The following is a 60,948-nucleotide window of genomic DNA, read 5'->3' on the forward strand; positions in this document are numbered from 1 at the left end:
TACTTAATTCAGCTAGGGAACAAACTTTCAGGGCTAATTAGCATCCTGATGTGGGAATGATGGATGTTTATTTCAATTAATTATCAATTCACAACCCAAATCAACACATCCGCTTCGAGCAAGTATTTAAAAAGGCGACACCCATCCCAGAGCGCTGGACTCTGATCCTCACAATTTTAGCGGAATTGTTTACTCCTCCCAGTGTGACGTGCTGCTTAACAAGGAAATGTTAATTACCCGTGTACATTATACGCATTCTCTTGTTGACTCTTGACTCCAATTTGCACATCAGTGGATTGTGATTTTTAAGCGCCGCCATCCTCTGAAGCCTTTTGGAAGGTGTTAAGGGGGGCAACTTGCAAACTTGCTTCAACCCTGCCGCAGGCTTCGAGTCACTGTGGTACAAGCCAAAGAGGTTTGTTTTTTTCTCGGCAATGTTGATACGTTTTTTTTACGGCTCCTTCTGCTTGTAAGGAAAAGTCCCAGAGATTTAAGTATCCAGGAGGAACACGGGGCAAAAAATAAAGCGTATCAGAGAAAGAACAAGAGGGGAGCAAGCAGCGTTGCGTTTACTCGGCAAGAACTAAGTCTCAGAAAAGATATCTAACGCAGATAAGAGCTGCGTGTGTTTAGGAATGTGTGTAAAATGCTGCTTAAAGGCTGGCTTTGGTTCAACCCGTTGAGGGGACTCTCATATCGGTTCCATCAGCTTTGACCGTCCTTTTTACTGAAATCAACATTCATAAGCCACCGTAGCGATTACCCACTGATTACAAAGGAGGGAGAATATCAGCGTTTATGCTAAATCTGATTAATAGCATTATTTTCATCTAATAGTTGTGGTTGCTTGTAAAATTAGAGAACATGCACAACTTCAGGCTTGAGTGCTAATAAACACTTTTCACAATTTAGTGGTCTGAAGGTCAAAAGCTCTGTGATGTACTACAACAGCCGAACTGCCACTTCAGCATTTTACACACACACACACACACACACACACACACACACGCTTCAGCCTTCGCGAGCACAGATAAACATCAGGAAAATGATGGGAGCATCACCGTGACTTACATGTGTGTGTTCATCTTTCTGACACTAGATCTGATTTACTTCCACTTATTCTGAAGTCATCTGCGCATCCATTCATTTTTTTAATTTCTGTGTCCCCAAAGTGATTTTGGAATGGAGGGATCACTGTTCATTTCGACTAATCTCTTTTAAAAGGCAGAAACTCAAAGGGAATGTGTTATGTAAAATTTGCTTTTGAATTACTTGCATACGTGGAATACTATTTTTACAGTACCAATCAAAAGTTGGAAATACCATCCAAATCAGATCGTCTCAAACACGTTAAGAAGTCAAGAAATTCAAGCTAATAATGCTTGCTAATGCACAGCTGTGAACATAAAGCATTATGGAATACTGTTGAGTTGTGGAGTTGCTGAATAAAATACGCCCAGAGACCTTTACAAATCCAAAGTTGATTAATTCAGACACGAATGGCACATTACAACAGTAACACATTGCCCGATTGAGGCTTACTTAATAGCCAAAGCAGCAGAAAAAAGGCACCAGGCTACTTACTGTATGGTTGCTTGGCAACCAGCATCAAATATGGGCAAACTTACACCATCCCTTGGCCTACCACCATGGTAAGCAAAGCAAGTACAGAGTAAGCACTTTTAACCTCATGTTTCTTTGACATATTTTCCAAGTAGTTTGCACTACACCGAGTGGCGTGTATAAACTAAAATTTGATTTAAAATATATGGTTATGCCAGGACATTAATCAAACAGATGGCAAGTGAAGCTATGGGATCCAGCAGACCATTCTTAAGTTGTTTGAAATATTCACTGTGCTGTCACTCAAGTTACATTAATTAACAACATCTTTGTATAACATATTGGCTGGGGTGTATGCGTGTATTACTGAAAATGGGAGGATCATTGTGTTGTAACTCTGGAGACAGTGCTCCTTAATCACGTCACCCACCACTGCTTCAAATAAAAAGAAGAGCTTGAAATGAAGATAAATTGATCCCCAACTTATTTCATCGGAGATCCGCTGCCGCAAATCTGAAAGACAGGTGTTTCAAGTGATCCAAATGGCCGGCTATGGCTTTTTGTGAGTCTCGCAGAACCAATATAAGCATTACTAGCTGTTACATGACAAATTCTGGGGCCCGGCTCAGTTGGGGAATAGAAGTCAACCATGACGTTTTTTTTTTTTTTCTTTTTATGCAGGATGTTGTGTTTTATTATGGAGCAAAAAAAAAAAATGGATGACACATGTTTATGTGTTGTAAGCTCATGCATCTAGATGGCACTTGAGGAATGTTTTATGACACCTATAAAGCATTTGATCGACCACAACGGAATACACAATGATTAAGACGCGTCACTGCGATAGGCTCCTCTGTGTCACTTTTAAGGGACAAACTTTAGATATGAGGAATGGCACCATGACTCGCTATAAATGTAATTGTTTAATCCATACGCAATTAAATGCACCACTAGCTCGTTGATGATTAATAGTTGGTTGCTTATGTAAGCAAAATTTAATAGTCTGCTCCATTTTTGGTGTAATGTAGTACGATAGCTCTGAAAATTAGGGCAGGACCATATTAAGAAACATGTTCTAGAATGAGAATAGAGACTCAATGTCTTTGCAAAGGCGCGACTTTTGATACAGCTCTTGGATTGTAAATAAAGATAATTACTGTCCAATCGTTACCAGGAAACCTGCAATGCTACAGGCCACCACTGTTGGGCAACTTACCTCAAAATTGTAATGGATTATTTGTTCCTTCTTATTGTCATTTCAAAGTAATTATGTGCATTAAAATATCATTGCATTTGAAATGTAAGGCATTACACTACTATTGCATTATTTATACATTACTCTCATCAACATACCTGGAAATATGGTTTTGGTAATGTCTTCCCTGCGATGCTGATTCTAATATGTATTTTTTACATTTTTTGATGCATTTTTACAATTTATTAATATACCGGCTTGTCCGCAAACGAGCGACACGAGTTCTTTGCACCGATGTTTATTTGTCTTGCACTTTTCATCTTGAGACGCTTTATCCACACTTTCCTCCAAAGGTTCACACCATAGAACCAACAAACCTAAAACTGACATTAGCTGCGGCTAACATTGTACATAGTCACATAAAAACACAAACATACCACTTGGGCAGCAAACCACTGAACACCGAATCAGCTATTCGCTAGTTAAGTAGTGTGTTGTCGTGTCTGATGTTAGCATTGTTAGCACGTTAGCATAATACACAAGAACTATGCATGACCTTCAACTAAACTGAAGTAAACTTACAGGCTCAAAATTCTCCCAAAATAAATATTATTGCTTCTGCAGACTTGTAAATGATGCCTAGATCACTGGAAATGTAAAATAAAAACGTACAAATAAAAACGTCCTAAACAAAGTTCTCTGCATACCAAAAATACACTAGTGTCATCTAAAGGCAAACAAACGAAGCTGCATACATATTATCAATTACTACAAATAATATTGGGAATTTAAAAGGTTGAGGGATGTTTTATTTTGTTTTTTGGGGGGGGCTATATATTATAATGCATAGTAACGCATGTTACTGTCATTTGTACTGTGTAAAATGTTCCAATTTTTTCATGTGTAATGCCTTACCTTACCGCGTTACAGCAAAAAGTAATGCATTACAGTAATCACATTACTTTTGTAAATACATTATTCTCAACACTGCAGGCCACATATCAGAGATGACAAATATAACATACCCGCACAAGCCAACCTTCTACAAGGTGAACAGTAAGAGATCTGAACTGAAAAAAAGGGACTGTTTTGCTCAAGGACAGAGTCGGACCCTTTGTCTCCTTCCCCGTCTCCTAATGAATTGGTTTTAGCCTGTTTCGGAGCAAATTATCCTTCCCTCCCCTCCTAATTTTCCAATTTGCTGTGTCATTTATACCTAATTGAGGGCCGCACAGGGCTGCATTACTCTCACAAATAGGGCGATATAGTTTATTGAAGGTCTGCTTTATACAGAGGAGCGGGTAAAGCAAACATCAATTGTAAGACCATATAGAAGATGTGGATTTTCCCGAGAGGCTCTTGCAAAGAGGCTTTAATTATTTCTCAAAGGCAATCCTCTGCCATTGCTACTTGCTACCTACCACTACTCATTTTATAGCCTCACTCCTCCTCTTTCTGTAATGGAGATAATTAATGAGGTGAGAATTCACTTTATTTCATCCCTGCTCTGTCGCCTCGCCCGAATTTCGCATCACATATTCAATGAGCCGAAAAAGAAAAGAGTTCTCAATCTGCTCAGGTCCGGCTTGAAAAGAATATGCTATCCACCTACCTTGTCCATAATCTTTTGGATTGTTCAACTCTGTTGAAGACTGTTAAAGATTGTTAAAATACTGTATGTTCGTTTAATTTCCTTTTAAATGGTAATCAAGAAAACAAAGAGTCTCAATAGCAAATTTGACCCGAGTTTTATCTCTCTAATGTTCATTAAAATGCAGACGTTACAAATGTGATCCTCTTTAGTGAGTTTTGATTTTTGAAGCTGACTGCATCATCGTCACCGTCTTACGGCCGTCAACCCATGATTTAATTAACGTTACGCTGAGCACACACTGTGTTCTTTAGAGCTTCAATTATCATCACTTTTCAAATGTTTTCCCGTCATATAGGATGCCATCATACTACACTGAGATGGAACTTAAATTAAAAAGTTGCAAAGCGCATAAAAAGTAACACCTTGAGGGAAAATTTCACGTGGCATTAATTTTCTCCCCGAGTAATCTTCTCCTCATACTTAAGTGTTTGTAGAGGTCTTCATACCTCACTTATCAAAATTTTAGTTACCTGATTTACAACATCCATCCATTTTCAATGTCATCGATTTGAATTCTATCTTCCACAGCATATTAGGGTAATTTTCACAGAGGTGATATGAGTGCTTAGTTGTAAACTACAGCTTGGTAGAATCAAACTTGAATACAACCGGAAAAAAAAAACTGACTGCATTAGTATCCATTTACACACACACACACACACACACACACACACACACACACACACACACACAGATTGTGGAGTCAAGCTGAGAGGGGAGGCAAAAATATGGCGGTCAGGACCATGGGGACTTCATTGCAGGCTTCAGCCATGATGTCTAACAGAGACATTGAAGCGGGCAAGGGGAGGGGAAACCAACACTTTCGAGGCGGCTGTTGCATTTTTGTTTTATTATTATTTTGTTCATTAAAGTATTGAGTATATTTTAAATTATGAGCACAAACGGTTCTAGTACTGTCACCCATATGCACTATTTCCTCAGATAGTGGACAGACGCAGAGCGAGATGCATCTTGGGGGTAAGACTCATATTCAGAAAATGTCGTCAAAATCATAAATAAATAACTGGTCATTATCTTTGCTATCAAATTCAATGGGAGGTGACTGTTTCACAACCATGTGGTGAACGTTTACGACCTTGAACGAACCCTGACGAGATCAAAAGAGCCGCTAGAATCACCCACAGTGGCTAAAACCAAAACAAAAAACTCAACGCCTCTTGCTGTACTATATTCCACCAGGCCATCATGGGCTTTTCCACAGTGCAACGAGGCACTCTAAAGCAGCCATTCTGATCCAAAGCCCCGGTCTGCTACTTAGCGTACTTGAGAAACTATACTCCATTCCAATATATTGGAATCTAAATCTTACATCATCCCCCACAACCATGCACACCACACCTCTCCAACACCTGCCCTCATGGGTATTTTATGCACATGTTTTTATTACACAACAGCAATTGCTATCTTGTCCTTTGCTGACAAATATCTAGTTTTTTAGTGGCACCCAAGGAACCCAAGCAAAGGCTTGTCCCTGCGCCATCAGCAAACCTCTGCTTCGCTTCCTTCTGAGTCTAATTTCCACAAGATTTTTTTTTAATGGCAGCAGATGTTCTTTTCAATCCCACCTGTCATCAGGGGCCGCCCATCAAAACGCCATCAGGACTCTGCTGGCCACCTGACGAACGCGTGTCGAGAATGCATTGCGGGTGGCACGCTCAGTTAGTCGTTTCGCCACATCATCACTTCTGGATCGTCGGCTGACACTTTATTTATTTATTTATTTAATTTGCTGACAAACATAGCAAAAGAAGGCCGTCCAACCTTGGTTGTTTTACTATAGATTGAGTGAGAGACAGTGGCAGGAGGCAATGTAAGTACGTGAATAAATCGATTAGGGGAGAATTTGACGGATGGGATGCATAGGCGGCCCCGACGCGCTGGAGAATTCATTTCTCCGAGAGAACATGCCCCCACTAGGTACATCCGTCTTGGCGGGAAATTTGGCAGGTTCCCCAGGGTTGGGAGCTCAATTAACCAAAGGGCTCACTGGCAGTTAGCCGCAGACAATAGCTTTGTTGAGGAATATACACTTAATGGTAACAGCGAAACCAATCATGAGGATGCAAAGTGGAAAAAGATAAGGCGCTGGATAGGTGGACAAAATATCCGTATAGACATCTTACAGAAGCAAAAGCCTCCACCAAGTAAAAGAATCTTTCCAAAAATACTGCAACAGACCTGCATTCTGCACACGCAGTTCTCTAAATTTTGTCGGATTTAACATATATTATATATACATATTATATATATATACATATTATATATATATACATATATATACACACTATATTGCTATACTATATATATATATATATATATATATATATATATATATATACACACATATGTATATTATACTATGCTGCTATACTATATATATATATATATATATATATATATATATATATATATATATGACTATATATACACTATATTGCTATACTATATATATATATATATATATATATATATATATATATACACATATGTATATTATACTATATATACTATGCTGCTATACTATAATATATATATATATATATATATATATATACTATGCTGCTATAATATATATATATATATATATATATATATATATACATATATACACACACACACACACTTATAAAGACTAAATTCAACATTAAATTCAAAGTATTTTTCTCATGAAAAGTACTTGATATGTTTTACTCACCTGCATGAGATGTTCTCAATGAGTGTCTCGTATGGTCTCCATTCCCAATAGCTCAGGCTCCAGTCCTTCATCCCGCACATCTCAGTGGATGATTTATGTGGAAGCGTTGCTCTATGACCTCAAAATTCGCCCCATTCATACAGCACCTGTCACTGCACCACTGCCCATGCGAATGCTGAAAGGCGAGCCATCCGTGCAATATGGCAATTTTCCACCCACCTAGAGAATTAGAAAGAAAGGATCCGACCCATTGAGAAGCAAAGCTTGTGAAGATATGTAGAGCAGGTGTGCGAAGACTTTGCTAACAAGGGAGTTGAACTGCATGCACTGCTGACCACAACATCTGCCGTTTTCAGGATTTTTTTTTGGGGGGGGGGGGGGCCTTAGTAGGTTTCTCAGTGAGTGACAGCAGATGATCAAGTGCTTAAAATGGGTACAGATGGAAGGGGCCCGGCTTCATCTCCGTTTGGGGCAGAGTTCCACTCCCACTCCCGGCTAGCATATGATGCATGAGAAGCAAGCGGGAATAGAATGAGAGAATCGTCCGCGGAGACCCAAGTTGAGGCCCGACCTGACCCGTTACCTCGTCCCGGGTGAAAACCCTGACGAGCTCTTTAGGCTTCATAACGAGCTCCTAATTGGCACTTCACTTGTCCCTGAAGGTCAGAGTGCATGTTCCTTTGCCAGCAGCGGGAGAGACAGCCACTTCCTGCCAACAGCCGTGTTGCACCACTCACGAATATCCCTCTGTGCAAACAAAGTCATGAAAGGACAAGCGAACTTTTAGCAGAAGCACAAGACAAGTTTTTATTGATAAAGTAAAAATGCAATGTGGAAAACTATCATTATAATGTGTCAACTTAACCTCTGGGTCTCCGGAGATTTAGCATCGTGGAATATAAATATATATTTTTACTTTTGACCCCTCAAAATGTTCAGTGACATCAAGCCATACATACAGTGTGTAGATAGATAGCTAGATAGCTAGATAGATAGATAGATAGATAGATAAGTTTCATACGAGGATGACACTAACTTGTGTTTGTTGTTTTGTTTTTGTGTAGTAACTCCTGCAGTTCAGTTCTATCCCGTGCACTGATTCGCTTACAGCCAATTAGTAATGAATTGTCACCGATGGCCTACATTATTTTGCATATTGCAGTCAGGTGGATATTCTGCTCATGTTCATGTTCCACAAACACAATATTCATGTTTGCACAGAGAATCCATCCATGTTCATAACCACTTATCCTCACAAGGGTGATGGGCGTGCTGGAGCCTATCACAGCTGTTTTTGGGCAGTAGACGAGGTAGCTACACTAATAATGGCTGGCTGCCATATTGTTGCAAAAAAAAAAAAAAAAGAACAAAAAGGGAGGGTTGACTGCAGCACCTCCTGCTGTCCGTAATGAAAAACAGTCTAAATCTTACACACTTTCCCTTTAAGGAAAACTGTTATACATACTGGGATATATAGGGAAGCAAGCAACCTAGCTTTGAACATTTTTTTTGGTAGGCAAAAATGAGTTATCCCGCCATGTTTACAGAAAATCAAAAATTGAACAAAGAATGACACTTTTATTGTATAATATAGCAATAAATTTGACTCATGACATTTGGCTTTAGTTTAACTTTCACACACTCGAAACCCCTTGATTAAAAAAATAAATAATCTTACCTCAATATGCTTTTTCAAGTTTGAATGGGTTTTTGAAAGCCATTGGCTGCATGGCCGAACTTCCGTTCACTCGCAGACTTTGAAGCGCTTTCGAAATGAGTACATTGAGAACTTTAAAGTAAGACCAGGGATGTCTGACGGCTGTCGGGCTTTGCTGTAGACAAAACTCTTCACCGCCGGGAGTAGACACGGACAACTTTTCGGCAACGAAAATTGTCAGCACTGGTTTGAGTTTGGCACTTGTCATTGATTGCTGATTTGTATCACGCTCAGGTGGCGTTCGCACCTGCGCAGTAATGCATCGCAGCCCAAAATGAAAGCGACAGGGCTTTTTCATGGAGTAAAAAGTATAGATATTTGTGCAAAAATATGATGTACTAACACCCAAAAGGTACCCAAAAAACTAGTAGTAAAATTACTTCATTACTTGATTTTTCTGTCCCTTCATAAAGACAATTACTTCAGACATTGAATTAACGCGCGACTCGAACACATTCGTCTTAAACATATTACGCAATCGTCACGTTGAATGTTGTAGAATAATTTAAGCTATGTAAATCTGCTCTCAAAATGAGACATTTATTGTTTGAAAATATGAGAAGCAATGAGCCCGAAAGCTGCAAGAAAAATATGAGTAAATGCTGCCATCTAGTGGCCTTTTTGCTGTAATACAGCTAATGTGTATAAAATTAAGTGCCTCCTCTACCAGGTATTGCAGAGCGCACAAAACAAACAAAAAAAAGTACAGGCACCTCAATGCAAGCGTAGTACAATAAATGAAATACATTCAATATTGGTGTTCAACTCCTTTATGTATAAAATACATTTAAAACCAAAAGCCATACAACCAACACAGAAGCAGCTGACATGTCACTGAAATTCAGAGTAAAAGTAGAAATTAGAGTTTAGACCTTGCTTTCACATTCCAGATTAAACAGTAAACAGACAAAAATGTACGTGTTTAAAGTGTTGAAAGATTGCGGTAACGTGCGAACAGGGGTCAAGTGAGTGAATTCCAGGGAATTTGTTGAATATTTTGAAAACAAATGTAATAGTATAAAAATCACAACAGGACCCTAAAACACTAAGACAGTTTGTTTAAACAAGCCTTCAGAAAAAGAGTGCAGGTAAAAAAGAGAAAAAGTTATGAAGCAAATGTAAAAATATTTTACAAGTCAACAGGCGGCAGCTGGCACAATTTTAGGATTCACAGAGAGATGTGAGACGATTCTGTTGGAGAAAAAGGAAAAAGATATTTATGAACAGCGGCGCTAAAATAACTATGCACATTGTTTTAAATCAGTGGCTTTCAATTGAGAGTTCATGAAGGAACTTCATGTGAGATTTTGGCAAGGTCTCTGTGGGTATCAGGAAATCTAATTTCACACGTTTTAATGCTGTGATCGGAACGGAACATTTTCTTTCCAATGAGTCCTGTGCAAAATATTCTTTGTATATTTTGTTAAGTTTTAAAGCAGGGGTGCACAAAACTGGCCCGCAGGTACACATGCGTGACAGAAACCACCGATGCGTAAAGCAGCGTGCTTCATTTCGCATACTTGCTTACCCTCCCTAACTTTTATTCATGACAAGAAGCGGGCCTGAGATCAACCTTTTTTCGTTTGAGACAGAGTGGAAAACTTTCAGCCATACTTTATTTGACAAGTATGAAAACAGCACTTGAATGTAGCGCAACTTATGGCTAACAAACAAGCTAATCGAGAAGCAATGGCGAATCGCCTTCTTGCTAGCTTGCATACTTTTTTTGACAAGTATGAAAACAGCACTTGGATGTAGCGCAACTTACGGCTAACAAACAAGCTAATCGAGAAGCAATGGCGAATCGCCTTCTTGCTAGCTTGCGAGACAAACTGCAGGAACAACCCAGGCCCTGTCTAATCGTTTTCTCCTTGCCTTTAATAAAGCTAAACACGTACATCCCGTGTCTTGGTATTTTGAAATGTGTTTGTTTACTTGAAGCAGCTTTGGGCTGGCTGTCGGGGCGGCGTATCATTTTATTGAGGGTGTGAATAAGAAAGAAAGGCTGCATTCCAAGCACTACGTCTTGGTGCTCATGTGCGTAACCCACGAAAAAATGATGTGCACCCCTGTTTATATGGATGTGCATTGCCATTAGATTAGATTGCGTAGTCTAAGTGGAACTGTATACAAATCACTGAAGTGAACAATCATGGCTGTTTTTTTTTTTAATTGTGTGTTTACACCAGACCTTTTGATGAATTTGGCTCTTGGACATGCAGCGTCAGTGTTGCGCGATACAGATGCTGTTTATATAAAGTACCTGCAATCGGCGGATGCTCTCCACGGCGGATTCGCCTAGTTGGGACAAGTCCATTGAATCCATCTCACTGGCCAACAGCTGAATACTCTGGGGGGGATTAAATTTTATTATGTTATGAATTAAGTCGCTATCTTTTTTGTAAAGGGCAAAAATGAATAACGTACAACATTTGGAATTTTGTGGAAATACGAGATGAAAAAAAAAAAAGATTTCAAAATATACTAACCTCTCCATTACCAACTGGTACATTGATAACAATATCTTCATTGGCTGATATGGGGGAGCCGTTGACGGAGAAACTGAAGACCCTCTCCTTGTGGCGAGGAATTCTCCCAGCTGGCGTCTTGGGAAGCCTGAAGTCCAGAAAGCTTAGAAGTTGAGTGATTTTTTTACTTTTGACCATCTATCTCACTGCGTCGAAGGTTACCTCGGGTCAAAGCGTGGCGTGATGAGGGGAGTGGGGCCCATCAAAGAGGAGTCCAACAAGATCCTGGCTGGAGTCACCATGGAATTCTTTGAGAGTCTTAATTAAGATAGCACAGTATTAGGAAAGATGAGCATTTTGTAAATATGGTTCTAAAGTGTCCCACCTTCCTCTTGAAGAATGTTGCTGACTGACTGACAGCGCTCTTGCCCGTGTTGATGTTGTCGGGGCCTTTTTTGCTTTTTTACCCTGAATGCAAAACAAGCGGTTACATACAGATGAAAGTAATTTCTACAGTGAATGCCCATCAAAATGAGTTATTACCTTCCTTAAAGTTCTGGGTGTGTTTTCCTTATTTAAACTTTTGGTTGTCTCTTTCTTGGCTGAGTGTTGGGAAACAAGAAGTTGAATGATGTGCATTAAGTTATATGTCTTGTTTTCAAAACATAGAAAAAAAAAGACTCATACTTTTATTGACTGCTTTGGTGAGAACGGCGAGATCCTCTGCGTGCTTCTGAGCATCATCCTCAGCCAAAACATTTTCTGCAATTGCTTTTGGAAAAATGTCTGAAAAAAAAAATAACCAGATGAATTCTAATTACTACCACAAATATCAGAAATAGGACCAAAAGTACTCACAAATTCAAACTTGCAGCAACAAGGATTAGTGAGAGACAGTGATGTACTTACTGAAATGTTCCACCCATTTCATTTTCCGCACAATGGACGGGATCTTAATGAGAGCCACGTTATAATTATTTTGAATGTCTCTCAACATGTGGTCCTTCTTCCCTCGCAGTTGCTCAAGTCTCACATTTACTGTGAAAACAATAAGTACATTTAAATGCTTCTAAAAAAAAAAAAAAAAAAACATCGTAGGCCAGAGCGTCACAAAATTAGAGGATTTTAAAACAGCGATGGCTACGCACCATTTTAAATAACTATCGTATGCCAAACACTGTCGTAATTATAACACATTTTTACCTTCAACGTCAAAATCGCTCAAGAATCCTTCGAGTTTAAGCATCTTGGGTGTTTTCTTCCCTTGCTTCGTCGTTCTTTTCCTTGGAGCCATGACTGTATGTGGAAAACTGCAAAAACAATATGTTATGATTACATTGCTTAACCCTAAATTGTCAAACGCATCAAATTTGATACAAATATTTCTGAGCCTTATTGCATCACTATATCGTTAAAATTGGCTTTCAAAACCCTGTTTTGTACAATCTTTTACTTGTATTCTACCCTCTGGTGGATATTTTTTTCACTACAACAATTAGGAGACCGTACAGTGGACAATCCAAGTTGGCCTACTTGAGCTAGTCCAAGAGTGCCACAAGCCAAAAGGAAAAACAAGACGACTGCAGAGAAAAAAGTGAAAAGGAAGGAGTACCGGTGGAGAAAGGCAGAATTTTACTTGCCAGATGTTCAATTTTTTGAAAGTCCTGATGATGGCATTGAAGAAAGGGCTGAGTTTAAAACCTTACATGTATTTCAAACAGTTTGTTACCAATGAAATTATACAGCTGGTTGCAGAGCAAAAAAACGTGTTCAGTAGAAAGGAGGAAACTTGGTAAACACAAATGCCCAAGAAATTGAACAGGTTCTTGGCATGTACGTGTTCATGGGTTTGGTACAGATGCCCAATGTCAGAGGCTATTGGGAAATGGAAACCAAGTACCCCAAAGTTGCTGATGTGATGTCGCGAGATTGATTTGAGAAATTGCTGACATCATGCAGTAGAAAATCTCATCTGAAAGTGTACATGCCAGCAGCACCTCATCAAAGGGGTTTCAAAATGTGGGGACGTGCAGGACAAAGTGGTTTCTTGTATGACTTTGACGTTTGGTAAGCTGATGTTTTTGCCTGAACCGTTGTTTTCGTTTATGGTTACTATTGTTCATAATAAAAGGAAAAATAAGGTAGAAATTTCACATAGCCCAAGGTTCTTGTTGAATGCCGTTAATTTCTGTAATACTTAATATTTTTTATTTAAAAAAAAAACAAAAGAGTGAATGTTAAAGGTGCCAGTTTGCACAACTAAAACAGGCTGAAGTTATTGTTATATTATTTGAATGCAGAATGACACGTAATGCTTATGGCATTATATATGATACAAATATGAAAACATATTTACAAATATTCTTTCTTTTTTTTTTTAAATTTGTTTAAGAGTCAGATAAAGATTTCAGATTCCAAAAATCTGAATTTTCTGCCCAGTATTTCTGGGGTCAGGCATTACAGTTAAAAACAAGTTAAGGGCAGGAAGCTAGCTAGCTAGCTAGCTGAATAGTTGTTGTAATCGTGTCATAAACGTTTGAAGCTTAGCGTGGAGGTTGCAATGTATTTCAGACAATTTGACTTTCAACAATTTACATTCCGACTGTTGTAGGTTTAAAAGCAACATTACCTGCTTTCTTGTCTTCGATCTCCGCTTTCCTACAATGCGGTTAGCGACTGTTACTCAATTTTAAATGTTCGACAGGGCGGGACAATGCTTGAAATTCACCAATCAGCACTTGAGATTACGTCACTTCCCACCAGGACGAAGCCAATAAGAGTGGTGTTGCGTCACGTATTTACAGCGCATGACCGGAACTCCTCTAAAAGCAACAAAACCATGTGAGACGTCAAGGACAAGTGACTTGCGTCGGGGCAGAACTTATTTTTATTTAATTTTTTTTCCATAGAAACCTTCACATAAATGTGATGGCCTCGCTTCGATGTTCTCTAATTATCTAGATCATCGCAAAATGTCGAAATCTGCCCTCCTAACCATCCATCAAGTCTTGAGGAGAAGCTTCCATAGTCTGGAAAACAGCCACAAAATGTGGACAAGCGTTTTAGCCGAGTGTACCCCTCTGATCGTGTCTCTGGAGAACTTGGCCGAGCAGTCGATGGCGCTTTCTAACATCCATGTCGCCGATACGCCGCTGAAAGACTTTCCACAAGTGGAAGAACTTCTGCGTTTCAAGCTCTCGCAAGCCATGGACACGGTGTTGTGCAAGCTGCACGAAAACATGTAAATGCATTTACCACAGTACAAAAGATGTACTGATTCGAAATAGAATGCAATCAAAGGTGTGTCGTTGTTTCAAAATATCGTGATGATGTTTTGTTTTTCACCTGACTTTCTTTTAGGGATTCACTCCAGTCCCCGAGAGACTCTTTGACCAACCAAGTTTCGACACTTCTTCAATTGTATGAGCAAAACATAGAGAGTCTGGATTTGCTCACTGTAACCCAGCGATCGGCCACCAACCCATCTGTAGTCGACATGCTGGAGTGGCTGCAGGATGCCGATCGTCACTATCGACAGCAGTATCCTCTTTGCTAATGCTTAGATTTGGAATTGCATCGCTCGGTTTGCTTCGCCTTTCCCTAAATCGTGCATTCAGATTGACGAGGAGGAAGACTCTGCTGCACACGTTCAGTTCAGGCAACCTCAATCTTTTGGTATCTGCTACTAAGCGATGGAAAGACACGGACTCTCCCGATGCAGAGGATCAAATCACAGGTTCATATCAATTATTACTGAAGACAAGTTCAATGTAACCATTTAAAAAGACCACGTTTACGATGTGAGGCTATTTTTTGCTTTAATGTTATTATTTATAGTCAAACTTTATGTTAGCCAAAAAAAACATCTTGAAACGTAATGAGTGATTAAGTAACAGATAACATGTATGTGTCCTAGTTTTTTTTTTTTTGTCAAAGTAAATGAAATCCAGCACAGCTTGAACCACAGAATGAATCAGCCATTAAACACCTTGAACATAGCGCGTTCTTTAAGGGGGTTGTCAAAACAAGAAATGTCTTCTATGCATCACCACGCGTGTGTGCATACATCTTCTGCAGCGGCCATGTTGCCACTTGTTGGCCACTGAAAATGACATCACGGTTGCTCAGTGCTCAGGTAACAATCGCTCATAGTTCTGCTCACGAATGTTCCATGACTGAAATCAAAACACAGTTAATCCACAAGTGGTTGCCTGAGCATCTGTCGTGATCTTTCTTTCAGTCGACAGCAAAACGGCCACCGACTGAAATTGATCAAAATGTAAAGATTCTGTTGCTTAGTTCATATTCCACAAACGCAATATTCATCAAAATTCTGTGTGTGGGCAATTGAAACGGCAGAGAAGATATGTTAAATTGTATTTTTTACTTCTTTTTTGAACATATTTCTCCTTCATATTACTGCATTACTTAAATCGCATGATCAAACAACCTGATATTTGAAGTACTCTCAACTCTATATACATCATGTTGATTGCATTTAAGATATTGCTGGCTAGCCAAATGAACTAAACGCTTCTTTGTCCAATTTCAGATACACTTTGCAAGGTGTCCTTCTTCATGGATTCTGGCTAGAGGGAAATGGACATGATTGCAACGCTTGAACTCTCTGACAACACTGTAATGGAATTACTGTCAAAGTGACAATACAGAATCGGAGCAGAATACAACAGTAGTCTTGGGCTGCAGACGATTTTAACTCTTTCAGTGCCATGGATGAGAATTTTGTCTTTACAATACTTACATGATGTACCAATGACGTGATTCGTTTTAAAATATAAGCAATGTACACAACACAAGTTTAAATACAAATTAATACACAAATCAGGCACACGATTGATGTAGTCCAAAAATAATGTAATGCCTTTTTGGCATTTTGCTATTGCTTCTTTACACACGTGTATTCTTGCTACACATACTCTTTCAGCGGGAGACTGGTAGATGTGATGGTCTTGGGTAAATTCGGCGCAGAGGCAGGTGAATTAGCGAAGCTGCGGCCCACGTAGCCCCTGCGGTACCTGCCGCCCCTCTCCACGAGGGGGCACGTGCTGCTTAGCACGGCTCCGCTGATCATCAGAATAACGGCAGCGGCCCAGCCCAGATAAATAGCCTGACCGAGCTCCCGTTTGTGCATCGCGGGCACGTTGGGGTTGTAAAAATCCTGAATGACCGTGTTAGCGGTCCAGGAAACTGGGACGAGAATGCAAAGGCCCGTCAGGATGAAAAGAATCCCGCCAGAGAGCGCGATGCCCGCCTTGGCTTGGCGGTCGTCGCCGGCGCAGGTGGTGCACTTCATGCCGCAGCAGGACACGGTGCAGGAGAGCCAGCCCATGAAAATGGCCAAACACATGAGGGCGCGTGCGGCCTGGATGTCGGGTGGCAACGCCAGCATGGAGTCGTACGTCTTGCACTGCATGTGGCCGGTGGTCTGGTAGATGCAGCTCATCCAGATGCCCTCCCACTTGATTTCTGACGTCAGGATGTTGCTGCCGATAAAGGCCGACACCTTCCACTGAGGCAGGGCCGTGACGGCTATCGCCATAATCCAGCCGGTCACGGCGCAGGTGAAGCTGATTAGTTGCATGCCCGTGTTCACCATGGTGACCAGTAATTTTAAAGGATGAAATTGTTCTTTTTGTCAGGATGAATATCTCTCTTTTTGGGGTGTCTATTTACTCACAGTGCCGCCTTCCAGCTGGCATCCAATCGCTGCATCGACAAGGAGTAATCGCTCCCACTTTCTCCAGATAATAGACATCCAGCCGTTGAAAAGGGATCACACTTTCTCCTCCCTCTCATTCCTGTGCTCCGCTCAATGCATTATTGAGTAGGCGATAGCTGTGCAACCACCTGTGGCAGTTTTCAGATGTAGGATTGATGCTGGTACAGCGGAACTGAAGTTCACAAGGTCTTTCCGACACCAGAATTCCAAGCTGCTTTAAGTTGGTCATTCACTGCCATTGATAGCCATCAGTCAAAAATCCATTTTAACGGAGTTAGCAGTTGAATACAACGACATTTTGATGCATAGCGTTACCTTGATCGGTCAAACTTGTTAGTCGTGTCGGGTTCTTATTTGACGGATATCCAGATGTAATTCCCATGAATAAATATCTTCCGAGAAAAAGGAACCATCAGACTTCCATTCTTTCGTTGTCGCTGTGTGGACAACAAGCACTCAGGGATCCGAGCCTTGATGAAGCCACTTCAGATTTCAGCTGCTGCTCGGCTTTACCCTTCCCCCTCCTACCAACCCTCCGCCTAGGCTTAACGGGGTGTTCAAAAGGGTCCAATTGGTGTTGGCCCATCAGGTAGTAAAGATTAGACCACTGTTTTCAAACCTGGGGAAGCAAACACTGAATGTGCTCCCATTCACATGGATGCAGTGGGTGGAGAGTTGTGGGGGTCAACAAAGGGAGCTAGGAATTGATGGAAGGTCGGTGGCTCGGTTGACACAAAAACAAGATGGGGAAAATTTACAAAACAGTGCACCAAATTGCATGCATATATATATATATATATATATATATATATATATATATATATAGAAAGAAAGCTCAAAAGAGTAACAGTTACATTGAAAACAGCCCAAATAAACATAGTAGAAAGAATAGGTTAGAGGTAAACATGTCACCCTAAAAAGTCTGCCATTTGACAAACAGATAGCTCTTTAAAATGGTAGGATTTTTTTGTTTTTAATTTTACAAATATAAATGGTACTTTTTAATCAACTGTTCTCCCTGAATATTGTGCTCACAGCCTCAATGCGCTAATGAATTAAATATGTCATCAAGATCTGCTTCGGGTTTCCTTTCTTTTGTAGCACAGCTCACCGAGGTAACGGTGGTCATGACAACAAGTTGGGACACTGGGAGTACTAGCGGGGGAGTGACAACCAGCGTGATTAGGACCAGGACGATAGCAGTGATGTGCATACTAGATACAACTTACCAATTTCTACAAATGCTGCAACAAATGGCGCAAATTTGTGTAGTATTTTGTATTTTCAATAGTAGGATCATAGGGCAAAAAAAGTGCTAAGTTGCTTAGTTATTAAAAAGGCAAAAAAGTTCAACTAAATTCAAGATGTGTTTTAACAATGTAAACTCCCAAAAGGTATAACTTTAAAACACTATGTTCTATAGAGATTTATGGGTCAAGACGCCCTCTAGTGGCAAAATGCACGCACACAGCCGCTTAATGAGCGTGAAATAAGACACAATCAATACTACAGGCATAAAATACCAATTTATTACTTTGCACATTAACAAGAGTTCCCTGCAGGCAAAAAAGAAAAAAAAATACAATGGATTTGAGCATTTTATAATAGCAATACTGTGTGAATGGCCCGATACAGGGGCGGTTCTACAATATGCCCCACCTACTGGTCGGAAAGTGTTGGACAGCTCCATTTGCTGAATTGAAGCAATTCTTTTGCATTACTTCTAGAGAATACTAGAACACAAAAATTGTAGAGCAGAGCCCTCCTTTCCAAAAAAAAAAAAACACAAAGATAAGTGGTACAACAAAGTGATAATGGGATTATAACAGTGTCTCATGCTCTCCCCTTTGGGACAGAAATAAGTTTTAAATTTATAGTAGGTAAAGAGGTAACCTTTTTGTAACGTGATGGGGGTGGGGAAAAAAAAAACTAAAAAAGAGGCTTGGCCACAGGTATAAACCAGGAAGAGGGAGACAATGTGGAGGCTCACTATTCTAACTATAGGCCAAGGTGAGAAGTTTACTCTTAAATGGGTCTGTGTTTGAACAAAGTACCTCGTTTGAATTTGAACACGACCCAGACAAGCAGACCTACCCACCTACAACTTACAGTAGACAAAATCGACATTGTGTGGGAACCTTAAAAAAAAAGAACAAATTAAACAGATATTGATTGATACAGTCTCAAAGTAATCAACATTTACACCAAAAACATTTATATTTTTGTTTATCCTTATAAATACAATTCCAAAAACATTTTTTCATTAGGAGAATAGTCTGGCATGCAGGCAAGCAAAATCTAATGATAATTAAAAAAAAAAAAAAGTCTAATGCCTAGTAACTACACCACCAAATGCACAGCCCCACTGATTGATACAAGCAAATGAAACATGGGGAAAAAAAAATGAGGCAACAACAAGGAAAAAAAAAATGGCAAGAATTACAGCATTTATTTTCTTCGTTTCAACTGGAGAAGGTTATATTGCTTTGTGCTGCTATTTTACAAACAGCGCACTATAGTTTGACTACATGAAATATTCCGTTTGTAAAACTGATGAAAATGACAAAAATCACCGCCCCTGATTTGCCCAGTAGCGCCTCCTTTCACACAATCCCAAATCGATTGCGCGCACCGTCCGGACAACCCGACCACGCTCGGCTTTAGCCAACGCGCACGTCTTCAACAGGAAAGTGCTCAAACTCATTCATAATAAACCTGTTGCTTTACTGGTGGTTTATTACAAAAGGGTTTTTATCTTGAGCTGTACCCCCCTGATGAGGCGTGCACGGCGACCGCTACCCCAAAACTCTCGGCTATCCAGAAACAAAACTCGGGAGGCGCCGCTTGTGCAACTACGGAAAGCAGGTGACGCTTTTTTTTGAGTCGATCGAGAGGGGCAGTGCTCACTGCTAAAAGTCAATTCATTCAATCCAGTGTTAAAAATGCATGAGAATAAGAAACACATTTGTATAGCAAAGACTTGAAGAGTAAGAGGGGTATACATCAAAAAGACTTACTAACCGAAACAAAAAAAATGTAATCTCATTGCCTATCGCGAGTAAAAAAAAAAAAAAAAAACCAAAACAAAATCCCCCAATCTAGATTCACTATAATTACGATCCCTGATTGTCTCCATCTAACTGGTCAAAAGCGACAGTGACGCACCGATGCAATTCTGTCATCACTCTGGAGTGCTACACGGAAGCCCCGGTTAACCACAAAGCTTCAGGTTGTCCTCGGACCAAAAAAAGGAAGCTTGAGTTTCTCCATCGAAGGGGCCCAACGTCGTCTCGTCTTTAGCCGGGATGCTACAACAAAATTCCAACCGCAAGCTCAACTAGCCTTGACTACTTGTAAAGATTCACCCCAACTAACTTGGAAAAATTGCAAATCACAACAATTACAACATTGACAACCACGATAACAACATCAATGGTAGCACTAAAGTCTAAACAACAGTTTAAGATAACCACAAAACATCCTTATATTAAAATTTTACAAATCTGCTTTATTGATTCTTATGTATAAATGCGTAAAGGTAATAGAGATTGAGAGTGCCCTCTGTTGCTTGCCTAGCAGCCCGGGTCAGTGCAAGGAAGAGGCCGTCATTTGCAAATGAGACCTTAAAACAAATCATTAAAAAAAAAACTACTACTCTGGTTCCTGGCCCTAAAAATGACTACTAAAGATATACAACTGAAATGTCCAGCAAGGTCACCAAAAAAGATCTTTCAGATAATCAGGTCCAAAGAAAAATCCAGGCCAGACCTCGGATATCAATGCTTCTCTAGGTGAAATGTCACTTACTAGAAATTGATAAGTTTGCCGCGCCGAGCTTTCAACGAGCACGTGTGCAAATCCCGCTCATCATAGTCAAAGTGTAATTGATTATAATCAACAAGCGACCCAGGACTGCTAGAAATCCCCACAATGCCTCCATGAGGCCCGTTTGAGTCATTTCTTTTCAAGCTGCTCTAGAGATGTAAATATATGTTTATATGTACTGGATGTGTGAATATAAAAACAACAAATCTGAGGCATTTACAGCAGTTATCTCCTCAATTTCCCTATACAGTTCAGTGGCCTGCCTTGAAAGCATGTGTACACACAAACACACACTTGAACAACAGTACATGTATTTACAGAGACACGCACATACACGCACGCACGCACGCACCGGCTACTCTTTTGCAAGGATGGGAGGAAAGGAGTTATGGGTATGGACACCCCGGTCACCTCGTTTGTAAAAGACTGAAGGAGGAAAAGGTTAAAACACTCATAAAAAGGAAAAATATATATATAATATTTATATATAGAGATTCATTCTCAAAAGCCCCCCCTCCCATCTCTTCATATAGAGCTCCCTCCCTACCACCCAAAAAACAAAAAACAAAAAAAAAAAAACAAGACCTTGTGACAGATTTTGCCCTCGCGGGCTTTGAGGTAAAAAGTAGATCAGAGTCCTGCTTAGCTGGGAGAGCGAAAGAGCGCCGTCAACACAACTGGTGTCAAAACGCTCCGTTGCTCAATGTATCTTAAAAATACGAGTGCAGACATTCAGATAAGAAAAAAAAAAATGGCTCAATTATTAAGTAGTATGTGTGTGGTTTTTGTTATTTTCCTGTCATTTTCTTCTGTGCATTGGAAACCCCTGGGGCTCGCAGTGCTGGGATTGCTGGTTACAAAGGCGACTTGACCGGGAACACTGGATGCAGAATCCCGTCAAAGTGTCGCTTGGGTGCACATTTAAGAAAAATAAAAAGTGACTTTGATGGGAAAGACAAGACGACGAGGAAAAGACTAGCATCAAATAATGGATGAACGTACAGACGGGATGGAAGTCCAAACGCGGACGGGCAGATGGACTCGCTAGTTTAGGCAAAGTACATGGTGTGTTGGGTGTCATAGTGGATCTGGACTGCCTTGGCCAAAGCCTGGGGGTCACGGCCGTTACTCTGGCCTGAAACGTGGCTCCCTTCAGCACTGCAAGACAGAAAAACAAGCAAGCAAAAAAAAATAAATTAAATGTTACTCTAATGGTGCAAGCTAACATCGTCAGACAGAACTGGGTCAATGTTTTGCGACCTCACCTGTCATGGTCTTTGTCCACCAGATGGTAGCGGGCGCGGAAAGCCACCAGCCTGGCGTAGTAGGCGGGCGCAGGGATGGAGACTGAGCGCGTGCAGCGGACGTATGTGTGGCACAGCTGGTAGGTGAGGAGCTGCAGTTCATCGGCCGTGAAACAGTTGTCGTCCCACAGGACGTGGTAGTGGGATGGACGACTGGTACCCTGAGGAAACGGGGAACACACCTGCCTGTTGGACGTGCTTTTGGCTCATATGGTGAAAATAAAATATTTCAAACCAGTTCTAACCTTCTATCCATTAGACACAGACACTCAAAAAAAAAAAAAAACATCTTGACTAATTCAGTGCTATTGTCGGCTGTAGATGTCATAAATCCATTTTTACTGTTCTGGGAGTGAATAAGTTAACATTCACTACCATTGACAGGTATATAAGTACATGTAAATATATAAAGCCAATAAAAAGATGAACTTGTGACATTGCTCCAATAATGTTAGAAGTTTTTTTAATGCAAAAAAAAATTAAAATTGTGAAAACCTGCATAAAGTATCCAAGTGCATCAAATATAATTCAAGTGCATTCTAAAAAGTTATTTTATTCCAACTTTGCTGGAATAATGTGCATTCATAGTATTTTGAGTTGCATCTATAAAAAGGTGGGTGATCCTGTGCCCCACCTGAATTCCAGCGTGGCTGCACAAGTAGAAATCAAATTCGGACGGATGCGTAATCGTGCTGTCCACTGTGGTACCAGCTGGTACATTCCCACTTTTCCCAACCTACAAGAGACAGAGAAAGAACACAAATTGTACAATGTTTTACATTTAAAAAAAAAAAACCCTGAACGTTCAACAAATAAAACACTTCTTTACCCTCTCAGCTTTGTCAGAGCAGAAAAGTCGAGTGTGGTGGCGTTTCTGAACCACAATGTAGGTAATGCCAGGCCGATAATCCTCCTCCAAACTGATGCAAGCCTTCCTGATGGCTATTAATTCTGGCCATGCTACCTGAAAAACGTGTAACAGAAAAATGTAAAGGGACAAATGGAGTGCAATTTACATTTTTCTACTTTTTTCCTCCCATTTAAACTCCAGTGGTACTGCGAACACCTTTCTGTCCATAAATAAATAAAATAAATACTTTATCCAATAAATAAAATCATTGTCATTCAAAACAAAAAAACTGTGTAGAATTATAAACTTAGAAATCAAGTTTTGTTGCCTATTTTCCCATACACTCAAAAGTGAAAGACAGACTCAACATTTTTCAGAGGTTTGAAGCATTCAATCGGGTGACAGCAGATGATTACGACGACAGATGAAAACAATGGATGAAATGCACCCCTCCGTAAGTCATTTGGCTGTGGTGCAAAGTAGTAGTGGTGCTAGCTAGTAAATAAACGAATTTGAGATGTCAATGATCTAAACCAGCAGTTCGTAAACTGGTATATGAGTGCCCCTGGCACTTCAGGGGCATACATGAGATTTTAAAAAGGATGTAGTTCTTAATTTTAAGAAATCTTTTTCTTTTCTTTCCCCAAAACACTTTTTGCTAGGTTAGAGTGTACAAGATTGAAAAAAAAATATTTCACAGAAGGTATATTATTGAAAAAAGACTGAGAACCACTGATCCAAACAGGCAAAAGAAAGCAAATAGGCAAAATTATGTTCCAATTAGCTAATACTCAAATGTTTCTACAATCCTACAAGCATAATTATAACAACATAAGAGCATGTAATATAGCACCTGTTTCATCTGGCCTTCAGACACACCGCCACGATAGTAAATGATTCGAGTGGGCTTGAAGCGTGTGGACTTGTAAAACTGGATCAGTAGCTCCCGAACCATATTTGTCAGATCTTGGATGACCTCCTGACTGAAGAGCTGTTCCTAAAAGAGACCAGAAAGTCTTGTCATTGCTTTTTGCCAAGATCTAAAAACAATTGAGATCTTGCAGGATTAGTACACTACAGGACACAACATTAAATTATTTTTCTTTTGACTTGTTTTGTTATGGGTTTTTATTTTTGGTGGGGGGAGGGGGCAATGGTAGTACATCGAAAGTACAACACTGCCAGCTGCGGTGAGCCTTCAAAACTAACATCATCATACCGAATAACATATGGGCACGAATGCTTGTATTTTGACAAGAAGGTCTGCGCCACAAAAATACTTAATTACACCGGCATTTTATTGTATGGTGCCTGTTGCTGGCGTTCAGTGCAAGTTCTAGCATAAATTAGCCACGAGCTGGCAGCGATACATTGCGAAAAATGGGAACAGTCGGATAACTGAATGCCTTGATGTTGACATCCTGACACTGCCGTTCAAACTCTCGAGCAAACATTTGACCAAACCAGGTTAACTCAAATGTGTGTTCTGCGGTTTTGGCGTCACTTTGTCTCGACCAAAATGAATGGGGAGAAAATTATTTAAAATCTCATGTGTTTAACTAAAAATATATATAAAAGTTGGTCATTTTGAGTTAAGTGGAAAAGTGTTATTTGGTCTTGTGTGTTTGTTTTTCAACCAAACAAAAATAAAAACATCTCATTTGATTATTACTCTGTCTCGTTATCTACAACAGAAATACAGGATGCTCCGATTACTTTCAAGTCACCTGTGGCGATAATTTGGTTTTCCAGTTAAAGAAAAGGGTGGTAAAATATTTGCATAAATGTCACTGCAAAAGCCCTCGCACCGCAGCTAACAGGAACCGTATTTTGTTTAATTATTGAGTATTGGGAAAGATCTCAGCTGTAAAAGAAAATTAGCCCCGGCTCTTCTTTTATATTTGTACACTAGATTGCAAATTTTGCTGCAGTCTGCTCAGTAAAAAAAAAACATTTTGGAAAAAAAATGTTTGTAAGGCATACATTTGGCAACGAGATATCTCATCTCATGGGATGTGCGTCTCATCCAATCCCTCAAACTAATTTCTTCCTAAAACTAAGATTCCCCTCTGTTTTACTGTGTAATGTTGCAAATTAGAAGGATTTGGAAACCTGTGACATATCTTGACGGGACGTCTGGACTCGCACGGTAGCACAGTAACGGCTGGGGTGGCCATCCATGCTACCCACTACCGCCGCTATAGATGGCTTCTTCCCATCGCCTGCAGGTGGATGAGTGACATCGGCACCCAGGAAGATGACGGGCTGCTGAAACACGGACGGCCTGAAGAAAAAAGAAAGCAAAAAAAAAGTCCAGTTTACAAGAGCCAGGATTATGGCATATCAAAGTCACACTAAATGTCTGTCAATCTAGCATTTTGTGAGGAATTGAGATTTCTGATGTTGTTAAAATTGGATTATATTTGTTTTAGTTTGAGGTGGAATGTGACGTTATGCTTACCAGTTAAGTGCTCTAGTTTAACTTCTACAATATTTCACTGTGAAAAAGATTCATTGACCATTTAAGATCTTATTTCGTTACTGCATTGTGATTTCTATTTTTTTTTCCCCCAAAGGTGCGACAAATCAAATTATTCAATTAATTGCTCTGTCTCCGCCCTTGGAATTTCAGCCTCTCGAAAGTAAATCTTCCCTGATTTTAAATCAAACTGAAAATGTACAAATAAGTGTTTTACTTTGGAAAACTATCAATATTTTAGCCTAAAGGAAAACATGTTTTTTAAAATCTGATTAAGCTACAGAATTAAAAGAAAAAATTGTTGCAGGCGTAGATTTTAATCTAAGACATGTTTAATGTAGTTAGTCAAAAATTAACTGAACTATTACACATTATTGAAAAGAAAATAGAAATGGAAAGTAGAAAAACTAAGTCCTACTTGCTGTTCTACTGTATTTATAATAATTAAAAATCAAGACGTTCTGTTGATACACAATTGGATTATTCACAGTTATATCTGCATATTCCAAAAAGACGGATATATTTTTGTCATACTATATTTGCATTCAATTCAATTTCTGTGCACTCCTAAATACACTATCAAAATATTTTATTTTTTAACTGATATGAACCGCAGCATTAGACTTAGTTATTTTATTGTAAAGGGTACCAAGTTGGGATACCTTTATTAAAAAAAAAATTAAAAAGTGGTTGAGACAATTTATTTTTTTTTTTTTTTTTAAATAATGCTCTAGATTTTGGATCAGGATTGTCAAACCAAGTGACCCAGCCTTGGGAGCAAAAATAATTTTGTCAGGACATCCGCCATCATTTATTTAACTTATTATAATAGTCGTTGCATAAGATGATCTAACAACTCTAGCCATATTTCCATCCAACCAAAATAAGATATTCAAACCCAAAAAGGCGCCAGACCTCTGATGCGGAACTAGGACGTTGTTGATGCCCCCGAGCTTGGCATTGATCTTGAGGCAGAGGTTGGAAAGTGTTTGGGGCGACGTCTTGACAACATTCTTCACCTGAACGCACTGGGTTGCCATGCCGAGGAGAGTGTCCCCCACCCGCTTCACTTCAGCTGTGGAGGAGAATAAATAAAGAGGTGAGCCAATTATTGCCTAAATGGATTACTGTAACAATTTTTTGCCTCATCAATAGAAAATCTAGTTTTACCCCACTAAAAAAGGCACACTCACCATAGACTGGCGTTTTGCCAGGCAGGATGACAACAATGAGCTGCAGACCCACATAAGACATCTTGAGGTGCTTGAACATGGGCTCCACACTGTCGGCTCCTTGAGCATATTTACAGAAACATGGCTGGCCCTGAATGGGCATCCCAGCATCCTTTGAGATCTTACGTAATTGGTCAGTGAAGCTCCTAGCAAAAATTAATTCAAGCTCATTAGCCATCAGCCATAAACAGAAGATATACAAGGCCATCCATCAAGCACAGACAATGTATAGCCTGTTGTGCCTTCAAGAGCAATGAAAAGCGTCGAAAGCCAATGTATGCGTTCTGGGACTCACTTCAGCAGGTCCTCTCTGCACTGTTTCTGTGGGGCGAAGCAGGCCACAGCCCAGACTTTGATCTCGATGCCAGCGTAGAACTGCTTGCCCCTCATGTCCCACACGCCCTGATTGGGCGTGGCCACCGTTTTATTCTGCGGAGAGAGTCCCTATCCTCTTAGTCAACCCCCCGGTTGGATGAGCTGGTACACAAGATTTACTGCATGAATTAACAAGTAGGCACATTCAACGTTGAAATAATTTATATCATCTTGCCAGTTTATGTGAATTTTACAGTTACATTTTGAGGATACTTTAACAGACGTTGCCTTTTTATTTAAAGTAATAAAAATGTCTCAAAATATCTTAAAAATGTCCATACACAAGAAATTTTAGCTTTTCAACAGCAAATATTCTTATTGCTGTAGTCCTCCATGAAAGCAGAAACAAAATTTAAATCAAATCTTTGCTTTTATTTGAAAAAAAGAAAAAGCACAATTTTTGCCTATTTTCTATGTTCCAGACCAAAGCAATATATGAATATAAAATGTTGGTGCAAGTTCTTTTTTGTTTTTTAGTAAATAAAAAATCAAGGGATGTAAACATCTTTTGCTGCTTTATCAACAAGATAATTGACTGTTTTATCAATTATTAAAATGATGTAGATACAAATCAGTAGAAATTATACAACTAATTTAGCATTTATATGGATAAGGTACGTTGTGTTTTATATGCAATATGAATGATAACATTTCATAGTATATATTTATGTGGACCGAATTAAGACAGTATACAAAAATCTTAATGTAAAATGGCCATGATGTTTACTTTTACTGTATTAGGTTACTAAAGGGTGGTACTTAAAAAAAAAAAAATATATATATATATTATATATATATATATATATATATATATATATCTTCAGACTCCTTTTTCTAATATGTATATGATATATCTGTTGTATTTTTTCCTTTCCTTTTATACATGTTCAAAATTATTTTAATCCATTCATTCAGTTTGAGCTCTTGTGACTCACCTATAAATAAGTGCTTAATTTTTCTTGACTTCCTAAAATTTCAGTGAGTGCATGAGTTTAACACAGCGTTCCTAATTCAGTGCAGTTGTAAATACAAATCCACAAGGGCAAAAGCTTTCTACTTTGTTAACAAGCTTTTCCAAAGACTATTAAGAGTCTAGTAGGCCCCTTAGAAAATGACCCAAGGAGTTAATTGTGGCCAGTAGGCAGCAAGTGTTCACCATTTTTCTATTCAATGAAGAAACACCCTGCACACTTGTTTAAGTTTTAAGAAATTACATGATATCAGTCAAGGATTAATTCAGTCACAGAAACTAAATCAAAGAATGTTAACTCATTCTATACCAGCCCAGTTGCCTTGTATACAGTCGCCCAGTTAAAAATCGATCTGTGACGTCTATCGTGCCTAACAACAGTGAATGAGTTCGACATGAGCAAGACCGAAGCCTTTCCCATATCAAAGGTGTATCAAGCAGCTCAGGCGGTATTGTAAATGCTAACAAGCCAGCATACAGTTTAAAAATGAAACTTGTATCATTCATCCGAACCGGTGGGATAAATGGGAAAGGCTTAACACAGTCCACATTTAAAGGTCTTCACTGGAAGCCGATTAGACTTGCTGTCCCAGGAGGCAAACGGCCAAATATTCAATTAGGAGAAGAGTGCCGTGTGAGCTCTTGAATAAAACGATGAGTACAACTGCATATCGAATGCAGAACTAAATGGGGAAACCCATCCAAATAGTAATGCAGGATTATATTTTATGTCAGCAGAATTGTAGGGTGTTTTATTTCCTGGAAGAAAGCTAAATTGCCCCCAAATTGGCTTAAAAAACATATTTTATTGCTGAACTCATTGTGCTGGGTGATAACAAGTCTCATCGACATCCTAGTGACAACACATTCACCACACCCCCTCTTACACACAATCCTTGATTCCCTATTCAGCCATGACATTTTCAAAACACGGACACAATGTATTGTGTTCGGATACAGATGTGAATCTCAGCATTATGATTTGGATCATAAAAAAGGAGGTTGACAGGATCCTCACTTTTTTCAGAATTCTCACTTCTGAGTTTAAAACTCTCACTTTAAAGTATATTGGTGTGTGTGTGTGTGTGTGTGTGTGTGTGTGTGTGTGTGCGTGAGTTTGTACAGTTTGGTGTGCAAAGTGAGAAATCTGACTCGTAGAATCCCGACTTTAAAGTCAGAAAAATTCTCTCAATTCTTATTTTAAAGGAATACAAATCTGAATTTTTAAAGTTAAATCATAATATTTTAAACCTGGGAATAATTCTAGCTGCAAAGTGCATTTTTCCCCCAGAATTGTCACTTAAGTGAAAATTCCTACTTTCAAAATAAATAGTCAGAATTCTGAGGTAAAAGTCAGAATCCCACCACAAACCTAACCCGAATCATCACTGGCTGAATTGAGAATCGGTGACTGAATCTACAGTCTTCCATGATTAGACCGCAAATATCAATTTGTTTACCAATTCCGAAAATTTCCCTTAGATTCTTATTAACACAATACAATTTTAATGCATAACATTAACAACAAATGACATTAATATGGAACGCATTGGCAAGGCCCTCACCATCTGTTCTTGTTTGTCATATAGCCCCTTTAGAAAATTAATTACCCAACACTGGTATTGAGGATCTGCACACTGAAGACCACAGGATTTCCCCCACACAGGGCTAGTTCCAGGTCTTACAGGCCTAGTTCATTTCATTACTGCACTAGTTAGTTTAAAAGAATTGTATTATTTCCATGCAGTTACTGTACATCCTTGATACAGCAACGTGCAGTATGTTGTTTAATTTGATTCAACTGTAATAAGGGAAGACTTAGGAAAATGTGAGTGTTAAGTGATAACTAAAAAATAAATAAATAAATAAATAAAACCTACTCCTGCAAACCTGGAAAAAAAAACATTGTTCCAACATTCAACATTCCACCCAGTGCATTCATCATAAGCCCAAAGTGTAGCCCCATCCCGGTACTCACCCTGCCACAGTCCCTTCCTGTGTCTGTACTCACCCGGCCCCCATACTGTAGCATGGGTGCTGGGAGCACTCGGCCTGTCACCTCTGTCATGTCATTGTGCACCACAATGCCAAATTCCTTCAGATACGGGTCCGGGCCCCCGACCATGCTGTTGCTTTTGACCTGGGCAAAGTGACGTGAAGGGAAGGTGAGGAACAGATGTCAAGTATATTCCTTAAAAAGAATAAATACAAACTTGTCTAAGATGCCAAACAAAAAAAGTTCACATAGACAATAAATGTTGCCATAAACAAGTGTTTCCAAATCTTAAAATAGATACATGACCATTTTCAGCAGTAAAGAGTCATTTGATAACATTTTTCATTTTGCCATTTGCTGTCAACTGCAAATGGCATCACATGTGTTCAGAGCTCAAGTAACGTACAATCACAGATGACCTCTTTTTTGGTTTCGGTCATTTGACCTTCGCAAACGGAATCATGATATCAAAATTAAAGTATCCTTATAATTGAGCCAAGGCACGTATTATACTCCAGAAAACCCTCAGGTCAAATAAAAATATCACAAGAAATATGTCTTACAAAATAACCTTGACTAAATTTACCAACACATCTACTTGCTGAAATCTGGCCATGTGTAGTAAACACAAAGCTGTTTTAGATTGTTAATAATACATTTTACTATCTTGGGAAGGAACACCTATTTGTTCTTCCTGTAATTGCAAGTCACTGGGATACTGTACTTAGATGAAAAAGGAGACTTTCATGGTACTAAATACATTCAAATGTGATGCATAATAGTGCCACAGCAATTACTGCCAATCATGACCACGATTTGACATCTGTTTATAATCATTTGTGCACCACAATTAATATTTATGTTCGAATAAGAATGAAAGCTTGTCCTCGGAAAAGTGACTATACACATTTTAAAAATAAAGTTACATTGTGAATAGTATAATTATAAATTACCCACAGATCAAATTCCAAGAAAAGCAAAACTAAAAACAAAACAAAAAATACATAAATCAACAAACAATAGTGGGCCAAAAAGCAACATGAGGCCACATAGATCTTCACTCACCAGCCTACTTATCTCTTCTTGTCTGTCAGGGGCCGAGCGAGCAGTAGCTTTGATCATGGTGGATGTTTGGTTGTCTGTCAGTTTTTTAATACAGCGTTGTCCGGCCACTATGTTACAGACCTACATTACGAGTGCATAGACAAAAAGTAAGTGGTCATTAAGAGGAGTTTGTGCAGATAACTGGTTATTTCATGACGTTCAGCTGTCCCTTTCTCACCTCCAATGGCAGATAAGTGTGCTTTTGTTCCTGTCCTACTTGCAGACAGGGTAAATGTGGATACTTGAGCTGCAGATTGTACTTCTGCTTGAAATACTGAGCAACTGTGCACTCCATTGCCTGGCCGTTCTCAAGCTGTAAAGGGAACCTGTCAAGAACAAGGAAAAAGTGGATCAACTACAAGGAGAGAATACCGCCAATTAATTTGAATAAAAATTCTCAAAACTTGCTTAAAATGACAATAGCTGGAAATTACGTTTGGTGGCTCGCTGGTCGGCGAGTCACGTTGCACACCCGATACTTCCTCTTCATCTGACCACAGTGCGTGACCTCCACTTTCAAACCTGGTAAAGCACAAGAAAACAAGGATTTTGTTTTTGTCGCCAATTAATTACATAACAATATTTGGAAAACGCTCACCTCTGATTTCCTTGGTAAATTTGACACGCTGCGAATCAGTCAGGGGTTTGGTCTGTTCATTGATGTTTTGTATATCTAAAACTTCGCACATGAACTCAATCACAGGCTGAGCACGGTAGAAAGCAGTGGCCGACACTAGAGGGGTAAAAGAGATACCACATTGTTCAATCTTTACCATTAATTAGTAACTATGAGGAGAACAATTTCATGCACGAAACATCACAGGCTGGGATCAAGTGCAGCATTGATATGTGCAGATGCTTTTAGGAGGCTTAAAACAGATTGCAGACAGGCTGAAGATCCTATTTCAAGAACTATCATTTGGTCTAAATGGTGCATCTGACTTTGCATTATGGAACTACCACAATCCGATGCGCATTTTAGCTTCTTGAGATATTACCAGAGTAAAATGACTCCCTTTTCAGGCATTTGGTAACCTCACAAAAAAGTGAGCTTAAAGTTAAGATACACTAGGACTTTCAACCCTTTATGTGCCAAAGTAGCAAAACCAACATTTACAGTACACATTTAAATATTTTCAAGCTGCAACCATTTCCACTGAAACAGAATGTATTGTTGAAAAAAAATGACTACTAATGGTTAGTTTACTTTAAGCAGTTGTACTCAAATTGGGTAACAAGTACCCCGAGGTGCACGGGAAGGCACTTCAATGGGTCATGAGATTTTAACAGGGTTTCGATAGGTATCTGCAAATATTTCAGGCGTTTTGATGCTGTGACAGGAACAGTGCAATTTTCCCAAGAGTAAATCCTTTGGAACATAAAGCAACTTATTGTAAAATTGTGTCCTAATGCCTTCTTTGCAAGCCTTTTTTTGTAAATTCTAACAAAAAGCCTTGTCATTTGTGATAAAGTTTTCCAACAGATGAGACTGAAATAAAACCAGATAATCTTCCCCTGTCTAACTTCTAGAATGGCTGAATAAAATATGCAAAGAGATACCACTACAAATACAGTTCCACAGTTGATTCAATCTGACAAAGATGCCACAGCACTTTGGTTTACCATACCACATAAAGGTTAAAGTATCCTTCAGAAAGGTGTATTGGGAAGGGGGTTGAAAAGTTGCTGTAATTAAAAAAGTAAAACAAATATACCAATAAAGTACTATTTTTTTTTTTTTTAAACAGGGATTGTATTAAGAAATAGTTTAATCATTTATATCAAAGAGTAGCAGGACAGCCTTACCGTCAATGTTGAGCATCATGTTCCACATAGCAGGGCGGACAGACTGATGGAAACCAAACCACACTTCCCTTCCTCCACCCAAAGGATGGTAGTAGCCTTCAGGAGGTGAAAAGAATGAACGCCCCACTGGAGTGTATCTGCAGAAATAGACACCAAAATATTAATAATAGCCAGCAAAAAAAAAAAAAAAAAAAAGAAATACTGTAGATTGACAAAGGTGATATAATAAGACAGAAAATTGAAGACCTCATGGAAGGGAGATGCCGCGTAATGACATCCAGAGCCTGAACGGAGTCCTCTGGGACTTCGTTCAGGTGACCAGACAACGCTTCAAGCAGCATCTGGAGACTGACCACAGACACCCACTGCAATGAAACCTTGAAAGTTTGATCTTTTCCTTCCCCAGGTAGGGTCACCTCCAGATCCACCTAAACATGAAAAATTGAAAATGACCGAGCAATGACATTATTGTTGCAATCTGATTGATGACTTATTGACATAACACTTGTTTTTTTTGTTCATTTTCAATCAAGGAACAATATTATAGATGGCGTTTGGTCAGATGTACTTTTTGGACATTTCATTCTCTTGATTTTCTGTTCCACTTTCAAAAAAACTGCTCACTGAATGTTTTGTTCCTGGATTACATATGGCAAATACCTATCAATTACTGTTCAGAAACATCACAGTTGGCAGTCAATATGGTCAACAGGAACACAAAGTTTAAGGATAATAGGTTTTTATCAAGTAGGATCCAGGTGTGCCTTGCCTTCAGGAAGTGGGCCACCAGCTATTCGGAATAAAGAGGCGCTTGTGTTGGATACTAACCCTGTCTCTCCCTATTGGCAGTGGATGTGCTGTGTACATGTTCCTCTTCCCATCATAGCCAGGCTGTCGGTCTCCAAATATTTGCATCTTGAAGTGCCGCACCATGGTATCCACCACTTCCCTGGAAGACAACAAAACGAGTGATGAGGCCCAAACACAAGAATAATAGAAGCCAGTGACGGTATTCAAATGGATAAAAAAAAAAAAGCTACCTGTTGACCCTCCGCGGCCGTTTCTCAGGTTTGATGTCAATATCATAGTGATAGACATCAATCTTGGGAATCTGCACTTGGAAGTGGTTTGCCAGGAGACGGATGGGTTTCCCCACCGTGCCGAGGCCGGGACGCCGCGGAGGCTGGAACAGAGAGGTAGGGGCAGGAGGGCCTGGGCAAAGGAAGGAAGAAGCGATCATTTTCCATTAGTTAAATACAGGTGGCCTTGTGAAAACACCCTGACATGTAACATGTAAAACGTTTTGATTTGTAAGGAATATATGCCTTTCCCCAAAAACAACATGTACACAACTGCTACTCTTTGAAGCTAGCTATAAATTGGAAAGATTTGATAGTGAAAAACGCTATGGAAAAAAAGTGCAAAAAAAGTGCATATGTATCACTAAAAAAGGTAGAACATACATTGTCATTTCACAGGAAATTGGAAATGTAAATTGTAATTATAAAATATGTGAAAAATGGTTGCCCAAATGAAAAATATGAATATTTCTCAGGACATTTATGAAATACAAGATACAAAAATAAACTTTTTCAAACTATGGACCATTTGCTTTCTCTTCTGTATAAATATTTGTTCATGGTTAGTGCCTTTAATTCATGTGCGAGCGCGATATACATAATCAATCGACAAACAGATTACTCGATAACTACTTCTGGTGATCACTTAATCATTTAGAGAACAAAAAGTGTTCTAAGGCTTAGAATATACGCCATTCTACTCAAAATATTCTTAGTTTTTTTTTTAGTCTTGTATGAAAGGACACAGGTTATCAAACATCTGCTATTATTTTGGAAAACAAATCAACTTATTTGCCAATTTTCTGACATTACACACTGAACCAGCAAACAAACCTTTCTTTGTTTTCGCATTGTCAACTTGAAAAAAATTCCCACATTTTCCAAGAAAGGGATGGACATTAAAGGTAAAAAAAAATCCATTAATTACCTGACAAATAATGAACAGATTAATTATTAAATTAATCATTAGCTAAAGCCCTAAATTGACTATGGGCCATTAAATTTTTTAAAAAAGGTCAACATAAAAACGCTGACTATCATTGCAGTCTGTCCGTCCCTAATTAAGATCCTAAATTTCAATGAGGTAAGTCTCAATGTCCGACTGGTAACCCATTTCATCAGTGTCACCAATCATCAACGCACTGAAACAGGCACACGCACGTACACACAAATGTGCAGGGATTGATCCAGAACTGTGCCCCCTTGACCATGTGGGTCAAAGAGGGGCCAACAAAACAATGACCTCCAATTATCATCAGGCCCACCCCCAGCTCCACCCAGACATACAAGGGCAACCACCCCAAACATTGAGACAAAGCCGAAGCTTCTCTCAGACAGACTGCCGCAACGCCATATGGAGGGGTGGCGCGGCAAGTCTGGGATTACCGTTACATTTGGTACATAAGATGCAGATATCACCTCGTACCAGGAATATTTTCTATTTTTAATTTCTTATATAATATCTAAAGTATTTACACTTTGCATCCTCATTCCACCATTAAACCAGAACTGAGCCAAGGCTAAAGTGTGATTATTTGTTTACAGTATGCTCGCAGTAGTATGATTTATTCAGAATTTAGTCAAAATACAACAAAAGTATGTTGAGATAAAAAGAAGCTAATGGTGTGAATCCCACTGCCATATCGCAACTCCCTCCTCCTGATGACTCATCTCCCACCCACCAATTCTGATTTACATCCAAATAGAAAGATGAACGCATTTTGATACTAGCACAGTCTAAATTTGATCCCGATGTTTAGCTTTGTTTCAAATTCATCTGACATGCATGGCCACATAGGCATTCAGCGTCATCAGCTTTAGTGGAGGGTCGAGGGGGTGTTTTGGAAGGGGGGGGGCTGCTTAATGCTTTTGTCAACTGACAGCCAAAGGACTATAGGGGTCCTGGTGAACTCCATGCAGCCACACGCTCCAGTTAACAAGTGAGGCGCGAGAGCAGAGACAATCAGGACCCCATTGCTTCACCAAAACACATTTGCCGGGATGCCCTGATCAAGGGTGGGCCCCAAAATGACACTCACCCCCGCCCCCTCCTTGCACAGCTAAACATTGTTCCAGCATCGTAGCAGTAGTTTGATTGCTGCCTTGCTATTGTTAGCTTTGTATGACTGTCTATGTGTGACTCACGCTTCTTGACAAATGTGTGCTGCCTTTATTCCCAGTGTTGTCTTTATCAAGTATTGCCTGTGCAGTATGTGGTACGGTCTTGCTGAAACATGCTTGTTAAATGTGCTGCAACTCCGTGGAAAGTCTAGTATTTAGAAGTCAACTATTGTTTTAAGAGACACCTTTCTGTAGGTGAAACGTGGTAAAAACTTCCTTTTGGGCCAACAGAATCTCATACTACAAATAGAAAGGCACTATTGCAGATAAACAGTTACTACCCCAGTATTCAAAACACTATTTTAATTTAATATTACATTTATGGAATATATTTTAACTCATTCATATAGAAATGCAAAATAAATGTTTAGCTGGAATGACAAAGAGTTAAATGGCAAAATCCACCTTGTTTTTATCTATCGTATAAACAGCTGTCAACTGAAAATGACATCACAGCTACTCAGCAGGCCTCAGTTAACTATGATTCATTGCTCAGCATCGGCAAACCCCTAAGACAGGGGAGCCGTGATTGGTCGTTACCTGAGCCTACCGAGTAATAAAATACGTTTTTAAAGGTATTGAATGGACATGAAATTTATTTAATAATCAAATGTAATAATTGTAGACAAAATACTTTATCACCTCTAGCCAGTGCATCACAATAAAAAAAAAACACTTCAACCTAAACAATCACTTGTTAAATTTTAAAATGAAAGTGAAACTAGCTTTTATCTCAACAGTAGACTGTAATCTTTCTGACATACTGTGTAGTCAGTGTGCATCATCCATCATGCATTTAAATGTCCAAAGATCTCCATAGAAAAAGCTAGTTTACCAGTGAGTGGTACAATTCTGCTTTCAATGTAGCTTGCGTTTCCATCATGAGGAGTGTAGGCGGTATAAACAGAGTCATGTAAATAGGCTGACATTCAGTAATCTGCTAATGGATTCAACAAATAAGAACGGCTCGAAAGAACGGACAAAAATTGAGAAGATTTGCGATTTACTTTGACTATATACCAGCTCAAGTACCAGATAAGTCATTTTGGTAGCGAAACACTTGATTTTCCTCATATTAACAGGTGTAGTGATGCAGTGTCAAGTTGCAAATGTATTGTGTTAATGTATACTGTTCATGTCCCTGGTAACCACAGTAGATCATGCAGTTAGCCAGATGGGTCTGTACTGAGCATGAGGATGATGGGGCCTGGTGGTGACTCAGAGACTGAACACGACTAAGCGGCCAGTACATTGACGCCCACACCTGAAAGTACCTGGATTAAGCAACTGCAGCGGACTGCAAGAAAGCTTCATTTACTTGCTTCAAGACTTTGGGATAAATTAGTGCACGCACAAAATATGCTTCCATTGTCAGACCTTAGAGCACTGGTGTAACTTTTTAAATGATATTTATTCAGCCACAAATCCATGTATTTGATCAAAGCATTTTTAGGTTCGTCAAAAAAAGCTCAAATAAGTTTTAAAAATAATGTATTAAAAATTGGAACTATATTTGTAGAGGTGTCTATCTCTAGGCATTTTTTTTTTATTTAGCAACTACAGATGATAAGATAATGCAACATCATCATTTATTTGTGGCATGTCAAACTTAAAAATTGCAGTTGCTAATGAAAACATGCACTAATAGAAACTTAACAAAATAAAGGCATACAATTTGAGTCATGTTTCAATTCATTATGCTCTTAATTTGAAAAGAAACAAGATGTTCCTCTCATTGCATTAAAAGCATACAATTAGATTTGCTACTAACTGCAGAAAACCTATCAAACTTTCACATTCAATCGGAAGTATCTTCTTGTAACTTCAGGTGTATTCATACCATTATTTGAGAACCACTGCTGTAAGGTTTAGTTTCATAATAGACTCACATAAAATAAGAAATTGATTAAACATTCAATGATCTAAGGCCCACTGCTTACTGAGAGACATGACTAACCTCGACTGACCGGTCTCGCAGTGCACTGTGCTCGGAACTAGTTTATTTGTGGATAACAATTGTCCATTATTTTTTCCTCCCCTACAGGTGAACTCGGAAGGATTGAGCAATCTCTACTTGCAGTACCTGTCAAATTGTTTCCAATCTCACCGTCATTCTCTGCTCTATTTTGGAAATCTGTTTGATCCTTGATGACCGCACCATGTTTTTGTGATTTGATAAAAAGTAATACAGAACAGCATACCCAGAATGTTGAGCCTCGAAACCCAATAGAGTATAGCAGTTCTTCCAGTCCAGCATGTCAGAACGTGCAGTGCTCAAATCACTTGACTTGCATACTGTATTTTTTTCCACGATGGTCCACTACGTACAGTCAAATTGTGTGTCGTAGCTCATAAGGTAGGCAAGCCTGCGACTAATTTGCGATAATATTGTAATCAAGCATTATCTATGTTTGACTACCACATCTAAAAACTTATGCATGCACACAACTGTGGCAGTTGATTTTCTCTGCATCTCTATGGACCTTCCACAGTTTCAGAAAATTGTTAATATGCTAATACCAAAGCAGTCTATCACGAGAAAAGAGGAAGGATGTGTTTATTTGTGTTACCATAGAAAAAAAAACAGCATTAAAGAAACACCAATTGCTGTTCGTAATTGGTATCCATCGATGTTTGCACGCTTCCTTGAAACAACTGCAAAGCCGGGAAGTGGCTTTGTCATCATATAGCAGACGAGTAATAAGGAGCACGCCTGCAGCCGTGTGATGATGAAAAGCGCCATCCATCCATTCCCGCTGTGTCCTCACATGCGCATGGCTACTGGCCAGGCTGAGGAACCCGACGTAAAAACACGGCCACTAAAATCTCTTGCCGACTCGTTTTAACGTCTTCGTGTTATGCTTGTATCTTCCCTTTTTGGCGGATCTCGAACACGCCGTCTTGTTTGCGATCGCTTAAAAACAAAAGGGTTCGAGAATAAGAGTGCGAAAATATGTGGCACAATTTGCATCAAATCGACCGTTTGTCCTGTTGTCATTGTACAAAACCATCGTTGTTTTGATCGAAAGGAAGAAACGTGCTGTGTAAACATCAACGTGAGCTCACTACGACGCGGAAGGAAGGAAGGCAGGAGGTCCTTGTTAAATCCCCACTCAACACAATACCAGCACCGACACGACGAGCCGTGCGTGCCTAACATAAATAAAACCACACGGGCATCTCCGCAGAACACACACAATTTAAATACACATGCGACGATCAAGCAAAGGCTTTCGCCTAACGTCAATAATGTCACGCGGAGACACATGGGTGGGCCTACGTTTGTTTTCCGTCAGCTCTTCGAGGCCTCACTGAAGCCGCGGCCTCGAGTGAAGCCACACACCTGAACACACGCGTTGCTCTCTCCCGCTTCACGCTCGACTCTCATTTGTCTTACCGGGTCCGAGCGCTTCCATTGCCGAGGCCTCTCTCTCCGACTCTGTCCCGGCCTGGCGGCTCCGTACCGACGCTGAAATTGGGGGCGGTATCGCGAAGCTTAAAGTGGCTAATTTAAGAAAAGGGAATAAAAGACAGCGAGGTACGCTGTCGACTGGGCTGGACGACCCGAACTACCGAGACTGCCGCTTCTGGCACTGGGGAATTTTAAATGCGCATGCGCGAGTGGGAAGCAGTCCGTTCTAATGTGCGCATGCGTTAGTTTAGCAAGCGCTTATTAAACTTTGATGAAGCCAATAAACACTAACAAAATTCATTTGCTGATTTACGATTTACTGTAGTTCCATGTCATAACTAAAAGGGTATTAGTTTAGAGGGAGTAAACTGTAAAATTTTGGTCATGATCTGTGTTCCCCGCTTGTGCAAAACGAGTTAAAGCTATGCTGAATTTATCCAGCAGTTTTCCGCATTAAAAAAGTAATATTTTTAAGTACTTAATTTGATAAATTAATCATCTTCCACATACAAGTAATACATTTTAAATCACATTTTCCACATGCGGTTGACTTAAAATTGTGTCACGTATGCCCAAAGCTAAAGAACAAACATAAAATCACAGCTCACCTTGTTTATGGATTTGGTCATGTGATAATTACAAGCTGAGCTGTGATTGGTCGTCACCTGAGCCTTGCGCACAAGTAACATTTTGGTCGAAGGTTAGTGGAAAAGTGCCCTTTTAAAGGTATCAAATGTACATGAAAAACAATGGATGTATCAAATTAAATACAGACAAGACATTAACTTTTGACTGCTGGAAATCCTGTTTACATTTTGCAACATTTCCCCCATAAAACTGGTAGATTCAGTTCATCATACATTGTTATCGTAGCGACCAATCACGTCCCAACTGTGTTTGATCATTTGGCATTTGTAAACTGTGTTTGTCTTAAAATTTATGTTGAAGGATTAAAAATTAAATAAAACACAGTAAAGACGTTACACGCCTGGATCCCGCCCGCCGTAAAAGTGTCGAAGTATAAATCACGCACGCACAAGTGTTTCTTCAAATGTAGGCGGGACACATGGCTTGTAAGAACCAATAGAATAGCGCTACGTCACCGATTGACAGCTCCTTGACTAAAACTGGAGGCCAGCTGTCACGGCGCGCGAAAGATAAAAAATTCTACTTTGAGAACAGGCGGGAGGACCAGAAGCAACTGAGCTAAACGCGATATCATTATACTTTTAATGGGCGAATTCGTGGTAATCGTTTAGACGTGAACCTTTTGGATGGCTTTTAAGGCTGTCACGAGTTGATGAGACATTTTTTTATTTCTTTCAACTGCTTTCTTTGTTACTAGCGTCGAGTAGCAAGCGGGCAACGAGATGAGCCTGGTATTTTATCAGCAACAGGTGAGGATGTAATTTTCACTTGGAGAAATTTTCGTCTGTTTAGCAATAAACCATGTATGTATTCACTTCCTGTGTACCACGATACACATTTATTTACTATTGTTAGCTTTAGCTAGTTAGCGAGCTAAATCATATATCGCTAGCAAGATTGCGTTGCCCTCTTCATAATCGAACGATGTTACATAGTAATCCTGATTAAAATCCCTGCATGTGAAATGTTCTAAATGTAAGCAATCGAATCTACAAAATACACACCAGGCATGTTTTGTTTTAATTTTATGGTAGGGGGCCATCGCCAGCTAACCTATGTACAATACGTGTTCATTGTTTGCCTTGCGTCAAGGCGCCACACATGTTTTCAAATAAACGTGCATGCTAAACTGCACGGCCTTTTAAGCGAGTGAGTTTGTTGTTTAGGATGCAAACAAGATCCACAAATGCTCAATTCGTCCAAAATAAGTATGGCACTTTAGATGCACCGAACTTTCAATTTGTTACTGTATGTTTTGTTTTTCGATGTTCTACCTAGGCTGAAAGTCCCCCGGCACTGGCTCCCACAGTAACTGAGAGTGATTCGGACAGTGGAATGGGATCTCCATCAGAGATGTTGAAGGAGTCAACAAACAATAGAGAGGAGCACCCAGGTGAAGATGACCGACAATAGATATTAAATTAAGGACACATGGGACAAAATTTATTGCATAATGACAACTATGCCTTGATAAGCCTTTCTTTCTCTTTTTATTGTATTTTTTATTGTATTTTGGGCTGATATCCTCCTCTCCCATTTTTTTGACAGATTCTGACGATGAAGAAGACATTCAAATTCGCAGAAAGCCTCGCCGTAATGCCATCAGAGACAGTGACAGTGAAGAAGAGGCGGCTACTGTCACTGAAGCCTTGTTGGGTCCTTCTAGAGAGGAGAACACAGAAACAGCCGAGAAACAAAGTGTTCATAAGAGCCGAAGAAGAATTTCTGCACTCAGTGAAGATGAAAACAGCGAACCTGAGCAAGAGGAGGATGAGCTGCAAATGAAAACTAAGAAGGGTGCCACAACAACAAAACATCCACAAAGAAGAGAGCGGAGCCAGAGAAACCAAGACAAAAAGGAGAAACATAATAAAAAAGTAGAAAAAATGAAGAAGAAAGAGAGATTTTCTGACTTGAATGAAGTGAGTGATTATGGAGTACTTTTACATTTGCAACTCTTCCGTGAATCAACTCTTGCACAATCCTTCTTAGAAAAATAAATCGACTTCCCCAACCATCTCTACAGTGAGGAAAGAGTTTTATGATTGTTGCATCACTCTGATAATGACAAACATTTATGTGTCCAGGGTACAAATCTGCCCGGCCCTCTAAATGACAGCGGCTGCCTATTAGGTGACAGGGATCTTTTTGATGCTGGTATTGATGAGGAGTTGGAGGAAGAAGAGTCACTCGATTCAATCCGGGCTTCTGTCAAAGAGAAGATGAAAAAGCACAAGGTGCAGTGAGTTCAACATAACTGTCAAGATTCAAACCAATTCTCATTTAGGCCTTAATGTTATTATTTTCAAATATGCAGGAATCTTTTCTGGATGAAGACGAGACTGGCGATGGAGATGAAATGCAAAAGCCCCAGCGTACAGTAAGCAGCGTCGATCACGCGGTCATAACTACAACGAACTCAAAATGTGAGTTTGTGTAACTTTTTTCTGCACTTAGGAGAGAAAAGCTGCACGTGCAAGTAAGGAGGCAATGAAGCAGCTCCACAGTGAGTCTCAGAGGCTGGTTAGAGGTCAGTTTTTATATACACACACTCAATATTTGTCATGAATCATGCTGAGTTTTCAATCCTTGTATTTTTTTTTTGTCTCTGACTAGAGTCAGAGCTTGGCCTCCCATACCACATCCCGGAGCCAAAAACTATCAGTCAGTTTTTTAAGAAGAGAGCCAGGCCCGAAGGATCTGCCATGGCTCTGTTGAAGTAAATACAAACTTGTTTTGCCCATTTCAGGTTTGCTAATTAATGGCCAGCCACCGCCTCAGCCTTGCCAGTTGTATTTTCATTTTAACTGGACTGGCAGTGAATGCTGTTGAAATGTAACAATTAATGCAGTAGTGATTTGTGGGGAGAAAAAAAAAATCATACTTTTGTCTTTTAGATCCAGACAATATTCTGCAGTGATGTTGACGAAACCGACTGTACCGTTATCTCCAGCCAACCCCATCACTGAAGCCCAGCCTCTGCCTGCAGGGCAGGACTCACCCCCTGCTCTACCGGACACAGTCCCTCAACTCAAACCGTTACCTGAGCCAGCCGCCACCTCCTCACCGCAGCAGGAGAGCCCGAGTCAGACACTAGAGGCTGCTGTTGAGATCTTAGAATCCAACCAGGAATCTCCTCCAATGCTTTATCTCTCAGAGAGTTTACAGGATTCGATTACAGCAGATTCTTCAGCGAAGCCTATATCTGAAGAAGTTATGAAACAAACCGAAGTTCTTTCTAATGAGCAGCAAGCAGAGGCTGGATGTGTTGTTGAGTCTCAATCTACAGCTACATCTTTTACTGATATCGTGTCAGCCGTGCCCTCCGAAGAGCATGCTACCAAGCCCAAAAAGGACAAATTAGCCAGACTAAAAGAGCTTGGATTGGACCCTCCACCTGTTGCTAAATTATGCCCCAACGCAGGAGCTTTTGTACTACTTGAACCAGCATCACACAACTTAGGTGAGTTGTGCTTCAAATAATTTAAATAGATACATTACTAATTCAGCCATCTGTAGCGTTTAAAGTTTGCATTTTGGCAACAGTCAATTTCATTAAAAAACATTTCCTGTTCCTTTGAAAACAATTTCTTGCTGTTGACTGAAAATAAATAATAAATTAAATAATGCCAGATTCATGTTTACTTTTTACTGCTGAAAATGGTCATAACAATACCTTCCATCTCTCTCACTATATTTGTTCAATCAGGCGTTGAGGCCCTGAAGAAGCGGTACCTCCGTCACATCCATGCTCCGGTTCGCCCGCAGGGAGCGCATACACTGCAGCTCAACATCGTCCGTAAAGACAGCACCCCGTCTGGCAAGGAGGAGTTACGGACCGAGTCTGTCACTGTCACTATTAAAAAAGAGCAAGAGGAGCCAGTGTCAACCAAACCTGGTAGGAAACCAAACCTGGGATCATATAAATATCAAAGAGATATCCGATCTTTTGACAAATTGTGGCCTGTTTTCACAGGAGAGAAACTATTGACCCTAAAGCAACAACTGCAGATCGCCATGGCGCAGCGGAGACAGGAAGAGCGCGCGCGCAAGGCCGAGCTGAATCGCCTTGATAATGAAGACCTTGAAGAGGAAGAGGAGGAGGCAGAAATGACAGATGAGGATGAAGAGGTAGCTATTTTTCTTGTTGCCTCGGCTACAATGTCTTTTCTCCCCCTTCTCATATTGACCTCACTTCTGGTTTGACGTATCCACAGGGGTTAGATGACTTATTGGGAGGAAACGATGGTGAAGAGGAGGAGGATGGTAGCGTGGTCCAGAGTGTCCGAAGTCTATCTCCTGTGGCATTGAATTGCCCTTCAGTAACCCCAGACATAATTAACACTGATGGAACACTCATACTCTTCCCTGGCAACTCCTGCTCTCGCACTGGGTAAGGCTGCTAACTCCAACAAGCTCCATGTGGTGCAAAGGTTTCTTATTTAATTCACTGCCATTCCAGTTAAAGTGACTTTTTTTTTTCTTGTCTATAGTAATCATTGTCAGTGAAAGTTAAGTTTTGATTTGTGGACCTGAAATTATTTCAATGCTGCTGTCTATTTTTGATTTTGACAAGTTTGTATTGATCCTTAACAGTGTTTCTCATCAAATAATTTGCTACCTTCTCTAACTTGATTTATTAAGACAGATTTTTTTTTTCGATTATCTGTAAAACGGAAACGTTTTCCCCAGTGAAAAGTGAAATAATTTTTGAAAAACCAAAAGTTCATGGAGCTCCCAGTGTCAAACGGAAATGTATTTGAAAACATAACAAACAAAAGCTTCCTATTGTTTTCGACAGTTTACCAAGTTCTCCAAAATTTAAAGATCACAAAAACGTTTAAATTTTACCTTTGCTTTGTTTGATTTTCAATCAAAAACAGAAGGTGCAGTGTTACAGTAACTGAAATTTCAAAGTAGTTCCCTCAAGTTAACACAATTTTATATGAATTCATTATCAGCCACTAGTTGTATTAAAAAAAAATCATAAAAATGCCAAATGTCGGCACTGATAATCAGCGATAATCGATCTAAAAGGAATTCTTTCTCATTCACTGCCAGCCATGTTTCTATTTTTCTTTTTTTTTTTTTTGCCTTGTATCAGAAATATTTACTTATGAGATGACTACTGTGATAATGTAGTTTAGTAATTTATTCTAACATCCAATGAGTGTATTGTCATGCGCCACAAGACTGTTACCACCCCACTTAATTTGATGATGATTGATCTTCAGATTTTTTTTTTTTCCATTATTGTTTACAACTTCAAATGCTGTGTTTCCCCCTTTAGTGATGGTGGAAGGAGATCTGGTACTGGACAATACAGTGCTAGTAAACTGGGTAAGCTTATCCAAATTCAAAATATATTACTAATGCAACTTCTTAAAACTTGCAATGACTAAGGCCTAAGTCAACTCTTCATGTTATCGTTTCCAGAAGAGGATGACTCACTGTCGCTAATGAAGGACATCAGTCACAACAGCAGCTTTGAGCTAGCCGGATCGATGATCACCTCCTACCAACCAGTCGGCCATCAGCGAGTAGGGAGAGGTGCTTACAACTCCAACTCCAGCTCCATGTTCCGTTCGCCTTCTCCGTGCCTCTTCAGGCCCAGCATCCTCAGCTCTGCCTCCAAGGTGAGATGCAAAAAGTAAAAGTCTGGGGCATGTATGTCTTGCAGGCGTCACTTTAGTCACTATCATTTGCGGCTATACGTAGACGTCAAAAAGGATCTTTGCCGATAACAGCCATCAGTGGCAATGAATGATTTTTTTTTTTTTTTTTAATGGTGTTTCAAAAGGTTTTTGTATGAAATTCCAACATAATCAAACGATTATTGTCTTGTCGTCCTGACAGAGCTCCGGGAAACTGTCGGAGCCCTCGCTGTGCCTCCCAGTGGAGGACTCCCAAGATTTGTACGCCCCTCCCTCCCCTGTGGACTCTGAGCCCATCGGTGAAGTAGCTGGACCAAGCGGTCTGGGCGGAGACTCTCAAGGTCGCTTCTCTCTAGAAGATGATCCCCACTCTCAGTTACTGGATGCGGACGGCTTTCTGAATGTGGGTCCGCGACCCGGTGCCCTCCGAACCCACAAAAGAAAGTTGATCCTAGAAAACCTGGATGAAAACGCAATGGACGCTAATATGGGCGAGCTTTTAGGAATGTGCTCGGGGGGGTTCGGGACTGCGCAGGACAGCTCCGGTGGTGAGGCGGCAGCAGTCACCGGGGAAACGCAAGCGGAAGAACTTCTCGGACTATGCTCGGGAGCATTTCCAACAACACAGGTGCAAGAGAAGACGCAAACGGATGAGAGCAAAGAGGAAGAACAGGAAAACAGCATGGATCAACTACTTGGTCTTTGTTCTGGCAAATTTCCTAGTGCAGGTACCCCCTTTTGTATACGTTATCTTAAATATTCCTCCTCTTGTGTCATTGTAGTATTATGTTGCACTGAGCACTTGTTAATACTATTACCCGTACTGATAAAGTTACTGTTCTGTCATACTTTTAGATTCTTCCCAAATGAGTTTACCAGCACAAGACAGGTAATGATGCCATTATGATTTGTTTCTAATTTAATAAAAAAAAAAAACTGTCATTATGGGATATTTAACGGAGACCTCTCTAACAGTAAAACGACACCACAGGAAGAGGAAGAAGAGGACTGTGAGTTTCGACTCCTATCAGACGTGGTATGCATCCAATAGTGAATGTAATATTGTTTGAGATGCCATTCAAATAATTGGGCATGTTTGGATTTGACTTTTAGGAAAATGAAGAAGGTGATGAGGATGATGACTCTGACTCAGAAGATGATGATGCAGATGAAGAAGAAAATAATGAGGTAGAAGAGGAGGAGTTGAATGGAGTGTTTGCACCCAATCTCATTCAGAAGAAAAAGAAGAAAAAAATGTATGTAAAGACTCAGAGTGGCATTTCCTTGCATGTAAATAAAAATGTCACCTCATTAATGTTGTGATTGTTTTACATAAATTAATATACAGTGGGGTTTTTTCTTCCTGGTTTTGACCTGCGTTCTCTCCTTTTGCAGGCGCCTGACAGACTACGTGGACGCCGAAGCTGAACTTTCAGGCAGCGACGAGGGCAGTGGAGATGAAGATGATGACGAAGGGAGCGAGTATGAGGAAGAAGAGCTTCTGGAGGAGCTCCCCTCTGTTGACGAGTTGCATAACCAGGTCAACAAGATCCACATGTGAGTTAAACGCACCATTGTATCTAATATATAACATGTGCCGGTAAAAATGCTGCTTTCAGCTTTCTTGGTTGTTTTTTTTTGTTTGTTTGTTTGTTTTACAGGAAGCAGATAATGGATGATGACAAGCGACGCTTGAGGCTATATCAGGAACGCTACCTCGCAGATGGTGATTTACATTCTGACGGCCCTGGAAGAGCCCGTCGCTTCCGCTGGAAAAATATAGGTTTGTTCCATGAGCGCTTCTTTTTGAGAGGGTAACTTTTTTTTTCCACCTTTTTGTCAGGCCAAACAGTCAGAACGTACAACAAATCCAATTTTAACGTGATTGATTATCATCCCTTGTAGATGATGGCTTCGACACATTTAATACTGGAGAAGAAGGTGAGGAGGAGCTTGATGATGACGATGACGTAGATCAGGCTGAGATCGAGAGGAGAAAGGAAAGATTGGAAAGGGAACAGTGGTTCAGAGAACAGGTAGGCGGAAAAATACCGCTACAAGTAGCTCTCTTTTTATGACGGTGAAGTGACCAAAATTTGTACACAAGTCAGAACCTACGCTGATGCAGTCGTCGTAATTATTGTAAATATTTCAATGAAAACCCGTTGCTGGACAATCAAAACAATCAAATGAAAAATGCTTTGCTTTGTGTTCATGTTCACTCTCCATTTTCCTGACATGTTTTCAGTCCCAACTGAAAGCCAAGAAAAAAACGACTGAGGATGAGGATGATGAGATCGGAGAGGAAGATAGTCAATTCCTGAAGATGGCCAAGAAACTGACCTCTAAGACACTGCAGAAGAAAGGTAAGCTTGTCTCCAAAGCTAATACAGTCATACCTTGACTTAAAAACTCCCAGATACAGGTTATGGGCTGTTACCTCGTCGAAAAACAAATAAAAAAAATGAGATCAAGTCATCTCTTTTGTCACTGACTAGGCCACTCGGGCATATACTGCATCATCACCCAAGAGTACTAATTTTCGGGTCAAATTCTTCCAAAAGAGCGTTGGTGAGATTTTTACTCAGTGCTGTTGAAATTAAAGTAAAGTGGCAGCCTCGCCTTGCCGTCTCTAACCGGCCCCACTACAAGAGTTTTCCAAAGCTAAACTGTGATATTCCTGTGTGTGAACAAGGATGAACTCGGATGCTGGTTCAGTCTGCTCGCTTCTTTTATTGAAAATAAATGCCGAATTTGCAGCTAACATGTTGCTCGTGTTAGCCAATGTTGTTCGCCGGTGGTGCTAACAGCCAACTGACTGTCTCGAGTCTAGCTCGTCCCGTTATCGTAATTACCGTAAGTAAAAATACGCCCTAATCTTAAATTACACCTTATTGGACACACCCATACTTTTTGGTCTTCAATTTTGGGCTAAAAAGCACGTCTTATATTTGGGGAATTACAGTAGTTTCCAAAGCAATGTTAGTTCTTTTTGTCGTTTTATTTAAACATTCAACAAAAATTTTACTAAATTATGATTTTTATTACTTATTCATGTCAAAGAGGAAATTGATTTACGTGTAAATCAAACTAGTAAGTCAAGTAACTACTGTATTTCAACAAATATGTTACTGTCTAACAGACATAATCGTATGGCAGTTGAATTTAATGTCGAGGGCTTACATTCTGTAGTTGCTTTTTTTTTTTTCCTTTCAAAAAGACGTCGCTTTTGATTTGTTGCTAATTCCCGCATGTCCCGATTTACAAAGCAGAGCTTCCTGTTGCGCCGCCGCCACAAAAGACATCCACCACCCTCAATCCCTTCCTGCTACCCTCACAGGTATTGCAACTTAAATATAGGGAAAATCTATGTATGTAACTGCATTTCTGTTGCTCTGGTTGTCTTGACTTTTGGCTCCGAAATGTACATTTCTACTGCTTCATATTTCAATGGTGGTTCTTAAATCCCCAGCGCACAAATTGACAATTTAGAGTCTTCAGTTAACCCAACTTATGTGTTTTTGTTTTTGGAATGTGGGAGAAAGCAAACACAAATTCCAACGTTTCTTGTTTCAATGACTGATATTGTGTTTTCTGTCAGATATTGAGCGTGTCTGATTGTGTGTCGGAAGGTTAAAAGAGGTTCCCTGCTAAATCAGCCGCAGTCTGTCCTTCAAAAATTGGCGTCCATCTCGGATGGAAACCCAATGGCACCAAGAAACAGTCGCGGATTCCTCTTCCAGACGTTGTCTCCTGAGAAGGACGGTTCCACAAAGGAAGATTCTCAGACTCGTGTGAGTAGACAAAAGGGCACTGGGCAAAATGTTTCATGTGTTTTTGTTTCAAGTGCAGACAAAGAAAAGATGGAGAGTTGTTTTGAATGATCATTTAAAAAGAGCCAGTGTCCCAAGTGTGCTTTTATACTGAATTAGTTCAACTAAGTCAAAAGGGTTGTTTATAAGGCACAGTTCTACCAATGTGATGCACAAAATCACATCTTAAATGCGGTGACTTTTGCGGTGTTTTTCTGGAGAACACGTGACTTATACTGAACAAATTCTGTTTTCTCTTGTCCATTTGATTGTGAATGGTAATGGGAAAAAATGGATTCAACAAAAATGAGAAGAATTTGTGCTTCAAATGTGAACTAAAGCGATCTAGTATTTCGCCACTATGTGGCGCCAAAGCCCAAATTGTCAAAAAGCAAACCACCGCAAATCATGTGCATTTTTTTAACCGTTAGCTTTCTCCGAATTGAGGTCTTGTGTTTTGATCGATAGACGACAAAGAGGAGGGGGAACTCGGGATCCGTGACCTCGGCAGCCAAGAGGGTCTGCAGGCAGGACACGTCTGCCGGACCCACCAAGGCACCACAAAGAAGCATTTTTTCCTTCTTAGACCACTAAAGATAGAACAGGCTGATGAGTATTAATGATTTTTATATGAGGCGACACGTTGGTTGTTTTATTTTTTTTTTTTGATTCATCTAATGTTCAGCTAATAAATGTATAATTGCCATTTTTAGACTTGCTTGTGCTTGTTCATTCACAATGGTTTATTGTGTATATAGGAATGACCTTTTTTTTTAAGTCTAAATTGTTTTGGGTCTTGTATAATGTATTTCACATGTAAATAAAATTATATTTTAAGGCATGTCTGGAATTAATGTGTACTCTTTATTTTTGCATAATCCCTCATAAAATACCAAATGAGTCAAATGTGTTGACTTGGAATGTTTATTTACAATTTTATACAATGTTGTTGATGTCTGGCTGTTCTGCTTTTTGAACCCTTAATTGAAGTTTGGAAGGCTAATGCTTTAAGTAGCTAATAATAAACAGAGTCTTTTGTCTATCCACCTCATTAGTTGCTATGGTGATTAGAAGACAAGTGTCCTGGGGTTAGAATTCCGCACAGGAGGGCCCCCCTTACACATCATTAGAGGCCAATGCTGAGGGCAGGGCTTCACATTAAAAAAAAAAAAAAGTTTTTTTTTTCTTCTAATCCATCCGTTGTTTTTCAAGTATATTTGAAAACGAAATGGAACAGTCCTTATATATAATTAGCTATTGCCGTAGAATTAATTGACATAGAGCTAATTCCGAATCCTAAGGGCCTGTTTTGTAGGGTCAAGCAAGCCAAATTAGATCTTAATAGGATCTTGAGAATTCTATCCCATTATGCTTTATTCCTCCAACATGGATTCTCACAACTTCCTCGCCCCGCAAGGCTGAACTGTGAGGTCAAAGGCCATAAAACTTAACACAAAACCTCTGCGCGCTCCCAATTCACACAAGAGCGAGAAGGTTACACGTTTTGGCTCGGAGGTCGGATGGTCTAAATATCTAGAGGACACGGATCCGCTTCTCTTCTGATTACGAGGATATGAGCGGGCAGAGGGTGGAATAATTGAAGAGAAACAAGAGCCGAGCACCCACGGGTGTTTTTTTGCTGTGTGTCATACAGCATCCACTATATGCATGTGAGATAAAAGTGTAATTATAGTACAAAACAAGCCATGGTAGATTTCACTTTAGCACGTCCAGGCTCATTTGGCTCATTTTGTAACAATGCTGGCTCGCTCTCTTTATGCGGGTGTGTGTTTGTGTGTGCATCTCTTCTCAATGCTGGCAATCTGACAGTATGGCCCATGGGTGCCGGGCGCCCTCGGCCACTGTCACAGCCCGAGACCAGATGTGGAGCTGAAGCTGAGAGAAGTGGGTCACACTTCTGCAGGCTGTGGGAACATTCGAAAACAAGGTTTTATTGTGCACAAGGTAAGTCATGCTTCTTTTTTTTTATGTGTTACTGTGAGCATTACGGTAACAGGCCTCAATTCCGCGTTTATCGCCCTCCATCTTTGCAGTGTTTTGTAACTTCTTGTTAAAGAGTGAGATGGAAAGAGTGATGATTTTGCGTGTGACGAGGCCTTGGGCGTGTGGCTTGTGTTTGATGTATTTTTTATGGGCTTAGGCTACTGGTGAACGATGGTGAGGGGGGAGGAGACGAAGGATGCCTGGAGCTGGTGTATTTGAATGTGGATGTTGTTGAAGGAGAAGCAAGAAGGGATGTGTGTGTGCGTTGCGCGTGCGTGCGAGTGTGTGTGAGTGAGTGCGTTCATGCAAGCGGGGAGAATAGGGGATGAGTTTTTCCGCCGCCAGCGACGACATGTCAGGGGGACGAGAGCGAAGAGGAGGGAGACAGTGAACACTTGTTAAGTCTGTCTGATGTAGCCTCTCGATACCACGCACACACACACACACACACAGATAAAAAACACACTTGCTACTAACTGCTATGTCTTCTTTTAGCTGAGATTGGCAATCAATGTCAAAACAAACTGCACAGCACCTACTGCCGATGATTTGAGGAGTTAGATTTGTATAATGGGGAGCATCAACATCTAGGTGCTGGCAAACCTCTAAATTTACATTTTTAAGTTATGGTTCATTAATTATAGCAAATCACATTCAGTGGCATCTTGAGATTTGAGTTTGATTCTACCTGTGATCATGTTTGTATCTCAAAACACATGTACTTATCTCAAATCAGTATTTCGCATTGAAATCAATAGGAATGTGATCAACTCATTCAAGAACCCCTGGGGGAAATTTTTGAGCTGGCTGTTAGATGTTTTTGAATGTGTGATATCAAGGGAAAAAAGAATCTAAAAAAGCACTAGAGACTAAAAAATGACATAGAATTGTCAAAACATGTCGATCTTTAATATGCCATCCTGCCGTCCCTTCTAAATGCTTGCAAACAGGCGGTTGAAAAGTAAATCCTGCAGTTGTCAAACATAGCCCATGTCGAGCTCATTTACTGTCAATAAAAATTGGACATTTTATGAATTTTGGAAATACAGAAAAAACAATGTTTTATCATGCATTTCCCACGTTTTTTGTATTATTCCTTTCAACTACAGCCCGCAAACAGGGTGCAACAGAAATTTCTATGTTGAGATCCCAAAACCACCAAAGGGGCACTAGCAGATAACTTATAACATTTGCAAGCCTTTCAATGACTTCATTGGGTGGCTTAGCCTGACTCCCATAATGCTTTGTTCTTGCTATGCATTGTGGGACAGGTAGTTGAAAAAAGACTTTAGCCAAATGTTGCAGGAAAGCTTTTATTTTGCAGCAGGGAAGTGTCTTTCAAAGTCTGCCCAAGGTGGGACCAAGTTTGTGAAATATCACCAGACACCCAGGGTTTAAAGGGTACTCAAGTTAAAAAAAAAAAAAAAAGATGATAATATCTTCTATGCAGTATTTGGCATTCTGATTAATATAGCTTTTGTGGAACAGGATTTAAGGAGCAAAATCGATCCGTTTTATTGATCTTTATTGATCCGCATAGCATGTTTAGACTGGGGGTAGGGTATCGAATATGTGATACTTTTTATGAATTCATGAGTTCATTGAAGAAGCCTTTTTTTGTCTCAATGCAGAAAATGTGAGCCTAAAACACAGCTGTACCAGAATTGTTATCCTTTCTCAAGTCTTCTCGATTTACTCCCATAAATATTCAGTCTAATGTAGAAACAACAAAACACATACAGATAAAGTATTGTATTTGGATTATATTTTATTCTGAATGTATTAATAGTCACTTCACAATGTTAGTGAAACCATGTGAACATGTTCCTGATAGAATCTTTACTGATATTTTTTTTTCTTCCCGGTACAGACATTATGTAACAGAAACAAGAAAACTAGTGGACTGTTTATATTTGTCAGGTTTTTTGTTTTTTTTTAACCTAAGTACACTTTGAGCATACTTCTGCACTTTTACTTTAAGTGAAGCAGTTGAATGAGTACTTCTTTTACCAGCATTTATTTCTTTATTTATTACACAATATGTCGGTTCCCTTTTAAGAACAGAGTGTAAGTACTTATCCCACCTCTGGCAATTTAGTTTTAATTTAAACCTTAAACTGTGTCAGTTTGAATCATCAGACCAAAGATGACTTGACTTGGGATTCACACTGTGCTTTTTTTGTACAAATTTGTCTTTCCTGGGGACATAGATGAACTTGAGCAGCTTGATGTGATTGTATAACTTATCATGTGGATATGGATTTAATTAGACAAGCTATACAGTGAAAACATCTTTTTATTTGTTTCTGCTAGTGTGTTGGTCCATGTTTTCACCTATGTTCTTCACTGTTGGGGTGTTTTTTTTGGGGTCATGCAGAAATATTTTTGTCCTCTAAACTTGGCACAAAATAAGTTCAACTTGGGTCTCATCAGACCACAGAATTTTCCGCTTTTCTATATGAGATACTTAGGTTTTCAATGGCCTGTAAATGTGAAAATGTAAGTACATACCCATGCAATTGTCAACAACTGTTTTTTTTTTGTACTGGTTTCTGTATTGCCTGTAGAAATTCTGTGTTTTGTTTTTTGTTTTTCGACAAACCTGCTTTACATTTATCACCTCTAGACTATAATTGCATGCAATTTAGTATGGTTTTGCGCCACAACACAACAATGTAAAACTGCATTATCACTTTCCTTTTATTCTCTAATTTCCTGCCCTGCGAGCCCAGACTTCCACGTTTTTTTTTTCTTTTCCTGGAACAACATGAGTCAGGGGATGGGAACAGGAGGAGGAGGGGTGATGAGGGAAGAGGAGGATCGACTACACGGTGTCGGAGGAGGGGGAAAACGTTGGAAAAAGCGAAACCTCGGTCCAGCCTCTCCACCGAGCAGCGAACCGGCACAAAGGTAAGAAATCAACCACAAGCGCATGCAAATGAGACTGAAATGTCAGTCAAGTGACTTAAGTGAGCAACAAATAGGAAGGGGAAGGCTGGCTGTGTTTTTTATCAAGGAAGGGAAAGAGAGGAGAGAGCACTGAGATGGGGTGAGTGTTACATAACGCGCAATGGAAGACGCATTTTCCAACGTTTGAGTTATTTCAGCGCTGCAACACTAAATGTTTTCTTTTTAATTCGTCGTTAGTGGTGAATTTTAACCGACCACTTTTAAACAAATATGAAGCCCATGGGCGCCATTAGTCGTCGTTTTTCTGCCTTCTATAACCATCTAGCCAAATCCACGGAACCGCTGTTAAAGAACCGGAACGTCCATCCAGCAGCGACGCTATTTGGGTATTTTCCTTTCTATTTTAACGGTTGTATTATTCTACTGATTTTAAATGTAGGTGTTTTCTGTTCCGCGCGTGCTCAGAGCTGAGCTGTCCTTCAGCACCGCATGAACGCGCATGCACAGAAGGGAAGGAGGAAGGGAGGAGGTTATAGGGGGGATTGACAGCAGCCCCAAGTCAGGATTAGAGAAATTTCCATTCCGGGGTGACATGTAAATGTGTGATCCTAATAGAAGTGGAGTGCAGCATAGCCGCCTGTGGATATTATAAACAAAATACTATTTTGGGGGTGACCCGTAAAGGGTGATTTAGAGGTGAGAGGTTTATTGGGTGGGGGGGGGGGGGGGGGGCTCCTTTTCATCGAACCCATTAATTGCATTGAGTTTTTTGGATGAGATAGATAGATAGATAGATAGATAGATAGATAGATAGATAGATAGATAGATAGATAGATAGATAGATAGATAGATAGATAGATAGATAGATAGATAGATAGATAGATAGATAGATAGATAGATAGATAGATGCAGGATATGCAGTAAATTCCATCGAGGTTATTTTAGTATTAAAAGTTTATAAAGTATTTCATCACCCTACACAACGTAAAATTAAAGAAAACAATTTACACTTGGAAGAGAGTAAAATATTCAAGGTAAATGCAAGTGCAAATTTTACTCCAACTCACCTTTGTGATTTGTGATATGAAGGAAAGATACACCAAAATGACAGCTAAGATAAATGATCCATTTTCAATTAATTTATGACAAAAACAAGGTATCTGTTCAACTAGCCTATGCGAATAGTTGACTGTCAGAATATTAGAATGCTCTTCTAAAATGTATCCACATTTTGCGACTTTTTTTTTCATTTACATTTTTTCCAACATAAAATCTGTACTTTGGTTCAACAAGATGAATGTTAATTTATTGAAACTGTTTTTTTCATTACAGTGAAAATCAGTCCAGACCAGAGATGCTTGACCAGGATCAACCTCTGGCCTACAGAGGTCAAAACACTAATAATCGCTCCTCTTCCTCATCGCCAAGCAGGAAGTATGATCAAGAAGGCAACTATAACTTCCTGTCAAGCAGAGGAAGAGGAGATGAAAACCAAAACCCGCAGCGCCCTGGTAAACTGGGTCCTCTGAGTCCCGACCTAAAACATTCCCACAGCAATTCTGGGGTCCTATCACCTCGCTCTCGCCTGCCTTGCTGGAGCACACTGGAGCCCCTTCCCGAAATCGAATATGGGGATGACAGCTATGGCCGAGTGCCCCCCGATGGAGCTGAGGAAAGGAGGATGGAGGAAGAGGAGGGGCAGATGATGGCTAAGCACCGGGAGAAGATGGAGCTCCAGTTGAGGAAAAACAGCAACCGAGGCAGGGATGATCTGGAGGAGATGATGAAGCTTGAAAATGACGACGAGTGGGGCGATAGCGGCTCGGAATCAGACTCCGGTGGAAGCATGTCCTCCATCCGCTTAGAGAGGGGAGAGAACTGGTTGGCCACGGGAGGCTTGGAACGCATGAGGTTTGGGGAGCAAAATCTGAGCCAGCACGACTTTAATCCAACCAGAAGCAACAGCAGAGAATCACCAGGAAAACGAAGAAGCTTCAGCCGAAATTCCATGTCGGGAAGTCACCTGGGAGACCTCCTGGAGGAAGGCGCTGAGGAGAAACAAGACCAGTCCTCTGATTCCGATGGCGGGATTCCTGAAATGATGGATGCCGTGTGGACGCTGCGAGATCGCGAGAGGTTCAAGGCCCAGGAGATGGAGAAGCACCAGGTGCAGCTGACCATGTATCGGCGTCTGGCTCTGATCCGCTGGCTACGCACTCTACAAGGCCGCGTCGAGGAGCAGCAGAACCGCCTGCAGTCCAGCTTTGACATCATCCTCACGCACAGAAAGGAACTGCTGCGAATGGGGGCCGCCGTGATCAACGCCGCGCCACCTGCCGCTGTGGGACAATCATAGAAGTAGAAACAAAAGACTGTGAAAGCTGTATGTATTTCTTCTGAGATAAAAACAACATATCTGTTCACAATAAATCCATTCGTAAGGCAAAATAGAAGGAAATGCGATCAACTCAAGAACGCTTTATCCAATTAGAAATCAGAAAAAAGAAAACGCATCCACTTTCTATCATGCTTGTTTTTATTGGTCACAGGTAAAAAGTGGTCAGCCAATCACAGGACACTTATAAACCAACCATTTACACTCATGCACTAAAAACTGTTGGGTAACAAATAAACCAATTTGGGTCCAGACCGACCCAATTTTTGGATAAAATTAATAACTTATAAAGTTGGCTTGGTTCAATTTTGAGTCAATTTTGGTTATTGTTACCCCAACTGTTTTAAGAGTCAAAACTTATGTAACCTAGCATGCATGTTTTGTGAATGTGTAGCTTGATATGCTTAAACCAAGATACAAATCCAAAACCTCTTCACTGTGAAGCAAACATGCTAACTGCTAAGACAGACGTATGAAATGGGGCCACTTTCAAAATCTCCTTGATTAAAATAACCCCAAATTGAAATTAAATTGGCTAGCTCAACACTGGGTCCAAAAAGACTGTGTTAAATAAGTATGTTGGAACAAGAATTTGATACAACAAGTACACATACTGATAGATTACCAGGTTATCTGTGGAAAAAAAGTAAATGTAACCCAATTTGCTCAAAATTCATAACCCAGTAACTGGGTCAGAAAACCAACCTAAAATATTACATAGTCCAAAAATGACCTACAGTTATCAATTGGGCTAACCCAAATTGAGCAAAGTTAGCTAACCCAGCACAAGATCTAAAACTGACTATATCAACCGCTAGGTTATTTATAGCCAACACAGTGAGGTTCAGGAGTTAACCCAGCATTTTCTGTCAAGAGTTTGACCCAACGCAGGGTTAAAATAAGAAGTTAACAATACCAGGAAATGGGTTACACATTATCAGCATAGCTGACTGTATTGAAAAACAACCGAGCAAAACAACCAAGCATTTTTTGTGTGCAAAAAAATATACATCATATGAGCTAATAATGAAAGGAGTCAATCCTTTATCACTTAAATGGAAGCTATTAAAAAGGTAAAAGCATAGAATCATCTTAGGTACGACATTTGCACAATTCTGAAAACAGGTGAGTCAAAAATAACCTAATTTGGTTTAAAAATGGACCAATCGACTAATTTTGTCAACTTTCTGGGTTGATTGGTACAAAACAATCCAAAAATTGAACCAAACTGACTCATGTAGTAAATTAGAACATTGAAGTGATAAAAGTTGGGTCATTTTTGACCCAACTCTTTTTAGAGGTGATACACCACCCCATCTCCCCAAAAAAATGTTGACCTCTACTTGCACTTTGAAAATGAATTTATAGTTGACATAATCTGTAGAAATGTATGTTTTGGTTTTTTTTTTGTTATGATTTCAAGTTTGCTTTCCTGGAAATAATACCCAGTTTCTTATTTTTTGTTGTTGTTGCAGTCTATCTGTATCTACCAAAGTAAACTGTAAAAGTACTACTATGTAAAAAAAGAAGAAAAGAAAAAGCTTTATTGTGGGATTCATGTTGTACGTCAATGTGTTGTCCTTGATTGTCAAACACATCCAATAATTAGCACGTCCAAAAAAAAACATATCAATAAATACAATATCAAAACAGTTCCAGTGTTTTTAGTTTCTTGGCAACAGTATGAAAAATGGTTTGTTTGTCATTATGTTTCCACTCAATGTCTGCTCTGAAGCGGGGTAAATTTAGCACACAGCCCTCATTTTTATTCCTAATCAACATGTTTATCAATGTTCTGCTCTATCAGCTGCGCACACTGTAATCCACCCTCGGGCTAAATGTCCTTTTAGTTAACAATTGCCTCTTTGTCCCGTGAATAAAAGTTTATTTGTGCGGGCCCATCACACGCGCTTGGCCAGTGTGCGTTCTGCAGACAGTGTGATTGCCGTGTGAGGCTGTTGCCCCCCGGGCACGAGATCATCTCACCTCTATGTGTGCGTGTTCGCATAGATACCAGCATCTTTGCCACCCTTTAATCGTCTGTTATTTTGTGGGGGCCCTCACCCATGCAGAAAGGCCTTGGGGGGATCATGTCAGTCTGGGGTCCTGGTACCCCGAGGCCTTGGACCCTCAAAGAAGGGTCCCCATGGTAAATAGACGTCAGGTATAGGAGAGAGGCCAAAGCCTAGGGCAACCGAAGAGAAAATCCTCTTCTACGTTCTTTTTCCTCTTATCGCTTCTTTGTGGAGCAATCATTGCAGCGAGTGGAGCGAATTTCCATATTGATCTCCAGCTTGTTGGCTGCTGTGTAGGCAAGACATCAAAGCAAAGAGCGATAACATGTTTACAGCAGTTACAATGCTTTGTCTGTCATGCGCATGCGAGTACCTCGGAAAAAAGGACACTTTGAGAACAAATGTTGCTTTTGATGGGGATTTGTAAAACACAAACACAATTTCAAGGTGGGCTAGCTGAATACAAACAAACGCTCTCTGTACTCTGATTGCAGACTTAAATATGAATAGGAAATGTCTTTTTATCATGAGTAAATTCCATGTATTATTTTCAGTCTTTGATCACAATATTAGGCATGCTTGTGCAATCTATTATGAGTGGCAATAAATCAGAATTTTGGCTTTTACAAAAGCGATATTGTCAAGCTAGCTCAGAGAGCTAATACTGCCTCATTGTGTTGTCTGTCACAGATGTGGTGAATAGTTGTTAAATTGGGCTGGATTACAAATGAACTAATTGTGACTTCTTTTTTCAATATTGTGATTTAGTACATGTGTTAAATTCGTCTCTATTACAATCAACAATATTCTACAAAAATGTCTTAAGTTAGATTTAGGCTAAAAAGGAACTATAAATTCAATAAAATGCTGTTTTTTTTAACTACATCTATAAGAGTTGCTAACTACTCGAGACTTTGCAGTCTTTTAAGAATTCTTTGCATGGCAACAAGCATGTGTTGCCTGAACATAAATCAGTAAAGCATAAATCAGATCATAATATGAATGCAAGACAATTCTGTGCTTTTATCACCTGAACTTTTCATGTTTGAAGCTATTTAAACATGTGACTGCACTTTTTTTTTAAAATAATTTAACCGATATGAGACCCGATTTTAAAAAAATGGATAGCGTGTGGATATACTTTAAATGCACCAAATGAAGCAGGTTGTTTATTGTTTAGTTTTTTCAAATTGTAACGTTAGTGATTTGAAAATGGCCTTTTCCTTGAAATTACAATACAATGTCTACTGTCTAAATCTTGTTAATATTGATGCTTATACTTCAAGTAAGTAAGACTTAGGCTATTTATCTCCAGGTTGACGTAAATATATTTGCACTCCAATTATGTACATCTTCTTTAAGAACCTGAACAATTGTCTAAACTATTTCTCAAACATAAAATGTCTACCAATACACAACTTTTCTTCGTGTTTATTACTCCCATTGAAGGAATAGGGCCGAAAGGAAGCAAGACTGCTGAAAACACAAATTAACATTTTTTTAAAACTGGCTACATTTAGCCTAGTGGTGATTTTAGTAAGAAATTGGTTTGAACCTAAAACACCAAGCAGTATGAATAAATGCATCATGAATAACGTTGCATTCTTCAATATATTCAATAAATAGAGTGAAGCAAAATATGCACATGGACAAAAATATGAACCTATTAAGTGTTCGAATTCTTTTGAAACGTTCATTTTTGGGGTTTAGTTTTGAGGGAGCAATATCCACTAGGGGGCGACAGTAGATCACAGACACACTAGCATTAGCCAGTCATTTTCAGACACGGACACTAAAGTGAATTAAATGTAGCAATAAATATAAACCATCATAAAACAGGGCAGGTATTTTTGTTTATTAAATTAAGATAACTTTCAAGAAGGAACGTATACAAGACAAACATT

The 60,948-nt window shown here is 39.7% G+C and overlaps 6 protein-coding genes across 10 annotated transcripts; 3 read left to right on the plus strand and 3 right to left on the minus strand.

Annotated features, from left to right (window-relative positions):
• Positions 1-9,663: 9,663 nt before the first annotated feature.
• cdca8 (cell division cycle associated 8) lies at positions 9,664-14,030 on the minus strand. Its single transcript, XM_088405144.1, has 10 exons — positions 13,943-14,030; positions 12,517-12,623; positions 12,223-12,351; positions 12,001-12,099; positions 11,857-11,915; positions 11,699-11,781; positions 11,536-11,631; positions 11,335-11,461; positions 11,109-11,195; positions 9,664-10,036 (listed from the first exon to the last, which is right to left on the minus strand). The coding sequence occupies exons 2-10, from the start codon at positions 12,605-12,607 to the stop codon at positions 10,007-10,009; spliced, it is 801 nt and encodes a 266-aa protein (XP_088261270.1). The 5' UTR covers positions 12,608-12,623; positions 13,943-14,030; the 3' UTR covers positions 9,664-10,006.
• A 100-nt stretch (positions 14,031-14,130) lies between these two features.
• On the plus strand, positions 14,131-18,126 carry airim (AFG2 interacting ribosome maturation factor). The gene is made up of 4 exons (XM_088405184.1): positions 14,131-14,554; positions 14,674-14,853; positions 14,931-15,049; positions 15,866-18,126. Exons 1-4 carry the CDS (start codon positions 14,256-14,258, stop codon positions 15,904-15,906), a joined length of 639 nt encoding a protein of 212 aa, XP_088261310.1. The 5' UTR covers positions 14,131-14,255; the 3' UTR covers positions 15,907-18,126.
• cldn35 (claudin 35) lies at positions 15,709-17,418 on the minus strand. The gene has a single exon (XM_088405183.1). It carries the CDS (start codon positions 16,928-16,930, stop codon positions 16,241-16,243), a length of 690 nt encoding a protein of 229 aa, XP_088261309.1. The 5' UTR covers positions 16,931-17,418; the 3' UTR covers positions 15,709-16,240.
• A 434-nt stretch (positions 18,127-18,560) lies between the features above and the next one.
• Positions 18,561-39,771, minus strand: ago4 (argonaute RISC component 4). 2 transcript variants are annotated; one of them, XM_088404654.1, is made up of 19 exons: positions 39,592-39,771; positions 34,035-34,206; positions 33,823-33,943; positions 33,241-33,422; positions 32,995-33,131; positions 31,787-31,921; positions 31,623-31,710; positions 31,367-31,514; positions 31,150-31,269; positions 30,067-30,228; positions 27,039-27,172; positions 26,705-26,889; positions 26,427-26,586; positions 25,145-25,316; positions 23,886-24,029; positions 23,012-23,146; positions 22,817-22,918; positions 22,144-22,343; positions 18,561-22,036 (listed from the first exon to the last, which is right to left on the minus strand). In XM_088404654.1, the coding sequence occupies exons 1-19, from the start codon at positions 39,608-39,610 to the stop codon at positions 21,928-21,930; spliced, it is 2,625 nt and encodes an 874-aa protein (XP_088260780.1). In that variant the 5' UTR covers positions 39,611-39,771; the 3' UTR covers positions 18,561-21,927. The 2 variants fall into 2 exon arrangements, with proteins under 2 accessions (XP_088260780.1, XP_088260779.1); XM_088404653.1 differs by having other exon boundaries at positions 27,039-27,187.
• A 1,086-nt stretch (positions 39,772-40,857) lies between these two features.
• Positions 40,858-50,563, plus strand: clspn (claspin). 2 transcript variants are annotated; one of them, XM_088404899.1, is made up of 24 exons: positions 40,858-41,003; positions 41,533-41,647; positions 41,803-42,176; positions 42,342-42,491; positions 42,572-42,634; positions 42,712-42,784; positions 42,871-42,973; positions 43,152-43,717; positions 43,964-44,152; positions 44,231-44,385; positions 44,472-44,647; positions 45,545-45,594; positions 45,691-45,890; positions 46,111-46,636; positions 46,764-46,797; positions 46,884-46,944; positions 47,022-47,164; positions 47,304-47,465; positions 47,570-47,691; positions 47,814-47,944; positions 48,157-48,274; positions 49,178-49,248; positions 49,541-49,702; positions 50,189-50,563. In XM_088404899.1, the coding sequence occupies exons 1-24, from the start codon at positions 40,977-40,979 to the stop codon at positions 50,312-50,314; spliced, it is 3,897 nt and encodes a 1,298-aa protein (XP_088261025.1). In that variant the 5' UTR covers positions 40,858-40,976; the 3' UTR covers positions 50,315-50,563. The 2 variants fall into 2 exon arrangements, with proteins under 2 accessions (XP_088261025.1, XP_088261026.1); XM_088404900.1 differs by having other exon boundaries at positions 49,181-49,248.
• Positions 50,564-54,476: 3,913 nt separating this feature from the next.
• Positions 54,477-58,681, plus strand: c19h1orf216 (chromosome 19 C1orf216 homolog). 3 transcript variants are annotated; one of them, XM_088405643.1, is made up of 2 exons: positions 54,477-54,634; positions 55,967-58,681. In XM_088405643.1, exons 1-2 carry the CDS (start codon positions 54,492-54,494, stop codon positions 56,988-56,990), a joined length of 1,167 nt encoding a protein of 388 aa, XP_088261769.1. In that variant the 5' UTR covers positions 54,477-54,491; the 3' UTR covers positions 56,991-58,681. The 3 variants fall into 3 exon arrangements, with proteins under 3 accessions (XP_088261769.1, XP_088261771.1, XP_088261770.1); XM_088405645.1 differs by lacking the exon at positions 54,477-54,634 and adding an exon at positions 54,641-54,773; XM_088405644.1 differs by lacking the exon at positions 54,477-54,634 and adding an exon at positions 54,836-55,020.
• Positions 58,682-60,948: the final 2,267 nt, after the last annotated feature.

This window comes from Hippichthys cyanospilos, chromosome 21 (assembly GCF_059441005.1).
Source record: "Hippichthys cyanospilos isolate Australia breed blue-spotted pipefish chromosome 21, RoL_Hcya_1.0, whole genome shotgun sequence".
In the NCBI taxonomy this organism is placed as follows: domain Eukaryota; kingdom Metazoa; phylum Chordata; class Actinopteri; order Syngnathiformes; family Syngnathidae; genus Hippichthys; species Hippichthys cyanospilos.

Bases quoted from the DNA above. Each gene is read 5' to 3' on its own strand.
- airim (XM_088405184.1), top strand. From the start codon at position 14,256: ATGTTCTCTAATTATCTAGATCATCGCAAAATGTCGAAATCTGCCCTC. The intron at 14,555-14,673 runs GTAAATGCATTT...ACTTTCTTTTAG, and splicing joins TGCAAGCTGCACGAAAACAT to GGATTCACTCCAGTCCCCGA. The intron at 15,050-15,865 runs GTTCATATCAAT...GTCCAATTTCAG, and splicing joins TGCAGAGGATCAAATCACAG to ATACACTTTGCAAGGTGTCC.
- c19h1orf216 (XM_088405643.1), top strand. From the start codon at position 54,492: ATGAGTCAGGGGATGGGAACAGGAGGAGGAGGGGTGATGAGGGAAGAG. The intron at 54,635-55,966 runs GTAAGAAATCAA...TTTTCATTACAG, and splicing joins AGCAGCGAACCGGCACAAAG to TGAAAATCAGTCCAGACCAG.
- clspn (XM_088404899.1), top strand. From the start codon at position 40,977: ATGAGCCTGGTATTTTATCAGCAACAG. The intron at 42,492-42,571 runs GTGCAGTGAGTT...TCAAATATGCAG, and splicing joins AGAAGATGAAAAAGCACAAG to GAATCTTTTCTGGATGAAGA. The intron at 42,785-42,870 runs GTCAGTTTTTAT...GTCTCTGACTAG, and splicing joins GTCTCAGAGGCTGGTTAGAG to AGTCAGAGCTTGGCCTCCCA.
- ago4 (XM_088404653.1), bottom strand. The intron at 33,944-34,034 runs GTAGCTTTTTTT...GTTGTCTTCCAG, and splicing joins CGGCCGCGGAGGGTCAACAG to GGAAGTGGTGGATACCATGG. The intron at 33,132-33,240 runs GTCTTCAATTTT...CTATTTCTGCAG, and splicing joins CGGCATCTCCCTTCCATGAG to ATACACTCCAGTGGGGCGTT.
- cdca8 (XM_088405144.1), bottom strand. From the start codon at position 12,607: ATGGCTCCAAGGAAAAGAACGACGAAGCAAGGGAAGAAAACACCCAAG. The intron at 11,916-12,000 runs GTATGAGTCTTT...CCCAACACTCAG, and splicing joins CACCAAAGCAGTCAATAAAA to CCAAGAAAGAGACAACCAAA. The intron at 11,196-11,334 runs GTTAGTATATTT...AATCCCCCCCAG, and splicing joins TACCAGTTGGTAATGGAGAG to AGTATTCAGCTGTTGGCCAG.
- cldn35 (XM_088405183.1), bottom strand. From the start codon at position 16,930: ATGGTGAACACGGGCATGCAACTAATCAGCTTCACCTGCGCCGTGACC.